Genomic DNA, 72,089 nt, shown 5'->3' on the forward strand with positions numbered 1-72,089 from the left:
TCTTACATGTCATAACATCTCCAACGCAACTTCCGATCCAAATGTAAACTTATTTTTGTCTCTCATTTTATAAATAGCTGATCACCGAATATAAAATGCTAATAAGATTTCATCTCATAATGCGCAGAAACATAAAACGATATTTAATATTCAGCGCGGGCCAATGACGTAACTTGTTATTGCCAAAAATAAGTTGAAGGCATGCGATAAAACCCCAATTTAGCACTTGTCATTTGTTTTCAATTAAATGACAATATGTTTCGTTTGAATCCAAAGTAAATTTATATTTTACCCTCTACAAATTTGAGTAGATAATTTTTGAAAAAAAAAATCATAGTAGGATGAAACCCATCGGAAACGATGGAAACATTAAGAAAAAAATAGTTAACGAGCGATCTGAGATCGTGAAAAGAATGGAAAAGGGCTTGATTGAATTTTTAAGCGTTAAAAACGGTGTATCTCGGTTTCCAGCAAAATTAAATGTCCTATCGAAAAAGATTATATGGCAATGCTGTAGGTAAAGAAAAGATCTATAGCTTTTGTATATAGACTTTTTTGACATAACCTCAAAATTTAAATGCAAAATACCAATAACCAAGTTTTTGGGTATTTTATTTTTATCTTGTGCAAACAGAATTTTTTTGTTGCAAATTTACATTTTTATTTCAAATATTTTTTTTCCCCTTAAATCAACCCAATATCGAAAAAACACTAATTTCAGATTTTAGAATTTGAGTAGGCTTTATGATTGCTGAAATCTCTTCCTTCTGATGGTATTACGAATATATACATTACTATGGTAAATTTGCAAAGATAATGCAAAAAAATGTCACACTAAACAGCTAAAAAAAGATTCAAAGCTGCTCCATCTTATTTTCTTCCAAGCAGCTTCTAAACCTGGAATTCGGAAAGATTTTTAAACTTGCCGCGTGTACACCAATTGGATAAGAACCGATTAAAACCCTACAGCTAGGGAAAGGGGCATTGCGGGAGCTCATTAGACCTCTTAAGAATCACCTCGGCTTTCAACTGTATGTAGAATAAATTTGCGAGCTTCTTATTTTAATCTTTATTGACAGTGCTCAGCCGCACAAAAGTCCGGGTCTATTCCGGCAACTTAGATATGACTGTCATGGCATCAAGTCAAAAGCTGAACATAGTTCAAGCTGAGCCGTATGAGATCGAAACTTCGAAATTGACATTAATTATTCTTTATAATAGACATAAACAGCCAAAAGCGTTATAATTTTCAAATATTTTAAATACCTTAGCGGTTATAATTGACTCAAAATCTCATTCGCAAAGTATTTTGCGTCTCCGGCTTTACTTTTAAAGGTGTGCAAACGCTGCTACGATCACCTAGATTCGTAAAAATTTACGCCAAGAATAAAGTTCAACCAGTTGCTGCACAACCGCGTCACCACCACCGCCTGGTAACGAAGGCGTCTGCTTGCTTTTACAACCGAATATTAGGCAAGAGATAAGTGCAAAATACAAGCGAAGGTTTGCAGCACATTCCAGACACACCTGTGCAGCATTTGGGGCACCATCGCCTTACCACGCCAAACAACCGTATGCGAATGGACCGCGCCACAAAGCGATGCGCCGCAGCACAAACCACGAGCGGGAGTTGAAGACCAAAAGTGTAGCGCAGAACTGGGGAACTGGGAAACCAAAGCGAATACTTTATTACTTCGCTTTCTGTCCAAGTGGTTGACTGGCTCACTGCCTCACTGGCTGACTTGCAGGTTGGCCTATTGTTGTTGGTGCCTCGCCAAGCCGTGCGGTCAGATAAAAATTTGATTTCTTTTCCCTGATTACTCACTCGAGTGCAGTTTTGTAAACTCTGAACTTCTGCGAGCGCAGTCATCATTTGCCATTGTTCGGCTCTTTGGGGGCAGTGGCAGACAAATTTAAAGCAATGAAGTATATATATACAATATACCTCAGTTTGTGGCGGGCACAGAAGCGTGTAGGAAACGTCAGTTGTTATTTATTAGCACTATAACAACATAATGATGCGCTAACATGATCATCGATCATGTTTTCCGCTGATCGCACCAGCACATCGAACAAATTATCATCATCAGCGTCACAGAAATCCTCATCATATGCACTCCTTTTATTGTTGCTGCTGTTGTTGTGGTTGTTTTTATATTGCCTGCAACTTTATGACAGGCCATTAAAAGTTAACACAGTTTACCAGCATTCAAACGCGATTTCGATTCGATTTCGTTGATGTGAATGCGGCATTTCCAATGTTGTCCGCTGGAAAATAATTGCAAATCCATACAGACATCCGTAGAGACGTCCACGCGTAAATATGTATGTGTGGTATGACTGTGTGCGAAACTTGCTGATTGGCCTTCATTATTACAAGCAGAGTATTTATGTATAACACATTACGTAAGTACTTGCATATGTAGTTATAATATAGGGCTGTCGATATACATGTATTATGAGTCTTAGCAGCTGTATCAAGGAGCACAGTTTTCCAAAACCGTTAAGATCCAATCTACATCAACTGGTGTACAAGAAGATCCTCGTTTAATGTTATATAATGTTTTTGGAGCCCATTACAGTAAACTGATTAGATCTTTCCATAGGTCTTTAGACATGAAAGGCTACATCCGATTAGAGATATTCACCCGATGGGTACATGAAATCTGTCTACCAACTTTAACGGTGGTTTCGTGATTTTTTTCACGATAGTAATGATATGCCAAGTCTTAAACCGAGGTTGTTGAAAAAAATGACTTATTGCCTCTCTTGTTAAGAATTAAAAACTGTTTACAAAACACAGAGTTTAACTCACCTTCAGCACTGCTTATAGGAAGCTTTGCCGATTTTGCTATGCGTTCCTAATGAGGAAATTATATTGCTATTATAAAAACAAATAGATTTTCTGAAGCAAAATCTAAATAATGGGCCTTCACGATGCGAGGAACTTGGAATAAAATATTTTTGGAACCTTCTAGTCTTTCTAGATTGACTATAACACATAACTATCATATGGCCCTTGAGAGACAAGTGATTTCAGTATGTAAGTAAGTAGGTAGGATGGAATCGGTTTACGGTATCTCCTGACTGCTGGCATATCTGCCAATAAGACAGTGACCAGTTGGCACTCCTACTAGAGTAGCCTCTCATTCGAGACTTAGCTATGTCTGTAACATGTTTGTCGATTAAATATCGAAAGGTAGCCAGAGGCATATACATTCACTCTTTATATATACAATATATCATTGCGTACCGGAACCCATTGCAAATATATCGTAAAAAGAAATTAAAATCAACTAAGAGATCAAGGCATTATATCACTATCTTTGGCAAAACCCTAAGAGACTTTAGTGATTTCTAAGCCACTTGGCTATCTGAATATATTATGTTACTATATTCATTTTCAGAAAAAGAGCGCTTTATTTAATTGCTGTGATCTCAGCAGTGGTCTGGTAGTCGTAAGGCGATCTTGGTATCCAATTTTGCTGAAAAAATTCCACTCCCCACTCGATTATCCAGTTTGGACCCGTATGCATAGATACTTATCCCTGTGTCTTTGTCCACCTAATTTCTATAGCTCTCTTCTCTCGCAGTGAAGACAATATTGGGGACCGAATTTAATTTTCATTGTAGAAGATTACGAAAACCCGTGGTATTGGGTAGAAACAGGAATTTGCCTTATTAAAGATGACTAATAGGGAGGATTGCTTCAGTCTAAGAGTTGACTTCACTGCCTGTTGCTTACAGAACAAATCTGTGGGCAGTAAATGTAAAGTAACGTTTAGTGCCTGACTATTGCATATACCAGTTGCTCTTTCTATGCCATTCGCCTTACCGCGTATTTCTTTTCTACTATTGGCCACCAGACCAATATACTGTGTGTCATAATTGTTAGAGGCGTTAATCCTCATTTGGGCCCATCATTCTTTTATAAGTATAAAGTGCTGTCGCTGCTTTATTTACCCTAACACCTAAGTTTGGTTTCCATTCAATATGTGCCTTCTCCAATAAATTTCGATTATTTTTTGTACTCTCGTAAAATGTTGCACAGAGTAAATTCAAATTGAAAACTTCCCAACAAAAAGGTCTCACGAGTATATTCGCACAATAATTTTCTTTCCAAATGTTGAGCGTTAACTATTAAAATTACAAGCGATTATAAACTCTTATGAACCACCCTTTACTTACCTGCATATTCATGTAGTTACTTGCGTAAAGAGCCATGGCAACAGTTCAAGCCCATTGGGTATCGATCGCCGCTTGAGGCTTCGCATTTTTCACATTTGACATACAATTAAACGCTTTTTTATAATCATTGGGTATCGTTTAACTCAACATTCTATTGGTGGTGTATAAAAATAAGTGCATTTTTGCATTTTTCAATTTATTTGAACACCGACGAATTGGTTTCTGATGACGCTACCAAAGGAAAAATATGTTTATATATAATTGCTTTGACTGAGAAGCTACTAAAAGACTATACCCATTTATACTGAAAGCACTTTTTAAATTATATTCAGTTATTAAAATATATATGTTGCATTGAAAACAAAAACAAGTAGATTTGGAAGAGGACCAATGTGTATTAGAAAAACTTCCCAATTCGTCGGTTAAAGTATGTAGTCAGTCTAAGTGTATTGTATATATTAACATTTTTTTATTAAAACAGACTTTAAAAATTTAAAATAATCAAAACAATGCCAAAAGAAAAAAACACGACATCACAAGAATTTTATCCACGTTTATGAGACCTTGCCATACTTGTCGTAGGGAAATGCTTCTACCTGATACTAGGCATTGGGCTTTTCTACGATTTATTTATGAGGTATCGATTGAAGTAGATTGCTTCTGTAGCTTTTCAACTTGGACAAGGACTTTCTATTCATCTGTTACTGCTTTAACGTGTTCCGGGATGGAAATCTTGTATCTTATAAAGAGACGGGATTTATAAAATATTTAAAGGAAAGGGAGAGATTTGAACTAATTTAATTAGTTTTTAGTTCCGAATTATGATACCTTATTGTTACTGATCGAAATTTACGATACAAAGTCAACAGATCTCGGTATATAATGTTTGGATTGTTAGTGAAAGCTATAGACGATTTTATTTAATTTTAGCTACCAAATGGCGATATGATAAGTGGAACATTTTTACGTACTTTGATTATTAAGTTACATATGGAATGAAATTTGTTGGGGAGTTGCATAGCTGCCAAAATCTTCATAAAATCATAACCGCAAAGTTTTATGCCTTTTATTAGTGCCATCTAATGTGGTATTTGTTATCTTTTGTAAATCACGAAGCGGAATGTATACGTTTTTGTGGATCGATTTGAGACATTTTTAAACTCTGCTTTCACTGCTCATAGGAATATAACTTAGCTCATGGGTTTACAATTATCCTACTTAAAGCAGGTCTGAACAATATTTTGGGGAATTGGACGTTTATATTATTACCCGATTTTCCCACAAGCGGTAGCGAATGCAAGTGCCATTCATAAAGCCCTGTATGTTGAGGCATGTGTATCTATATTAAGTAAGGAAAGTTATTAGAGAACCGCCACGACCAGTTATTTTTTTATTTTAAACCACTTTTGATCCGCTGCTCCGTTCTTCCGAAAGCATGTGGTCTCTAGCTGGATTTGTGATAGAAAATGGTATAATACGTACAGAACCGTTTTAGGCCAGCCGTCAGCAGTCAAATTCCGCTCATTTAAGTACCGATCTTCTCCGCGCCTATGTTTTTTAACGGGACTGGATCAAAATAAATATTGAGCTTAATGCGAATTAGCAATCTGAAATTTTGTATACGTCTTTTTCTCACCAAGAAACTGCTCATTTGTCGGTATCGCCGATATCGGAAAACTATAGCATATAGCTACCATACAAACTGATCCATCAAACTCAAGTCCTTATATGGAAAACTTTTTTATTTTGGAAGGTATCTTCATCAAATTTGACCCAGATTAGTATCCATGGCATTCCTACAGGCTCCGTAGCAATTGCTTAGAATTGTTTATAAATATCTTTTTATATCTTTCTATGCAAATAAAAATCCCTATAAAAAGTAATATCGGTGCAGCCGAAATTAAATTTTCTCTTGTTTCTATTTGACTTGACTTTTCTCGAAATTTAGCGCGCTCATGTACACTTATGTCACAAAAAAGTCATAACGTTAAATAATAAAATTGGACAGAATATTAATATCACATTTCATGACATAAAACATTTATGAACACATAATTTTCTATGGCATTAAACACATAGACACAGATAATTTTTAGTATTTATTAGACGGTACTACATCTCTATTAATCTTATACAAGGTATTTGGAAAGTTCACAGGGAAACTAATTTTTTATTTGTTAAGCTAAATGAATTATTGGCAATAAAAGTTACATAAAACCACAAATTACCAAAAAAGCTTTTGCAAAACCCCGCGCCATATCACAGCGAATACAATCGATAACGAGCTTAGCATTTTCCACTTAATTTTGCATTTGAAAAACATTTTTAAAATTAATAACTAAAAAGCGCTTATGTAAGACCGTTATAATGTGAATTATTAAATACTCGTAACTTAATAAATGCCAAAAAAAAGATAAAAAATAATAAAATATATGTATACATTTGTAATATTTGTAATAATGAAGTTTGGGCAGAAATCAGATTTGCGGTTAAAAAGTCCGCGCATGCGCACCGCTAACCAGCACAGTACACGTCAGCCGCGCACAAGCGCATCTCAGCTCATTCGAAATTATATCACAGAAAAATACTTGTAATAACTTGTAAGACGCTGCAATAAAACGATCGCATTGCCAATTCACATAAATTAGTTGTGTGTAGATCATGCGGCGATTGCTGCGCACCAAAAAGACGGCGCGCCAATCGTTGCCACTGCCACTGTCGCTGCCGCCGATGGTCTCGCCTTGCCATTTGCCGACGCCATCGGTGCCGCCAGCGCTGATAATGCTAATAAAGCGATTGCTGTAGGAACATGCGCGCTTGGCTGCTGGTGTTTTTGTTGCTCTTGCTGTTGTTGTTGTTGATTTTATTGTTGCTGCTGTAAAGTTGTGTGTGCTGTATATCACTTGTTCTTGCCACAGCTAATTTTGCATCGGAACTGCTTCATTCAGTAGTTCGCATCGCACATACACATACAAGTACATGCGCCAAACACTTGTGTTGTTGTTTTGTGTGTGAATGTGCGCTCATCTGCTTCACAGCGCATTCTGCATGTTCTCACACAAGCGCAGTGCACCTGAGAGGTGTGTTGTTTGCTATCACGTTTTATTTGTTGTTGTTGTTGCTTTTTCAATTCTGTTCTCCTTTTTTGTGTTTGATGGGCGCATGCGCAACGCCCATTTGCATTTTAATAATGAAATGTTGCGCATACGACACGCCGCACGAAAGCCATGCGTCGCTCGCCGGTGGATCGGTGGCAGCGCTGCGCTGCTTGCAGCTCTGCAGTTTGCTCTGGTGATGTGCTCTCGCTAGCAACAACAACAACAGCGCGGCTATTAACTGGTTGTTGCAGATTCTGTTACTGACTCACAGGTGCTATTGTTGTTGCGCTTCGCATCACCGTTGATGATGCGGATGCTCTTTCAGCTCTAGCTCTAGCTTTGCGATGCATTCTGCAACTCACTGTTGCTGTTGTTGCTAATGTCGACTTGCCGTTATTCTTCTCTCACCACCGCCGTTGTTATATTTATGCCTTGTTGTTGTTGCATTTGGCTTGACATAGTGCACAAATTGCATTGCGGCAAATGCAATTGTCGGCTGGCAAGCGGTGTCGCTCCGATCGCGCCACAAAAGTATAAAAGCATTTGATTTTATTTGGTTAGCCACAACAGTTTTTTGACGAGCCTTCAAGTGAAGACGATCTCAATTTTTAAGCGCGAGCAAGTGTCGTATACGGTTTAGCCAAGAAAAGCTGCTCGAGTTCTAGAAATCTAATAAAAACGCTCCTTGAAGTAATAAAGGTTCAGTAGCAAAGGAATAAATATTTGTGTGTGTTTGTGTGTGCGTGTGTCCACATCCTTGGAGATGTTTACATTTTGACTTTGTCAATGAAACGAGGATATTTTATGGATTCGTTATTATTGGGTTGAAAGAATAAGAAGAAAATATTATCAAAACTCTAACTAAATGTTGTGTATATAAATATTAGAAAATTTCGAAAAAAATTCAGAATTTTATTTTTGAAAGTGAAAGTTTGGTATTTACAAAATTCTAGAAGTAAATTAGAGGTGTTCTGAAGAAAAGACCACCCGAAATAGAAAAAATAACCTTTTCTCAAAATATATAAAAAATATTTCCTTCTCATGACCATCGAATAATGATTTAAATCGATATTTGTTTCATCAATACATAGATCTCTAATATAGATTACTATTTATAAATATATTTTATATATAATATATATTTGTTTTACAATGATTGTTTTATGTAACGTTTTAATGAATTTCTAATAAGAAAGTATTTTCATAAGGAGTTTCAACTGAAATACAAAATTCGTAACCAACAAAAAACCTCAAATTTAGTGCTTGACTAGTTCTTCGAAAGGATTTGCCCGCCAAAATACTTTATTTTTAACAACAATGATATTTGATTTATATCTGGCATTGCTAGTATATTATAAATCAAAATACATGTGTAAGAGAGTTCGTTAAATTTAAGTTAAATAACTTCTTAATGAGAATAAATTTGAAATTATGAAGTAAATTTCGCAATAAATAATACAAATTGGTTAGTGGGTGAAAAGGGTCTGCCTTACCTCAAGCAGCCGCTCTTACGTCATCACTGCTTATAACGAAAATTAGTTCCGGTTTTACATTTTTGCGGTTAGAATAGTGCAATATTCGTTTTTACCGACATTTCTATTGAAAAGATAATTTATTTCATTAAAATATTTGGAGCTGATGCATAGAAATCTATAAAAAAATAATAGAATATAATTTTCGAATATTTTGTTTAAAGCTTAGGTAAACAATTACAACATCCAAAAAAATTAATTAACAAAGCGGTTTGTGAAAAAATTATTAGTTCATTTGGAATTGCCACTAAGTTTGTTTTTGTTGAAAACCACATTTTTACTTCTTATAATTTTTTTAATTTGAATTGAACATTTTTTGTTTGCATTTTCTATATCAAAAAGGCTTCTAAGAAAATTTACTGGTTATTTGGAAGCGCCTTTGTAAGTTTTAGGACCCCGTTATGGAACAAACATTTCACTAACCGGAACTTACCGAAGACAAACTCTACTAAAATACACAACAAAACAAGTTTTATCATTATTTATGCGATGGGAATTCTAGGTTATTTGCAATCAAAGTATTTGCAATCGGAGTATTTACAAACAGAAATGAAGGTCAGCACAAAAATTTGGCACAGTTCTTCTTAATTGCGTTTAGTTCAACCATAAATTTGAAGTAATGAGTAATAGGTACACATTAGCCCTATTTAAAAACTTCAATACAGGGTAAAGGTATTCGAAAACATATTTATTTTATGTAAATAGAAGGTTTTGTAATTATTATAGTGACGAATATAAAACTAAAAACACCTTGTGCTTTATTAAAATAATATGCCTTTTCAAATGAAAATAATAAAAAAATATATTTTGTTCGAATTCAATACAAAATAATTTTATCTTGCCAATTTAGTGTTTAAATGCTAAGCTAAGTTTTTTATGAAAATGAAAAATACTACATAAATTAGTGTTGTTCCTTTGAGATAGTGAAGAATATATTACTAATCTTTTTGGCTCAATATTTTTTATTTTATTTCTTTAATATTCCTTCCTGATTCTTAACTCTTATATATTTAAATAACTTGCTCAAATACTTGGGAAAAAAATTTAAAAAAAAGTTAAAATTTATGTTTTGAATGTTTTCAGGAATTATCTAAATTAGCTAAATAAATATAATGGTAATTAATCTAAAAGGACAAAAAAATATGATTTGTGATATTTCTAAAATTATATCTGACTCAGAGTTTTTATTAAGCGTTTATAATTCGGCTAAACAATGGCACAAGCTTTATCACACAAATAAGTGCAAAAATACTGCGACAGCAAAATCAAGTTCGGTCCTTTCTTTCTAAACAAAGAAAGTCTTCCGTACACGGAACAAAAGGCTCTGCCATGATCGTTGCACATAGATTTAAAATTTTATATTTATAACAAATAATTAAACGCCTGTTATAAGAAAATAAATAATTGTATAACTCAAAAACCAATATCTTCAACTTCTGTAAAAACAATTTCTGCAATTTCATAGTTATATAACTGAAAATAGTTATACAATATAATAAATTATACTCCTCTGATGGTGAAGCGCGACAATCTTATATCCATCATGAGCTTTAAATTTATTTTCCACACCTTTAAATTGTAACTATAAGGGGCGAAAAATTAAAAAAAAATATATTACCTATAAATAATGTAATTTGACGCATTGAATAACTATGAAAATATGTAAATTAAATTAACAAAATTGCTGTTAAGAGCACGCTTCGGGCAATCAATATGCCAACACACGCCCACGGCCTAAGCACGTTGCCTGGCTCTGTGCTCCATTGCACCGTGTAAAGCAACAAAAACTGTATATATAGATAAAATTACACACACATACACATAATTTTACCTAGCCGAGGTTGTAGCGCAACAGAAAATTGACTCCACTTGCAATTTGCAAAGCATGAAACTCTGTGCGTAAATTCTCAAAAAATGCTAAAAAAAACGTTACCTAATTGTTATGCAGCTTATACAGTTAAGGTGCAAATTTCATAATTTGTAGTTTTTAATTTTGTTTTCCACATACCGGATTTGCAGATCATGAAGACATCATTCCTGTTGTTCGCTGCCACCGTTTTGGCCACACTCGCATTTATTGGCAGTGTTGATGCACAACGCGGTTTGCCGCTACCACAGGCGCGCGGTTACGAAGCTAACGCCGTCATTCTGAAGCAGGGCTTCGATCTGAATCCCGATGGCTCTTACACATACAAGTAAGTCGAAGATGTTGCTTAGAACACTCGTAAATGTTGAGTGTAACTCGAAACAAAAAGCAACGAACTATAAAAAGTAGTAAAAAAATATTTAATAACCGTTTGATCAACATAACGGTTACTTGCAATCGTTAATTTAAATTGTTTAACGACCACTTTGACAGGTTAATTGATCTCATTGGTGTAAGCGTCTAGCTTTGACTATATAAATAACTGTATATATAATAATTAATGGATTAATTAATTTATATATATTCATTTCTCTTCTTTCTCACACGCAGCTATGAGACAAGTAACGGCATACGCGCGGACGAGGCGGGCTACTTGAAGAATCCGGGTACACAAGTGGAAGCGCAGGTGAGTCATTGCTAGGGTGCTCAGTTTGCATTTGAATTTGCATAATTCGGCAATAAATTGGTTGCGCATGAGCAGTGCGCACATTATTTGGTCTTTAGCTCACTTTTAGGGGCAGAATACTAGTGTTTTGAGACGATTATGTATTAAAGATGCGTGTGTATGCTTTTAGGCATCAAGTAGCCAGAAAACTGATTTGCTTTTAAAAGACAAATAGTGCATTACCAAATATTTTATTTCTACAATTTTTCATTTAAGTTTCTTCAACATAAATTTCCCTCTACATAATAATTTGAACTACAAGCTTTCTCAACTGCTCTATTTCGATATTCACATTTAATAAATTATTTATCTGCTAAAATGTATTAAATTTCAATCTGGTGGCAGCCCACCTAATTTTTTTTTCAAATGTAAACTTTTTAAACCGCATATATATTTCTAATACTCTGTTTATCTTACCAATTTTGAACCCACCTCAAAAAAGAATTTTGGACTGTAAACTTTCTAAACCATTTTAACTAGGCTCATAATTATTTTACTTTAAAGTATAAAACAAAGTAACAGCCTACTCTTTTTTCCTTTCGTCGTCCAAGTATTACTCCAAAATTCGGTTTGACCTGCTGATTGTTAACGCGTTTCTGAAAGTTTTGTTTCCTGATACAAGAAGCTTCATTAGCACGATTGACTTGTTCTACTATAATACCTTCGGTCATTGAATTATTTTTAAATTTAGTTGGCAACTTCTGTACAAAAACTCGTATATTTACTTAGTATCTTATACATTTCATTGCAAATAATTATGTTCAATATTTTTCAAGATCTGTAATTTTCACTAACACTCCGTATTCTCTCTCTCTCTCTCTTTCTTTCTTTTTATTAGGTGATGCAAGGATCTTACTCATACACTGGTCCGGATGGCATCACCTACACAATCACTTACATCGCCGATGAGAATGGTTATCGCGCTGAGGGTGCACACATACCAACACCACCCCCACCACGCGCTGGTGGCAGGTTCTTCAAATAAATTCACACAGATTTTTGAATCAATCCCTAAATCAATAACATCATTACTTACATACATACGTACGAGTTCATACAAGTAAGACGTGATCAATGCTAATTAACGTGATATTTTGCAACAACCACAATGATACAACTCACAGCCTTAAAACACACTTAACTTAACTTAAAACCAGAAGCAACAACACATCGTACATGAATAACGAAGAACAAGAAAAAGGCGAAAAATCCTAGAAACAGCAAGAAACAAACGGCAAACTGTGGCAACGTCGAGCAGCCGAGCTTAGCTATAAACGAGGCTAATAATAAGCTTACACCTACATACAAGTATATACAACTAATATCGGGAACGAGGACATATAGGCCTATTATTGTTGTTGAGATCTATTAAGACGACCTCGTGTGCAGAACTTTTCATATGACCGCCCACACATTATCTTCTTACAAACATGCACACACGGATATATCTTTACTCATTTATTTTTTCACACTTTTTCTATATTTATCTAACAAGTTAACCGGTAGTTTATTGATAATTAATCTATAACATGGTTTGTGCTCTCTAATCCCTTCTTTAAACTTTTCTAACCTCACTTTTGTACTTTCACCTTATTTCTTGTGTCCACATTCCGTCCTTACGCGCGCTACCAACTACCAATGTAGCGGAATTCGTTGGCAACCTCCATATATTTTCCACTTAACCCTTGAGCGCCAACGCACGCTGTTCCATAATGAAAGTTAAAATACCTACTCATGTACCTTATCTCCAGAAACATACATACATACATAACGATTATATGTTTGGTAATTTAAATGCTATTTTATATATATTTTTTTGTTGTAGTATTTAAGCAATTTATGTATTTTGAATATTTACGAATATTTGCTAAAAACGTGAGTGATTACAACAAATTTTCGATTTCTTGTAAGTACAGCAATCAGGCAATAAATAAATTGCGTAAAAACTCAGTAACTTGGCTTTTTAATACATATAGACACATAGACACCATATATATAGACACTCACGCCTAACCAGGCAAATATAACACCGCAGCACCAGCTACTTTAAAACTACTTTCTCAGGGTTAAAGTTGAGGCGCGCCGCGAGAGATTGCGTGGTATTTGCGTGGGTGGACGTGGACTTGTTGCTTTACTTTTTGGGGCACTACTGGAGCGTGGTGTAATGCTGCGCATTGAAAAGCCAAGACTGCTCTTCGTGCTACTAACATTTGGCAGCGCGAGCGGTGAAGTAGTTTTCAATGGATGTGCGCGACGACGACGCATTAGCTCCTCATAGATCGGATCCTCTTCGAAGATCACCAACAAATGCAATTTACGCGAATAGTTATTCATAAAGTTCATCATCTTCGCTATTGTTTCGGTTTTGTAGTCGGTTTTTATTTTCGAGTTCATTTCTTGAAGGCGAAATAAACGTCCGCTACAGTGCGTGTGACTACCGACAATGCCGTCAACGAAGTTCAGTTTAGATGCGACTTTCATAACTAACGTGATGGTGCCGTCCGGTGCGAGCACATCTTCGGGTTGTATGATGTGTCGTATGCGCAGTCGCTGCAGCTCGTACTTCATCACGCGCAAATTGTGATTGATGTAAGCGGCAGCACGCTTCTCCGGCACAAATACCGCGGCGAGCGGATCAAGTGGTTTCTCCAGTGACTGCCCGAACTTGCGATAGGCGAATATGGTCGTGACCAGTACCGTGCCGAGTGCCATAATACCCATTAACGAATAGAGTATTTGCCAGAGTAAGACATTGGTGGCCGATTCGATGGAGTAGCGTGGCGCGCGTTCCACATAATCATTGACAATATCCAGGAAGAGCGCATGACAGTCGCTAACCGATAAACGATTCGGATGTATGCTGATTGGTATCTTTTGGTTGAGCAACGATGTCTGGCGATTGGGAAAAATAAAATTCTTTAGTGTCGTCCAGAAGGCAGGTCCACGTCTCTTCTGCAAAATCAATTCTGTACAGTGTTGGGTGGCCTGACGAAACCAGGTGACACATGTTGTACTCAGATCGAGGTCTGGGTGTAGAGCTCTGCAAAAGTGTTCCATAAATGAGACTGGCGTGAACTGCAACCGGACACATGTTGTGAAAAGGTGATAACGGTATAAATTAAATAGTTTGAGATTGAAGAGGTTGTGAGCTCGCTGTCTACTTACATTTTCTGTATGTGAATTTTTGTTTATTTCCCTATACATTGCCCATTTGACAAGTTGTTAAAAAAATATAATTCTATACCACTATGACATTTTCGATAGAATGCATAGACAGTTTACTGAACAGTTGCCACAAAAGTATACTTTCGAAAATTCCAACAAGTTTTTCGTAAATTATGTACCGTCGAATTACTTTCGGAGGAACTGAAAATATCAGATGCAGAAAAGAGATAAATAGTTTTCATAAACATATTTTCTGAACAGGGTAATAGTAAGTCTGCAACGAAATTTTTAATACCCAAAAGAAAATATCAGAGACCATATGAAGTATACCATTTATATGTATATGTAACTGTTCAGCATGATGAGCTCAGTCGATTCTTCTATGCCCGTTTGTACATACGTCCCTCTAGTTTTTAAGATAGGGATCTGAAATTTCGCACACTTCCTTTTCTCTTCAAGCAGTTGCTCATTTATGGGAACCACCAATATCGGGCCACTACAGCATATAGCTGACATTCAAACTGGCCAACTAAAAACAAGATTTTGATATGAAATAAAGTGTCTAGCAAAACGTTTTCCTTCGTATGCCAACCATTGACCGGTTACGTTTTCATATTTTATTGTGTTATAAGAAATCTACATGTGAATGGTATTATAGCTTCGGTGTAGCCGAAATTAAATTTTTTTCTTGTTTCTTCTGAACTGTGAAGCTTAGGGTTACGGGAAAATATAATATATTCCAAAGGCATTCTTTTTCTCTACTAAATTACTTAAATTTAAATGAAAACTGACCACTACATATGAAACACATAAAGTCAGAACCAATATCGCCAATTTTAGGTAGCAAAATCATCAAATTTTAATAAAATGTCTCTGCTGGTGTCGTCTTAAGTCAAATGGAAAAGAGTTACTTAAAGTCCATAGGAGGCATTGACCATGTGTGATCCTTGTCCATGTGAGTATCTGTCTCATAACCTAACCTTAGATAATCTATTGCTCACACGGACAGACAGATTACAAGGGATAAATTCCGAAATATATTCGTGAGGTAATTCTTAAAATTTTGCTAAGTTGAGATTGTAAAAATTACTTTATAGAAATTATGCAAAAATGTTTTTCATTCCTACAGCGTTCCAGATTTATCAGGCCTCTGAATAATACTTGTACACTCAATAAGCTTACAAACAAGTCTTAACTTATGGCGTTATTATAGTTCAAAATATGAAGAAAAGCTTTTTAGAATTCGCAATAGTCTAATATGGGCATGTGCTTCGTGCATATGAGAGGACATGAGACATGCTCAGTGTGTAAGTGTGCCGACGATAACCTGAGGTATAGTCAACCTTTGCTAAGAGCTTAATTTTTAAATCCAATTAGTAAGATAAGTTTTGAAGCCTTTAGGTGACAAATCTGGATAAGAAATGTCAAATTAAGATTTCCAAGGGAGTAAAAAAAAAAAGTGTTTGTTCATGTTGTGTTTGTAAACAAAATAAAATTCAGGCATAACCACTGATTGCTTTTTATTTAAAAAAGTTGAATTTATTTGCATACATTACTGTGCAATGAGTACGAAATATTAGCTAATATGAAACAGGTTTTCGTTTTTTGTTTTCGGCTTTTGAAATAAATTTTTTAAGAGAATCACATACAAAAAGAGAAAAATATATTTATTTATACTCTTGCAACATGTTGCTACAGAGCATAATAGTTTTGTTCATCTTACGGTTGTGCGTATCACCTAAATCTAATCGAGATAGATTTGGAGTTATAACTATAAATGATCAGGATGGCGAGACGAGTTGAATTCCGAGTGACTTTCTGCCTATCCGTCTGTACAAGCGATAACTTGAGTAAATATGGAGATACATTAATGAAACTTTGTACACGTTTTGCTTGGCAGAAAAGTGTTCGTAGATGGGGGAAATCGTACCACTACCACGCCCACAAAACTCTATTAATCGAAAATTTATAAATTGCCATAACTAAGCTGCAAATAAAATCTTGCGACAGACCTACAATGGGTTTTTTAAAAACTACTAAAACTGAGATAAATCAATAACGAACTGCGTCAGAGACATTAAATTTTACACCCGTTATGGCAAAAAAGGGCTTTATAGGAGCATATTTCAATATTGGACAATAGGCGTGGCACCGCCCACAATTAGGGGAATACACCCCGAACTTACTCCACCAATTTGATTTTTTCACTTTCCAGTATACCAATCAATAACTAATTAATATATCGGGATATACATTTTAATGAAAATTTCCTTTAAGTTATGCCATATCAGGTCTAAAATGATCGAAATTATAATTATTCAAGAGTCCAGATACCGGAAATGTGGACCCGAGAGCGCATGGCGGACTTTTTCTCGAAAATATCGGTCAATCTGTGAGATATTTAATTGAAAAATTCGGAAAAAAAAATTTTTGTGAATAATATATCTCAAAAATGGGTTGAATCGGATTGGGAAGTATTAATCCCCCCATATACCTAATAAAAATACTTTCGAACTTTTAGTTGACTTTATACCACAAATATCAGCCTGGTGCTGGTTATTTTAATGAAATTGAGAAAGAGTGTTGTTCTGATAACAGTATATCATTGTGCCTAAAATAGATAAAATCAGGCGAAAACTTGCCTTAGCCCCCATATAACCAATATTTACGATTTTGAAATGTACGGCTGACTTTACTCCACATATATGTTTATATTTATATATTTATAAAATTTCTTGAAAATATGTCAAAAATTAATGCAATCAGCACTTCCATTTTTAGGCCCCCAATTTTTTTAGCATAATTTTCGCCGACGGGAGTAAAATATAGTAATACATTAAGTGAGTCTATGATCTTCGCAATAACTTAATATGATACCAAATTTGATTGTAATCCATTCACCATTTCGTCGATGACAATAAAGTTAAGCCTTTTCGCTACATTTCTTATTATAAAGTTTTGCCAACACCTGAAGTAATTTCCCCGGCCCTGATCCTTGCAAGTTGCAGAGTAGAAAATATTCGGTTACACTCGAACTTAGCTTCCTTACTTATTGTATATGTTTTCTTTGCAAATAATTGTTTTTTTTTATCGGTATCGTGTTATTATAAATGGTTTATGCGTCGTAAATTTTAATGTACTCATTAAAAAGATCAATTAAACTCAAAAGGTGTAATAGTCTATTTATAAGTCTCATATTTTACTGCACTGCCATATATCAATCATAAAATAATAATTTCTTAATTCTGAATGCAAAAAATTGTTTTCTTACTTCATGGCCGTGAGAGAACCTGATTAATAAGAATTAGACACATTTAACTGTCAACAAATAGCCGAAAAAATGGAAAAACCCCAAAATATTAAATACTTTTTAAATTTATTACTCAATTACAGTTTAATAAATAGATTTGTAACCGTTTATATGGTGCGTTTATCTCAATGCGGAAAACAATAAAATAGTTTGGGACATTTCTGCCCAATATCACGGATTTTAGAAATCCTTTAGGATTAAACATAAATTATTCCACTTCCAGAGAGGAGTGGAATAAAAGGGAGTTGGTCAGGGACACAGGGATAAGTATCTGTACGGATGGGTCCAAATTAGATAATCGAGTAGGAGGTGGTATCAAGAAGTAGAAGAAGAAGAGACAAAAGAACACATCTAGCGAATGCAAGGCTTTGTCTAGGAAAATAATCGCAACTATTGGTCGAGGGTTTATTGTCGACGTCTGAGAAGTTGCACATATAAAACTTTTTGGATTGATCAACTTGATCAGAAGCACAGGTTGGTTGAGACGACATAATGGAGTAAGGAGATTATAGTCTCGGCGCGTCATCAGATATCCGCCCTACCTTAATATCTAAGAGCATTCGTGTGTGTGTTATCAGCCATTAGATTTTAAATATTTTCAATATGCATACATATTAAATGTCAACAATTTACTACCGGGAGACCCTTTATTATGTTTTTAAGTTATAATAATTTATTTATGTAAATAATTTTTTATTTTTTATTGGTTATAACGTCCATATTTATATTTCTTTGATCACGTTTTTGTTTATTATGTGCTTCTGCTGTCTTCTATCGCATTTATTTTTCGTATAAATGGGCAACTACTCTAATTGGCCTTACTAGTATTCAAAAGCCACTTGTAAAGTTCTGTTTGCTGCGCAAATTAATAACTCCTTCTTTGTACATATAAAAATGAAGTACTTTTCGTGTGTTTTATTAACGATTATGATTATGTCATTAATCCAGCAATTTGTTTGTTTGCCACTCGGTGACAGCGAGTACCTCGGCATCGGTATCGCAGATTTTAACGAGAACGTGGAGCATTCGAATGTCGGTCCTCGGGTGCGACGTCAGCATTATTCGCGTTCATATCCTGGTGGTTACATAGCTGGCGGCACATACATGATCCCTGGTGGTGTGGCGAGTTATGCGCATAGCGCACACAGAAGTCCGGTTCCGGCTTCATTGAATTTTGATTATGACCTGGACTATTAAGCGATAAGCGTATTTCTCTCTTCAAAAATCAGTATTCTTATATAACCTTAAATTATACATATATCTACACTTGGACTTAAATTTGTATACTAAATAGTGTATATGAAATTAAAAAATGAGCAAATTAAATCCGAATTTGTTTTAATTATGTGTCGGTATGAAAGTATTTTGATGAAAAATTACGTTTTAAGCCTTAAATAAATAATTTTTAAAATAAAATGAAACTCTATTTCGAAAAGAAGAATTTATAAAAAATATATAGTGGATAAGAAGCCTTTCGAAGTTAAACAAATATGTCATAATGGCATACTAAGTCTATCTAGCTTTTCCGTGACTCAATTACGGCTCTCTAAGCTTCTAAGTCAGAAGAATCTCTTGGTAATCCATGATCTATATATGTATATACCATTTAGCTGCGAGCAAAAGCAACTGACCGACCAAATATACTTGCATGTCCTTTAACGAAATCTTTTTTATTTGACAAAATATCATCACGAAATTGGGCATTAAGGGTATTATAGCTTCAGTGCAGCCGAAGCTGGCGATTTTTGTTTGTTTTTTGTATTGTTCCAAAAATATATTATTAATATAAGTAAGCGGCAGGATTCCCAGCGAAGGTAAGCTATATTTGTTTGTTTCAATTTAATTTCTACTAGTTGGCTTGCAGTATCTCTTGTATTTTCGGATACTCTAATTGGTATTTTCAAACGATTGTATAATATATTTTCTTAATTTAGTTTGAGTTATCGCAAGCGTACTGTATTTCTATGCAGCCAAAAATTAATATAATTGTTACATAATTTTAGGCGTATTTTATAAATTTTTAATGCATTCATACAGCTCCTAAAACTTTAATTGCCTGGTAGGTACTCGCAGAAGCAGATTGGATACCTTTGATGTCACTCTGCAAATTTTTTTTTATATACATTCTTAATAGTGTAAATACGATCTTGGCAGTGTATCTATAATGCCCTTATCCTAATAAGCAAGTGAGAAACGGCTAATTTCGGGTGCAATTCCAAAGCTGGTTTTCATAATAAAGCTTTGTTTAGCGATGGCGCACACTTTTGGTAGAAAAGAGAAAATTATCAGTCCAAAATTAAAGGCGGACATAATTTTACAGTCAATGGAGAACGCTATAGAACGATGATCAATGATTTTTTCGTGGATGCATTATCTCGCGTCGGGGACCTGTGGCTTGGCCTCTAAGATCGTGCGATTTAACCCAGCTAATTTTATGCGGTTATGTGAAGCCGAGACGATTAATGCCTTGAAAGAGAATATTCGGCGCGTTATTTCTGACATAAGGCCACAATTGCTGCAAAAAGTGGTCGAAATTCGCGACTCTTGGCTGGAGTTTATTCGACCCAGTCGGGATGGTTACTTGTCCGAAGTTATTTTTACAACAAAATGGCATACCGTTATTTTTATAATAAAGCTAAGGTCTTGGCCATAACATTAAACTATATGCGTTTTACATCGTTTTGAAAACCACATGTCTAAAAAAACACCCTTTTATTAGAGGTTTAAGGTTTAGAGTAAGGTCTATGCCGATTTCATTCATGTTTACCGCCAAACCTAATTTGTACAATAAACAAAACATGTCCACTTATTCCGATATATACGGTGTAAGACTAATCAAAAGTTTGAAATTCTTATATTGGTATACGGGGCGATGGATAGTATTAACCCAATTTTTTTCATTTATGGTATTATAATGTATTATTATTATTAAAAAAAATGGATTACGAGCTATTAAGAAACCTCACAGATTGACCGATATATACATAAAAAAGAAGTAGGCGTGATAATATTGGAATGTCAGGATAATGTGTTCCAACGAGTTTGATATTGGTCGAATACATCGACATTAAACCTATTAAAGTCGGGACGTCCCCCACTTCTTAAAAAATTTCCTTCTGCCAAATAACAAATTTGTATCTTAATTTTGAGCGTAGTTATTATTTTTTTTGTTTTATAAAGGCGGGAGGGTCTGTCTCAGCGATAAGGGTACAATGTGGGATCAATCTTCCCACTAATTTTTAATTTGGACTGTGCTAAATAAAAAAATGCAAGTATATAAAAACCCTTTTATTGGCTTTGACATAATATAGAATGAAAAGTCGGTAACGAGGTGAACATCCAGAGTTTGAAATAGATTCTGCGTTAAAATTATACACTTTAGTTTTTGCCACAACGAATTCGAAGATGCTACGTGGAGTTGTATGAATAAAGCAACAACCTCCTGGAACGCAAAATTTCAACTTTCATTGACTTCACTTGGTGTTTCGAAGATACCTTGACAGTTGTGACTTGAGCAAATTTTCTTCAATGAAATAAGGAGAATATCGGCTAAAAGAATGAACCTGCAATACTTTTACTGATGAGAATGTATAAATTCAATATTCTTATGAATACTTATCAAAAATGTAGCAGCGATGTTTTCTTATCGCCAGCTATTAACTAAATTTTGTGTAATCTATAATTCGTAAACCGAAAAATATTATATCATCCTATAGAGTTATCACTCACCTTAATATAATATCATTTAATCAATATAACCACGAAATTCCTTGGATCCATTTATAGCGGATAAAGATGGGAAAGAAATAATTGTAAGTACCTTAACTCGATCAACGAAAACAATATATTCTTCACCACATTAACAACATTTTTCATAAAATGTTAAATGGAGTAAACAGCACAGCTCTTATTTCATTTAGATAACAAAATAATTATAAAAAAACTTCATACACATTGCAAAGCGTATTTCCAACAACAATTTAACACAAATACATATATATATATAAACTTATGCACTACAACGTTTTACAAATTATAAACTATCTAACCTAAAAGCCCCAGTATACTAGCCAGACCGCCAGCTGCTCCTGCTCCGCCTGCGCCACTAGCACCCCCACCTGACAGTAATGGACGTAAACTGGAACCCAATGCCTGGCCCAACTGATTGGCTAGTTGTGCCTGTGAAGCCGATGAACCTCCACCAGTGCTGCCGCTTAGTAAGGATCCTAATCCACCTGCATTTGTGCTGGACGACGTGGATGCACTTGGGCTATTAACTATACTGCCACCATTAGAGGCATAGCTGGGACGTTGGTAGCCAGCGTAAGGATTGTAACCACCATATGTTGGATAATATGGACGTGGCCGATATAAATATGGACCATAACCCGAAAATAAACCCGGATAGCCTCCGTAGAAGGGGTAGCCGCCATAACCGCCATAACCACCGTAGCCGGGATAGCCGCCGCCGTAAATGGGATCCGACTGTAAGGCACCGCCACCCGCCGTGCCCAATCTAATCGGATCAAAGCCAATAGCGCTGGCAATTGGACGAATAGCCCCTAAACCACCGATTAATGGTCTGATTAGGCCTAAGGTTCGCCCTTGGACGACGTCACTTCTGACCGTGTTATGGCTTCCACTGCGGGAGCCACTTTGGCGCGTCAACTGGCACGAAGCAAATACGAAGAAGCAAGCCATTAGTAAGGCTTTGCAAAGTATGAACATTGTTTAGTTTTTTGTTTCGATTATTTTGAGAATAAGTTTAATAGAGTAATTTCAAAATATTTCACTTATTTTTTTTTTTCAACCGGCAATATGTTTCAACAATTCATGCGGTACTTAAATTATATATATGTTTATATTTATCTTGTTTACAATTTTCTATTTAGTACACATTTTTTATTGAAATTGTTTGGTGGCTCACGTCGTGCTGGTTTTGGCACTACTAACATTCAAAATGGTGCTGCACTAGTATTTTTAGTAAAAAATTTTCTGAACGACAACAGAATACCAAAGAATAATACAATATAAATGAAACTACAAATATTTAGTGTCAAAATTTACTTTGGTCGATCATATGCGAAATTTCCATAATTGCAAGTTGCAGGCCTTCACACAGTCTGAACATCGAGCGATGTTTTTGTTATTTTTCTTCAAAATAAGAATAAAATAGTAAAAGTTGCAGAACAAATAAAACCAAAAGCAAACTATAATATAAAGAGCCAACGCATAAGGGTAAATACAAGTATAGTACAAAAATAGGCAACCAAAACGACATTCAGCCACCTTTAGATGACCACTACAAAAGCAGTTAGACTTCAGCTACGTCATTAACTTGTTTCGTCACCGACAACAAGACGCTCAGTCGACTGAGCAACTTCCCGCGATATAATGTGCCAATATTTATACCCATAAACTAGCACAGTGTTGGTAAAAATAAAAATATACAACAAGTTTTGATATGAAAATTTGCTTGGGTTGGCTCGATGTGCAGTCGATGTGTGAGAGCTCGCACTGTCGTGGTGAATAGTGATCCGTCTTCGGCAGTTAGTTTTCCTGAATTCTTAAAAGACCACTGGCATACATAATTGTCTGGGATCCAACGTGAACAAATTTTTTTCGCAGTCAAATGTTCATGCAATATTGAATTATTTCTGGTTCTGCTAATGATCCCACTAGTACCAGTATGCGCACAGCATCAATAATTTCCGGAACAACAATTTAGTTTGGACAACCTTCACGAAATTCGTCTTGGAGTGATCTACGATCTCGATTGAATTCATCATACTATCAATAAACACTGATCCTTGATAGAGCTTCACCGCCAAAAATTCAATTGAGTTCATCGATGCACTGTTGCTGAGTTAACCCGCGTCGAAGGTTGTAAAAAAAAGTTGCGCGAAAATGTTAGCGATAAATTTTATTTTTTGCCTTGAGTATTTTATGTTACTGTTAACAACACAAATAGCGCTCGTATGTCAAAACGTTCTGAGCATGTATAACCTCAATCTCATCAGCTATTTCTTTTCTGGAATGCGCTTGTTTCCTGGAACCTAGAATATATGCAATGTTTTTCCGGCAGCCACCATTCCTACTCCCTCCATGCTTTTAACAATATTCTCAGAGGTAAAACGATATGAGCATATTGCCTTAACTACCTGCAATGTTCTCAGCAGCTTTACTAACCTCAAAGGCTTCCTCCTGGAATAACCTACAGTATTTCGGAAGCTTGAAGGGTCGCTTGAAGGGTCGCCTGAGATCCAGCTCCGCGCAGTCGATTCTGGCGCCTTCCCTATCAGTCAATTTTGATACGTCCGTGTAGATGTTGCAAGTTCTGCCGGCGGTATTGTAGAAAAGCCTAACGTCGCCATTCTTTCAGCTAATTTCGCTGTAGAGCTTTCCATTGCAATGTCGACGGTAGTAGGTTGAGTAACCTTTCTATTGCGCCTGTTGAAAGTAAGAATACTTAATCTGATTTGAAAAATTGTATTATACCATCTGTCATATAAGCCTGACGGAAAACTGTTATACACCATAGAAATATGTTCGTGTTTTAATCGGATGATGCTCATATTTTTTCTCTTTCCGAACTTTATACTGCTCAATAAGCTCAATTTCATAATTGGAAGACAAATATTTTGATTTTGGACGCTAACTTCGAAAAACTGAGACATTTTTTTATTACTTATACATATACGAGTAAGACGTATGACTCAATGTCACGAAAAAATTGTTTTCGTCCAATATCCAGTTATCTGTAGTTATCAACATAGTATAAATTAGCAGTGATAGCCTGTTATTATTTTCCCCAACACTGTAAATGGTTCATTTGTATACTCATACAATATCGTATGCTCGCACAGTTTCCACTGCACGCTTGTGTGCCCACACCCCAATGACGGCTCCAATAAAGCCAGCGCGTCTTCGCTGTTGCCAATGACATTGACATTGCTATACAAAATAAAACGGCATTTCATATGCTGTTAATTGTTGGACAAAAGTTTGGCATTCAACTTCCATTTCGGATTGCCTCAGTTCTGAATAATCAATATTTGTGATTTTTTATTTGGTGTTTTTCTGCTTACTTCCGCGGTATGCTAAATCCCTTTTATGAAATCTTTCGCGTGGTCGTAGACTTTATGAAACTATGATTAACTTTTTTTGCGACAGTCATAAGTTTTTGAAATAACAGATTCACATTTTGTAGTCACAGTTAATTTCCACTTCGTCGGTATACGTTAATTAACAATGCTTTATTTGTTTTTTTATGTTCTTGAGAAGGTGAGGTTATTAACCCCATCTAAGGCTGTCAAAAATGATTGCGGATCAGCTAGAATGCTTGAGCTAACATATTTTAATTTACAAACGTTCTAAAGTTTATGATTAATTTCATTATCTTAATTATATATGAATAATAATAATGACAAATATTTGACAAGTTTAGAAAAGGCGTTGCGTAGTTCAATCTCACATTCTATTGTATTTTTAAACGAAGTGTATTTGGAAGTTCCCACTTGTCATTAGATTAATCATCTCCATATGAGAATATTCAAGTAAAAAACAAATACATACATACATTGTTGAAAAATTAGCAAGTCTCAAAGTTGTGATAACCTTCATGAGATGTATATTAAATTAAGAGATCGGTTTTATATTCTTTAAGGTGATCAAAAATTAAATTAATGTGGTAAAAAGTGTTAAAGCCTATTTAATATCGCTAATATGCAGTAATACGAGTTCACTGTTTCACAACTTAACTTAACTTAACTTATCTTAAATTAACTTATCTTAACGTAACATAACTTAATTTAACTGTATTCAGATATTAACTGAGTATTAATCTTTGTAAGGCTTACAGTAGGATTTAAAAACCGGCTTCACTAATTTTATTCAGAAAATTCACTAACTGCTGAGGAATTTAAAAACGCTAGCGCCAGAAACCTTCACAATGAAAGTAAAGATGTAAATTACTCTGATATGCTCCTTACAACATCCTGAAATCACATGAATGATGTAAAAGACATCTGCTCTTGGCTAATTTTGTCTTTATTTTAGTTTAAAAAGAACCACCCTCTAACACGTAAATTTTAATCTATAATATTGAAATTGCATTTAAAATATAAAATATTTATTTTAAATGTATACTAATTAATGGTTTTTTATTGTAATTATGTATTTGATTATAGGATATCTTAAGTATTTAATCTTTTATTTCCTGCATTTTATTTGAAAATTTAAAACTAGTTGCGGTTACAAAGCGAATCGCGACCAAAGTAGTTTATTCGCCGCAAGTGGAAAGACCCACACAAAATGATCAAATATTTAACATTCATGCAAATAGCGATTATAGAAACAAACAATGCATGAGATTAACAAACATTAGACCTGGCCGAAAATTGTATACCATTTGGTCTAATTTAGCGTGGACTGGCAGAAATAATATTATTTCACGTATTTTAATACAAGTCTTTATTATAGCAGTCAAGATAGGTTCCTCAGCCAATACAAACATGCTTATCTAATTTTCCATACAATCCTCGAATGGAATGGCCTTCAGTGCCTTCAGCGAATTTTGATTATTTTGATTCCGACTCATTTTGGAGTTACATTTACTAGATAGATGACACGCATGAGGCAAGTTTCGTTGACTTCACTGCCTTCACTGAATACTTTGAGCCACGGGTCGGAAGCAAAATGCTCCCAAACACACACTAATTGACATGTGGAGACCAAACTTCACAAAAGCACAAAAATCATTGTACAAGTACTAATCGTGGAAAAAAATTTTCTTGATTCAGTTTCCACGCGCAGTTTGTATGTACCGGTCCGGTTTGATCAAATGGTAAGGCTTGGACTATCACCCCTTAGCCACTAGAAGGTGTTGCCTTAGGCCAAATTTCAATTAATATAGACTGCTATGAACCCCAAGAATCTATTTATTCTTGAAACTTATGTTTGAAACTATCGATAATTGTTAGTATCAATTTATCAGCATTTACGCAGGTACTAACCAAACATTTTAGCTTTTCAAATTGTTTATAATTTAAATTTAGTATTAAGTATATACAGACGAATAAAGATGATCGTGAGGACACAGCCTATCGATACAACGTATGATACTAACCAATATATTTTCGAGAAGAATTGCATTTAAGGTTTCATACTTACGACTACTTCTGACTTCGTTTTGTGATATATTTTGACGTATTTTATATTAATTATACCTTGATCACTCCGAAGAAAATGATCAGCATGATGAGATGGGTTGATTTAGCCATGTGCGTCTCTCTATTTATACGTAAACTAGTACCTCAGTTTTTAAGATATCGATCTGAAATTTTACACACGAAATTATCAGTTCTTGTTGGTTCATACGATAGAGAGATATTTAAAAAATATTCATGCCGAATTTCAAGGTAATTGACTAGGTGCTATAATCCTAAAACGGTACAACTTTAAAAATAATTTGAATATTGAAACAGTTAGATATTGTTGATTATCTAAACTATCATCCTTAAATGAAAAGGGTAAGTAATTTTTTTAGCTTGTGAAAGGTATATACCAAATGTTGACAAACCACTTTTATATTGCTAAAGGCACAAAAAGCATGAATTGCAAAGGAACGCACAAAAATATGCAATACAAAGATCAATAAATAGAATAATAAATAAAAATTTAAGCAAAGACTACCACAGGTTTGCATGATATCTCTACAAAAAATATACTAACAATATCGATATACCCACGTGCAGCTATATAGTATAAAACCAGAAAGAAACAGTTAAATGAAGTAATGAATAATAATTATAATTATCATTTGATAATTTATGGAATGTTTTTCATTTTTTTTTAATTTTTTTTTTTTTTTATTTTTTATTATAATATTTTATTTAAGATATGCATATATTTTGTAATACTTTCATGTGATAAATTATAAATGAGACTCGCCGAGCAATATGTCGTTGCAGTATTCACTAGGTCTTTTGATTACTCTCGATTCCAACATGTACACTTGTTTTCTATTATATGAAAAAAAGTAGTATTTTAAAACTACTTAGATGTACCGTTTTCTACTTTAAATACGTATTAATTATTTAGAAACTGGTTGTTTTAAAATTCAGGCAACACCTTGTTGAAAATATTTAGTTTACAGATTATGATGCCATCTTTTTGCCATTTAAGCCATATTAATACACAGTCAAGATGGACTAAATAAAAAATGATAGCGTGGAAACTTTTAGTTCTTCTGAAACCATCTCCTTATAATGCGGCATTCTAATTCTACCCTTACCCTAAATATACTGACCAAATTTCACAAATTGCCCGCCAATTTCTCGAAGCATCCGAAAATTTAAATTCAGTGGCTTCTAAATACAATTTAGTCATATGAAATCTAAACATGTATACATATATGAGATATATTATATATAAAAGTATATGTAATTTTATTAAATGAAAACCAGTCCGCGATACGAAATTAAATCCTGTTTTTATATGGCACTTTACATGAAGGCGCAGAGGAATCTTCATATTTGCTGACTTGATTGAGTGTCAATAAATCAATGACGCAGAAATCATTTCGCCTAATCTTTAATAAATTACTGTTAATGTTCAAAAGGTACAGAACAAATTATACAACTCGTGCTACTAGATAGACAATAAGACAAAAGCATATCCCACTTTTGGGCTGATTAACCCTGCTACGGGGAAATTAAGTGTTGTTACTGTGATTTACTTGTATTATTGAAGAAGGTTGAAAAGGTAAGCGCAGGAGTGCCAGATCGCACTTAGGCCATCATTAGGACTATTGTACTCGTGGATGAAAACCAAATTAAGCCTTTTCCAGCAACTCAGTAGATTTGGTAAAAAACGGATTTTTCCACTCCAACTGCGAAATGTCTCTTAAGTTGAAGCAGTGGGAGCCCTGAAACATATTACGTCTAATTCGGCTGAAGGATGTTGTTAATGTTTTAGCGTTTCATCATCCTCGAATCCACTTTTCCAATTTCTTGAATGTGTTAACTTAATGGTAGGTGCCCTGTGAACTTAAAAGCTTTATGACATATCCACCATCAACACTACCCCAAAGTATTTTGTGATTTGCCCTATGTTACTAGTGTTTCAAGACCTGAGGCGTTCCTCTAGGGTCCGTTGCTTTAATTACTTTGTTGGTCAATACTTAAATCTGTTATATATCAACATCAAGCCTGCATAGAAAATATCAACGGAAGTTGTAGTTTTTGTATCAAAATTTCCAATGATTTCTCTTCGAATATTTATTATAGCAAGAATCTGATACAAGAAGTACTACCAAGAAAAATGTTTGGATGTTCTAAGCTCGACTTATGAAGACCTTAATAAAAGTTGATTTTTTTTAACATCATTTTAAAAAACTGTCGTTCGCTGGCTGTATTGCCGAAAAATTGGTCTGATGATCAGATTATAGAATGGAGAATACAAAACCGGTCCTAGCCTCAGTTCTAAGGTATATTTCATGGAAGTTTCATTTTGAAAAAATGCCGACTATATTTGATAGAACAATTAACAGAATGAATAAAAGGAAATTGATATTATGAATGACTATCGTTCTAATATTTATGACGAAAACACTTTTTGGAACCAGATGCGTGGAAAACCTGAAGAAAATATGAAGATGAACTGTAATCATCGGTTTAGATTCTTAAAGCCTTCTGATCACATTTTCGATCTTAGTAAATGTGATGTAGTTCCTGTTTTAAAAGGAATGATTAGATAAGGTATTTTAGATATAGAAGGGTTAAATCATTACTGGAAGTTTCATGTCTGAGAAATGCTTACATGGACTTGTAACAACAAATTGTTTTGAGAGAAATTCTCATTCGAGAAACAGTTGACAATAACAGCTGACAAAGGTTAGGAACCTCAAGAAGGCCTCCAAAATAAAATCATCGACTAGTAATATCGACAAAACTTGATCTTTACATACGCACATAAGTGGCGATACAAAGTAACTAACTGCCACCGCAGAAGCTATCATCAACGTCTAAGGGTGGTCTCAAATATACGAAACTTGTGAAAAAATACATCTAAATGGTTTTTGGTTGTTTTTACTAATACGACTTTGTTGACGAATATGCATGGTATGAAAACAAGTTCAAAACATGCCGACAAAAACGCTTATCTCACACAACTTTATGTGTATCAGTCACTTAAGTGTACAAAAGTCTTTCTATATGTAAATATATCGATTTCTATTGTATAATAAACAGAAAAAAAGTCTTGCTTTATTTTTGGTATATTATCTTTTTGAATTCAAAGTGATTCCCCAAAACTTTAGTGTCGTTTACCAAAGGAATATACCAATAAGTAGATAATTGTTTACAAATCTCTAAATTAGCACATGGTCTTATAGTTAACGTATATGTTATATATACAAACACAAATTAGTATATCGTATATAATAGAATGCCGATACACTTTGATGAATTTTTGAGTCCACAAGCATCATCGTCGGGGAATTTACAGAATCGATTTTATAATTATTTTTAAATATACATAAGTGACTGATTTGACAGCTAATGGTAAGGTCAACTATATGAAGGTATTGATATCAGCACAGGGTTAATATACTATGATAAGTTTTAAATTTGTATTACAGGTATATGCTATAGTAGTCCAACTAGAACAATTTGCTTGAAGTTTATAGCGATATCTTGGGTAATACTTTCTGCCATAAAGATATCTCGACAATTAAAAATATTTTTCATACAAGGACTTGAGTTTTATCGCATGGTTTATATGGCAGCTATGTGCTATAGTTGTCCGATATTGGCGGTTCCGACAACTGAGCAGCTTCTTGGTGAGAAAAAACCTGTGCGAAATTTCAGTTCGATATCTCAATAACTGAGGGACTAGTTCGGGTATATAAAGACGAATATGGCCAAATCGACTTAGCACATCACGTTGATTTTTTATATATCTGGCTAGCAAGTCTTTGCACATTATTAAAGAAGCACATATACAACCATATGTATTGGAAATGTATTCAACACAGTCAATTATTATTTGTTGTTTTCATTTCTAATCCATCAAAACAAATAGATGCAATTTAAGACATATGGTTACCTCCCTATACATACATCATCCACTCCATACGTCGAACCAACTAATCTGCTGAGATGATTAATGGGTTTCCTATAGGATCATATACATTAAACGCTTGCAGGGAAAGAGTATAAATGCTGGGGCACTCGGCTTACTGAGATCACAAGAATTTTGGGATTACAGTCGTTAACTACAACATAATTTTGTTGCAAAATGAAATTATTCCTGGCAGTATTGTTGACTTTGTACGCGATCGCATACGCTTATCCCCGTCCAGGCGAAGAGGATGCACGGCAAGAGACATTGGAAACGGTAAATGCGCCACTCGCAGTGGATGTGGATGTTGCAGGTAGACGTGAAGCACGCCACGGTCATCGTGGTGGATTTGGTGGTGGTGGCTTCGGCGGTGGTGGCCTTGGTGGTTACGGTGGTCACGGCGGTTATGGCGGTGGTTCTCCGTTCGGTGGTGGCGGCTATGGCGGTGGTTCTCCGTACGGCGGTGGCGGTTATGGCGGTGGTTCCCCGTACGGTGGTGGCGGCTACGGCGGTGGTGGTTCTTACAGCCAAGCTTCCGCAAGTGCTAAGGCTTCTTCGGGTTCATATGGACGTTAAATATAACAGTGTAATGTGATAACGTGTGAAAACTTTTTTTTGTTTATATTTTAATAAAGCAAATAGTCAAACAGAACTGTAGGTCTTTATGGTGAAATGTGTCATATGTCTTCGGCGTTTCTATGAAAGGAGTCACTAAAATGGAATGCTTAAATAGTTTAAAAAATCTAATTAGGAATCGTGTATTCAGGATACACTAATTGTCGATGAAAAATATGCTGCCGATTACAAAAAGTGATTGGGCGAATGTTAACCGGGGCTTGCGCCAGAGGAAGCAACCATTCAAAGATAAATTTCCAAAACCTATATCAGGAAGGGGACTTCCAAACAAAGCTCTTACATACGAAAATATAAAACACTACTAAATAATTATTGATGATCATAAAACTTAGGGTGATCGAAATTGTTGACACTCTAAAATTGCAAAGGAGCATATTGGATGCATTGTTCAACAAAATATCGGCATACAAAGTGAATGCCACGCGTTCTTTCAATCGATAGATGCGCTTTGTCAACAATCAAGATAAGCTATGAAAAAAAATCATGAACCGAACTTTCTGAACATTTTTGAAGTTAGGATAGGTTAGATTATACTGACCGGATGTTACGCCATACAAAGAACTACTTCCTTAGAAAAGCCAGATTGATGTTCAGTTTAATTTCACCAAAAATAAAATTTCGGCTTTTACACATGATCTTGGCGACTCTGTATGTCCTTAAGGCATTCCATCTCGCCCTTATCCGTCTATCATTCCTTTCAGAAATTTCAGTATGTAACATTTTCAACGACTTAAAAGTTTCCTGTACTGGTTCGGTTGACAGACGGATGGTACTTTTTGCTTCATTAGCTGTTTCGTTACTCGGAATTCATATGTGGGCTGGAACCCTGTATACACAGTATGCTCCCTCCCTGATTGTAAGAGCATTCTGATGTGATTGTGAGATTACTGCCTTAATTGCCGCCTGGCCATCGACCCATATATTGATCGCAAAGACTTCCGCCTGGAAAATACTACAATATTCCGGAAGCTTGAAGGGACGCCTGAAATCCAGCCTGCGTAAAGCTGTTGTGACTCAGCGCATAAAACAGAAACACATATGTACATCTTGGGGGAAAATATATTAATAACGTGCTATCTGAAAATTGTATTCGATAAATATTTTGGAGTTTAGTGTGGAGTGAACTTCGTTGTTTCTTAGTATTCCAAGATTCGTAAAAGAGGTAGGTGACGATCCCCTCAGTCGACGGTGTAAGTAAATTACTTGTAGAATTTGATACCCGCATTTAATAAAAATTTGTTTAAATAAAAGCCCAATCAATTTTAGTCATATATGGTATTTTAACATACATACTTCTATGTTAACAAATATTATGTGAATTCCTATTTTTGAAAGCAGCTTATTTATTGAACAACTTGATTTAATTCTTAACACCCAAATAATTATGTGTCTACGAACTCCATAACCAGAATATTCCAACAATAAAATCATGGGGGAAAAAACCACCGAAAACAAAGCCGCGCTTGAGTCAGTCAGCGGCAACCGCTTCGAGCACACACACTCACACGCTCACTTACCCGAGTATCACGTATCAGTAAGTATAACGCTGTAGAAATCTTTATCACATTCTCAACTATAAAACAATCGCAATTCGGCAGAGATTAAGCAGAAATCGAATAACGTTCTGTTGGAATACACACCGCATCAATTTAGTAAAATATATATTTTAAGAATGAAATTTCTTGCCGCGTTGTGTTTGGCGCTTTGCCCTTTCGTTGTTGCGTGTCATAGCGTGCCGGTGGAGAGGGAAACACTGCTGAGTATTGAAAAGGCGCAGCCAGTGGCTGTAGTGGTCGCGGAAGGTCAGCCTCAAGAGCTGCGACGTGTCGCACGGGGTTTCGGCGGTGGCTTCGGTGGCGGTTATCCTGGCTTTGGTGGACTTGGCGGTTATGGCGGTTACCCAGGCTATGGTGGCTATGGCGGTTTTCCGGCCTATGGTGGTTACGGCGGTGGTTACCCTATTGGTGGCTTCGGTGGAGGTTCGAGCAGTGCCGTTGCAAGCGCTAGTTCGGGTAGTGGTTACCAATTCTATGGTTAAGCCATTGCCACTGGTGTGTCAATATTTTAAGTGTTAATTAAGCGAATGTATTTTAATTAAAATTAGAGAAACATATTATATTAAATTTGTAATAGTATGTGAAGAAGTACTAAGTAAATCTATGGAAGAAAATCGTATGTAATTCTGATTATTTATATTATTTCTGGTTCACGAATTTTGGTTTTTAAATCATTAAGTAGAATAGCACTCTTTGTTATAAATTATTTACTGATTCACCCTCTAGAGAGTATAACGGAACACCAATTAAACACTACTTGTAATAAGCATGTATGATTGGAGATTCTCAATCAGTCAGTTACAAGTCTACCATTAGTCACTTCGTAGCATGTTCTCGACCAAAAGTTGCATGCTCTATTGTAATTTAACCAGGACTCGTCGTATTTTTGAAGCTTTCCTACAGTCCTACCTATATAGATATAAAAACAAGAAAGAACGCTAAGTTCGGTTGCACGGTAGCTACCCTTCACAAATACAAAATATTCCATACACGAACTTGATTTTCATATTTCAGTTTAGACAAGTATGGCAGCTATATTATATAGTGGTCCGACCTGAACTTTTTTTTTCAACAATTGTAGCCTCCATCGACTTAGACCATAATTCTTGCCATATTTTATGAAGATATATTGTCATATAAAGAAGCTTTTCATACAAACATTTAATTTTGATATTTTAGTGTGTATGGCAGCTATATATTATATTATATAATAGTAGTCCAATCTGAAGAATTTGTTCCAAGATACCTCGACAAATAAAGAAGCTTTTCATACAAAAATTTAATTTTGATATTTCAGTTTGTATGGCAGCTATATGCTATAGTGGTCCGACAAAAGCGATGCTGACAAACTAACAGCTTCTTGAGAAGGGAATTAGGTGTATAAAATTTCAGACCAATATTCCCAAAAATGGGGGCTAGTTCGCGTATATACAGACAGACGACGTTTCTTCTGAGTGCTGTAAACTTCGTGGCAAACTTAATATACCCAGTTCAAGGTATAATGATCATGATGAAGAGTAGAATTGAAAAACGCAAAATTCTGTTACTAAGCAATTAAGCCACACTTATCAAATTCGATATAAAATTGGTGTGCCCTCAAATCGCCAAAACCCTCAAATTTAACACTGGAAATGACACCGGAGATGCTTATATGGAAAAAAAATAAACGCAAGCGACCAATATATTCCCTGATCAAAAAATAAACGCAAGCGACCAATATATTCCCTAGCCCACATAAATCGATTATAATGACAAATATTGCAAAATGTTTGGGTGGTGTGAAACCGTAATTATTTCTGATAAAATATAGTGTGTTTAACAAATTTGCTTTTTCTTTATTCTGGATTTTGGGTCTGAAATAAACCTTCCTCGAGTCGTATAAAAATCAGTGATTTACTTACGTACCATACGTAGCAAGATGATGATGATGACTTTGGTAAAATATCTAATGGATCGATGTATAGTTCACTCTGATTAGCTGAAACTAACTTTAACATCAGAACTCATTTGTAGAATAAGTTGGGTATCACGAAAATTCCATTTCACACGTCAAGCGGAGAGCGACCTCCATATAGCGCATATGAGAATTTCCATTACTGTCGTACATTGCTTCTAAGGTTTGTTTGGTTTTCAAGAGGAATTTATCCACTAAAGTGAGAAACGCAATACAATTACAAATGCGTCAGAGAACAGATTAGCGAAAGGTTGCAATGTAAGCGGTGAATCGATTCTGCAGTTAAATATGGCAGATACCCCTTTTATACAGATTTTGCGCACAGCCTTTACTTTATTTCAAATTTACGAGTAAATTAATTTCATATTTCGTAGAAATAAGTTACTGCTATTCCTAATTGCATTCATCCCAAGTTCGTTTAGCTGTTATAGGAACTTGCTAAACAAGATGCGAGCTATGCATTTTAAGTTCATTACCATCGTTTATAAATTTTCGAACACCGCATCAGATTTAATAAAAGATAGGTTGTATTTGAAACAAAATGCATTGAATTTTTTGACTTTCTTTTACTAATAACACATGTTTAAGCTTTGAATAGCCGGTCTTGTCTTCAACTTTCTTCCACTTTTTATACGCCTTTTACTGTACTATACTCAGCACGAGTAAAATTTATTAAAATTTTTTAATATCAATTGCAGTCGTAATTGGTAAAACGTGAAACAAATATTTAGATATGTCTAAAGGAAAGGCGTAATTCTAGTTCTAGTTCTAAACAATTGATTAAACTCACATTTGTATTGATATAATTATTGATACAACTTGGCAAAATCTTTTTTATGACGTTAATTTTTATTGCAGCGACAAGTATAAAATGGGGTGTCGCCGTAATTACTCCAGTATACTTTCATTGCAAGTAAGTCCCGTCGCATCCGATATAATGCAATTCCTGACATTCGCATTCATCCTGGCATTCATTGCTACGGTGCAGAGCTATCCCAGCTATACAGCATATGATGATTATGTGGAGGTACCGGTAAATCCGTTAAGTGGACTTCGAGATACCGAAGAAGCTTCTGCCAGATTTAAGCGTGAACCCCATAGACATCAGGGCGGATTAGGCGGATATGGGGGATTCCAGAATTACGGAGGTAATCCATATCAACAAGGTTTTAATCAATATCCGCAATATGCTCCAATCGGACAAGCAAGTAATGCCATATCCAGTGCTACTGCAAATGCGGGTACTGTGAATGGCCCAGGTGGTGGCGGCATTAACAGTGCCAGTGCCTCTGCAAATGCAGCAAGCTCAACTGGTACATTTTCGGGGTATCCAGGATATAATGTGTACGGCTAAATTTTAAAATGTAAACAATAATGGCATAATGTCCGTAATAATAAATATAATGTGAACATTTAATTTGTAGCAATTAATTTTTAGGCAATGGCAATGTGCTGACCGCAAACTAACGGTTTCCGTTCAACCTGTTCTCTTTTTACGTTTTATTTTTACTAAAGAGAAATTGTGCGTAAACAGCAATCGCGTTGAAGGTTGAGTATGCCTGGGGTATTTACAGTTTTAAACAACGAGCAACGATCAGGACTGTCATTGGAAACAATTTCCGTTGCAAGAAATCATTGGCTTAAGTTAGGTTAAAAGGCTGATCCACCACGTCAAGTGCAACGAAATTAACCACTAGGACCGATGTCAGCTATATGCGATCCGCTACTATTTCGTGTATATACAGACAGACGGACATAGCTAAATCAACTTATCTCGTGACGCTGATCATTTTCTTCGACGTTTCCTTCTGGGTGTTTCAAACTTCGCGGCAAACTAAATATACCCTGTTCTGGGTATAAATATAGTATTTTATAGATAGCGCTTAGATGTATTCAAAAGCTATTGGAATAATTTCGTATGCTATATACCAAAAATTCGATGAACGGGAACGAAAATATAAGATATGAGCTTCGACTTTTGCTTTTTACTTATAATGATGAAATTTATACAGGAACTCGTCATTTGAATTCGATTGAAATCAATATAGTGTTTCCAAAATATTAATTCTGGTCACTCTGTTTCGCTAAAAACTGCACGATTCGCCGTATTAATGAAGTTCGTTCAGGCTATAGACATCAGATTAATATTGATATGTCACCAGGGTTAAGAAATCACACTGACAGTGATATTGCGGACTTGCTATGGACAATGTTTTATACTCGTATGAAGAAAACGTCCGCAACTTACATATATGTCAGTTTAAATAACAAGTATCAGATATTCAACTTCATAGAAATTGACGTTATAAATTCATATCGGAATCTTACCTTAACCAGCGAAAGTTTAGAGGTCCATTTTGCAACTGAAGATAATTAAGTATTAAGCATATAAATATAAAATTAGTATGCTGACTAACTAACTAACTTTACCGATTAGTCCCGATCATTATAATTAAGCCACTCGATAAGCACATGCTACTTTTTGACGCATTTTGCATACTCTGGCAACATGTTGTAACAGAGTACAATAGTTTTGTTCAACTAACCATTCTTTGTAATACCTAAAACTCAATTTAAGCATGGAGTTATGTGTATTATAATGATAATGGTGACGAGACGAGCTCCAGATGTCTGTCTACAAAAGTTTGTTGTAGCTTGAATAGGTAGTTACAGGCTGCACGTTACCTGGTATATAAATTGAACAATAGGCGTACCTTCTACGTGTGGTTCATCTAAAAATGCTCCAAATCGGACTAAACTTTGCAAGCTCATGACAAAATATTAGAAGCTCTACACCAATGGCTGATTTGGTATCGAACAATTAGTAAATTTTTGAGATATCTTAATGGGCTTAGAATGATATCTTCTCCTTAGAATAATGCGGTCTGGTTCCGCTACCTGCCATGTATATTTTATTCTCCAACGTAAGTGAAATCGGTCAATGAACTACCCTAGCCTCAACGTACCTAACTGTTTCCACACCTTTGCTTCTGACAAATTGCAAAAAGTCTCTAACATTCGGCTGTACGAGAACTAAGCGCTTCCTTAGTGGTTTATCTATTCTTCCAACTCTAACAACAGAGTGTTGGTGAATACATCTTGCATGATTTATACCAAATTAATTTCTTATTTTCTATTTATTTGCTAACATGTGCCTACTATGTCACACAACAAAAGTGACACACATTTTTTTATACAATACATATTTAATTTTTAAGACAACATTAATATTCAATATATTAGAGCTTTAAAAACCATCACAAATAAAATCCCCTTTTTGCATAAGCCACTTGAGTTGGCATCTTCACACGCGATTAATTGCACGGCAGATTTGCCGTTACCACCTCTTGAGAAAAGAGCTTTGCAAAATTCACCAAAATATTCGTAGCGAAGGAAAGTAAACGAAAACCAGTAAGGAAGCGCTAATTTCGAGTGTCACCGAACATGCGAGAGTGTATAATTTTTAACGATCAAAATTGGGGGCATATTTTTAGGTATAAGCAGAACTTTATTTTAAACAATAAGTAACGTTAACTTCGGTTGCGAAGCTATACTTGTAATACCCTGCCCAAGTACAAAAGATTTCTTAGAAGAACCTGATTCTGATCGGTTAGTTTGTATGGTGGTGGTCCGATGTCAACGGTTCCCACCAATGAGTAGCTTCTTGAGGAGAAAAGAAAGTGTGCAATATTTCAGATGGATATCTAAAATGTGGGACTAGATCGCGTATTTAGTGTATACACACAGGCGGACAGACATACGTAACGACGGACATGGTAAAATCGCTCGTTATACTGATCCGCCACTCATTTCGAAATTAATTTTAGTTTCATTGCGTATGGTAACTCTACCTGCTAGTTTAATATTTTGTTTTGTACGTTTGTCTAAAATCAATCAATACATCAAGTATTTTAACAATCAACAAAAAGTTTGTGGACATAACTCGTCAACCTCCTATAGAAGTATCAACTAAATCTACATTCGTCCACCGCATCGTTACATCCGAACAACTCGTATGTAGCAGACCAAAAAGATTATCCCCTGAAAAGCTTGCTACGGCACGTGCTGAATTCGAAGTTTTAATGAAACATATGTCGAGTTTCATTAAGACTGTCTGATAACAACTCTGTAACTGTATGTTACGCAAGGCAGATGTTTCTAGGAGACCTTGAATGCAGTCACAGTACCGGACAGGTACCCTCTTCCGTTCCTGCACGACTTTACGTATTATTCAGTCAAAGCAACTTTTTTTCAAAAATCAACTTGCAGAAAGCTTTTTACCAAATCTGTATACATAGATTTTATCGCTTAAATCACCACAGACATCCGTCAAGTATCTGGTCCACAAAAGTTTGTTGCGGGTATAATATATGGCATCGAAGCAATAACCTCGGAACCAACTCTTCAAGCAATCGACGATGATGACGTAGCCCCTGACCAAGCGACATCAAAGACGATGAGCGAACGTTTCACGTCGATCACGACAGTCGAAGTTTTGCAAAACAGTGCCTTCAATGTCAACGTAACAAAGTCAACAGACACAATGTCACTCCTCTGCCCATTTTTGCCCATTTACACATTGACATTGTGGGACCATTCCGATGACCGAGGGACATCGCAACTGTCCGTTTTACCAGATGGCCGGATGCTTTCCCAATTCCAGACAGCATCGCTCCAACAGTAACTAAGGCGTAAATTAGCGGCTGGATATTGTGTTTAGGAATCTCCACCGATATAACTTCTGACCTAGGGCACCAATTTGAATGTACCCTTTTGCAACATTTCTTCCACTGTACTGGCGTCAAACACCTACGAACAGCACCTTACAAACTTAGTAGCAAATACGCTGTGCGGGGTATACAATTTTGCGAAAGATTGCCTTATTGTTGTTCGACGATTTTATGAATGTATCACAATCATATTTGGTATCTAACTTAAGCTATAGGTTATACCTATAATCACTTAGTCCAATATATTTATATTAAAATCAATCCAACTAACACAAGTCTTCATGTTTATCATATTAGTGCTGGGGAAAAGTACATATCGACATTAATATAATGTACTTTTATATTATATAATATTATTCCACATATTCGGTATTTGAAAATTTATTGTGGAGAGATGGCATACCTTAATCACACCAAAGAATCATATGGAGTTCAAAACTGTTATGTTTGGGATGTAGGCGTGGTTGTGGTCCAATTTGTCACATTTTCACTACGTAACTTAAGAAGAATAGGGTAGGTGTTATACACCAAATTATTTAGGTGATTCAAACAACCTTTAGGTGAACAAAACTATTATACTCTGTAGCAACATGTTGCGTGATTATAAAAGTCACCAAAAAATTTAAATAAATAATAAAACAACACACATTTACTCTGTAACTAATATCACGGACGACCACTGACATCGCGTGGAGCACTTTTACCAAGACTCAGCTATAAAATGCACTGTCGGCCGCACTGAATGAGCAGAAGTCAAATAAGCATCGATCAGCAAACAACAATTTGCTTTTAGTATAATAGGAATAGTACAAAGAAGTATTTCGAGAATGAAATTTATTGCCGCGTTGTGTGTGGCGCTAATCCTACTCGTGGTGTTGTGTCATGCTGCGCCCGTGGAGCGTGAAACACTCTTGAGTATTGAAGACTCCCAGCCTGTGGTTATTGCTTTTGAGGAGCAACCGCAACCACTGACACGTGTAGCACGTGGTTTTGGGGGTTATGGCGGTTATCCCGGATATGGTGGCTTTGGTGGAGGTCCAGGATATGGTGGCTTTGGTGGACGTCCAGGATATGGTGGCTTTGGCGGAGGTCCAGGATATGGAGGTTTTGGCAGAGGTCCAGGTTTTGGTGGCTATGGCGGTTTTCCAGGTTATGGCGGAGGTTATAGCAGTTCTAGTGCTACTGCCAATGCAAACTCCGGTAGCTATTTTGGATAAGAAATTTCCTTGATAAGGGACATTAATTATAGTATTTATTATTTCGCAAATTGAATTGATCTAATAAATGGTAAATTTAATACAAATTATGATCTCTTGAAAAGCTTAATTAACCACTCATTCGGAGGAGTGGTGTGTATATACGAGGTGTACCGGTACGAAACGATTTTTTGTGTGAAAATGAAATACTAATTTTGAATGGGAAAGTAAAAAAAAAATATTCAAAGTATTGACTATTGCTTTTTACACATTTTGACCACCTTTCTGGCAGTTTGTGGATACCATGCCAATAAAAATGTTCGCCTTTTGAAGCAAACCAATCAGACACCCAATTTTCAACTTCTGAGTAGGAATCGAAGTGCTGGTTAGCCAATGCGTGTCCCATCGATAAAAACAAATGGTAATCGGAACTGGCCAAGTCTGGTGAATACGGCGGGTGAGGCAGTAACTCTCATCCAAGTACTTGTATTTTATTCTGAACCGATTTTTCTTTGTCTGCAGATGCATTGTCGTGTAAAAAAATTACTTTGTCGTGTCTTCTGGCCCATTCTGATCGTTTTATCGATCAATGCATCATTCAAATTGATCATTTGTTGTCTTTAGCGATTAGTGTTGACAGTTTCACCAAGTTATAGAAGTTCATGATATACCACACCTTTCTGATGCCACAAAACACACAATATTGCCTTCTTTTGCATATTAATTCTGATAGAGCATGATCACCATCGACAAGCATTCAATGCGACTCTTCAAATGGAAACAAAAAATTAATGCTTTCCACAAATCATCACTTTTCGGTACAAAATTTGACATTTTCAACACAATAAAAAAACATGATGTTGTTTATTCTGTAAAGTTATTAAATATGTTTGACAGATGTCATGTCAACCAAACAAACAAAACTTTAAGGCTCGTTTAAAACAAATGTTCTCCACCACTTTCATATTTCATATAACAACTAAAATGATTAGCACTGTGAAAGCCACCTTAGTGTTGTGAATCATATCTTTATAGAATAGGTGCTCTCCGCATTATATGGGGAAACGGTTTTGAAACCTTAAGGAATATATGCGTTCGGTGAAAAGTAGATAATTACAATAATTGGAAAATAAATAACTATTTTAATAACTTTGTGTGTTTTTTGGAGTGAAACTTCTAATGTTAGTTCGGAAAAGGTTGCGTTAAACTTTTAACGCGTAGTAGGGGTTGTATATCGCATTTACTAGTGAGCAAAGAGAAACAAAGAGAGAGAGAACTACACAGTGAGATATAATACATACATACATATCTACCAGAAAAATTATCAAGTGTATTCGTTTAACCGCGTTTAGCACAACACAGCAAGAAATTCCGAATCCCCACTAAATGACCGTTGCGCTATTCTATTAATATTTTGTTACTGTGTAATTTTCAGCTACTTTAAACGACTGCTTGTATGCTGAACGAAGCATACTTACCTGGCGTATGGTCATGAAGGCGGTATTATTTAACAAACACAATATTCATAGTCATACACTCCTAATGGGAACATATGGCAATGACATAAATTAAAATTAGTATTAAGTGGGATATCCTTTTTTTTAAATGGACAATTGTACCAGATCCAAAGGCATGCACTATGCACTGTGATTAAAATTTGTTCTTAAAATATCAATGCATTTCTTAGCATTCATAATTCCGGTGATAAAGACAAGCTGCAACAAAACATCCCCAGAACATGACGCAACCTCCACCGTATTTAAATGTGGGCAAAAGGTTTTCCTGTGATGAAGACGTTTATTTTTCTAGCGCCATATTTTTACCTTTCCATCACTGTGAAACTTTTAATGGGAGTTCGGGAAAGGTTGCGTTAAACGTATAACGCCCCTAGTTATGGAAAGAGAAAGAGAGAGAGAGAGAGAAGCTACGCAGCAAGTGTTGATAACTTAGTGAGTAAACCATCACATGGTTTTAAACGCGAGTGTTTTAATTTTGTTGATTTTTTTAAGAAATTCAGTTTTAGAATCAGTTTGTTAATTTTAAATCTTAACTTGACATTTCATAATTCGGAGCGTAAAAATATTATTTGGTGAGTTCGCGATTTGAATATTGTTTAATTTTTATCTAGATTATTGGGGAACACCACTGAGATATTAAGACCTTTAAGAACTTCTCTTCGAATCGCATGAAATCTTGAATAAAAATGCAATTCCTTCCGTGGTTGAATAAGAGAAAATTGATCGCGGTTTCGATCTAATGAAGATGCACGCAGGAGTCATCGCTCCGATGCTGTTTTCACCAGAAAATTAACTAAATAGAAATTAAATATTTCATATCTTATTTTAGCTATTACAATCCTCTTGTAAATATTATTAATATGAATACAACGCCTGGGGATTAAATCGAAAAAATTTGTTTATCGGAAAAAATAAAAGTTTTTGTTTGCCAAAAATATTGTGTTACAATAACATTGATTTCAATCCTTTCATGTTTCCAATTTGCCATCATAAAGCTTCCCTTCTTCCGCGCAGAGAGACTCCACGCATCTTGCTTTTTGTTCAGGGATTCACGCTTTGGAAAAAAAGGGCCAGACAGTAGACTAATCGAATGATATCGATTGCTTTAAGCGAAGAAACGGAGTGAAAAGTTATATACTTTTAGCAAGAAAGTTACAAACGACTTTGGCAAAGCATCGAAAATGCGCCAACCAGTCCCTCAGTTTTTGAGATACCAACCTGAAACTTTACACACGTCCTTTTCTCTTTAACAAGCTGCTCATTTGTCGGTACTGCCGATATCGGATCATTAAAGCATATAGGTGACATACACACTGAACGAAATTTGACTGGGATTATTTTCTTAAGCATTGGTGCAATTTACAAAAAAAATATCCGATTTTTCTATGCAATATTTTGCCTGAAAGAACACAATAAAACTTGTTTTGTACGAAAAAAATGTTTGCTTAATTTATCTAAAAATCCAAAACTCTGGAATGAGAAATTCCGATATAATTTTGAAATGCTTATAAGATTTTATACAGCCCATACATAAAATCACTATGTTTACTAAGAGGTTGCCCTCAATGCATTTTTAAACTGCCAATCTTCTGACATAAAATCAAGTGTATTACGTATTTGTATATATTTATATATAATATTACATAAATATTTTTCTATTTATACGTAAGTTCATATATTTTGCCATTAAAATTCCTTAAAATGATAATTCCTAAAATAATTTGATTGGATCTGACATAATATTCTGCTATTTTACTGCTTGTGATATATCGGCTTAAAAATTCTCGAATTGTATTTAAAGTTCTATTATTATATAATAATTATATATGTATATCAAATTAAATTTCCTTAAACTTGCAAACAAAAATGATGATTGGATATGGCCTTTTTCGACGAAGAATGTGATTAATCTATATGTATTTGGATTAAAATTTCTGAATTCTTATCAATTAAGATTCTGGGAAAAATTGTTAAGTTATACCGCAAATGTTTTAGAAAATCGCTTTGCGACAGATATTGTATTTCAAATTATTTTCGCGAATTTTAAGTTTAAATCACTCGCAAAGCTTTAAGCTTTAAATGCCCTTATCTGCCTGACTCTTTAGAATAATAGTTTGAACTAAAAATAAAAATTTCGCGACTGAACTTTATAAAGTAGCTAAAGACTATGAAAAAAGTCATGTGACAGACACAGACACAGTACACGTGACAGAAGTACTTCTTTACCAATTCATTGAGAGTGAGTAAGAGTGAGGGAAAGAGAAATAAAGAGAGAGAGAGAGAATGAGTTGTATTGACATATTAGAGGGATAATCGAAATAATATCATGTGTGCATACAAATTTAATTTTTAATTTATTTCTTCAATTTGTACATTATCTTCAATCGGAGCAGATATAAATATAGCGTATATAACGGATTTATGGTAACTAAAGTATGAAACATATGTTTGTGATTCTAAATAGTGTATCTTTCTGAAGAATTCTGAATTCTGAAAAAATCGAATTTTTCACGAAGAAAGTGAAGTCGGGTATGAGAGCAGCACCACCATAAGTGTACAAGTACATAACCAACGTACTCTGCACCCTGTATGACAAACAATGAAACCTTCAATTTGATCTTTTTTTGGGAGATATGTTGATCGCTGCGTTGACAATTTCTTTTGCATTTTTACATTTACTCAAGCTGATATCGCCAATTTCAGTCAAACTCACTGTATGTGCAGTGGAGTTTATTGGACTCGTATGAAAATGTGGAGTGTCTTTTGAAGGCGACAGCGACATATCAAACAGCTGATGTACACAATTTCGTTGTTGCCGTACTAAAACCTTTCACTTCATTGAAATTTAAATACTTTGTTAAAAGTGAAATTTTTTATGCAAAAAATAAGTAAATAGGTCGATTTATTTGTTTTAAATTATCAATTTTTATTACAAATGATATATCAGAGCTATTTTATGCTTCTGTTGGTAAGATAACGTTAGACTTGTTAGGTCTTTGAATAATTCTACATTTCACATATTAATGGCAACACTACAGCTGCCACTTGCCGTTCGCTAAATTAAAATTGGTTTTAATTTAGCAACAGCGACACCTTCAAGTCTGCTGCTGCTGTGAAAGCATTCTGTTGTCGAAATAACTGATAACCATAATAACGTGTGCATGTTAATATTTGGCAGATGCTGCATGCCGCTTGTCGTCGGCTATGTGTTCAGTATGTATGCGCCAATGTGCAGTGTGTTATCTCTGGTGCAACTAACATAGAAGCCTGCGAAATGAATCGACCAAGCATACGTATCAAAATATATGTATATCGGAGAGTGCGCGAAAAACAAAAACAAATGCATTGTTGCAATCTATATGGCTACGCACACACACGTAGCTGTTCAAAGCAAAACAAAATCGAAACGGAAATTTGAAAAAGTGTCGTGACGCGACCTTGAAAAATCACTCTGATGCCTCCAAAGAAGTATTCACTTCAAAAACTAGTATTTATAAAAAGAATACTAATATTCGCAATAAAAGAGACTAGCACATTGTCTATAATTGTATTGTATTTTTATCCATTCGTTCTTGGCAAAGTGTGCAGTTCGTCCCTTTGTTCGCTTCAAAGAAGCTAATCACCAGAAAAATATCACAATATCAGCAATTTCAAAAGAAGTTGCCTCAATGTTGTAAATAGAATTCCAAAACAAAAATCTTTTATTTGCATGAAAATGTGTTCAGAATTAAAAGTAAAACTTGGCTAAAATAACAAAGTTCACTTTTCCGTACGATTAGTATAAAACAGAGCATCGGCTTTGATGTTTCATTAGAATTATTTCGACAGTCTAGTGATTCTTCAGTTTGATAAACTTAAAACACACCTTTATTTTGAGTTTAAAATGAAATTGTTTGTATATGTGTTATTTACCGTCCTTTTGGCGTCGGTATACTGCTATCCGGCCAGAAGTGAGGACATCAGCGCAGCACCGTCGGAGCAAGATTCTGCCCTAGTAACGGATTCACATGTGCGTCAGAAGCGTGGCTATTATCCTGTTGTCAGTTACGCTGTCAGTTATCCGGTGTATAGATCTGTGTACCCTGTATACAACGCCGTTGCTCCTGTACCTGTTGCTTCGTATTCAGTTTATCAACACGCCTATCCTGCTACTATTTACGGTTAAGCGGACAAATAGAAAGGATTAATGACTTTCTAAATATAAAACGATATTTTTAAATATGACACCTGGCACAGAAACTTGATATAATAAACGATATATATATGGTATATAAGGTACTTCGTACTTTTTTATTTCCATACAGTAAGTTCTTGGGGCTTCTGGTATATTTATAGACTCTAAGCAGGGTATATTAAGTTTGCCACGAAGTTTACAACATTCAGAGGGATGTTGGATACCCTATAAAATATATGTATGTATGTATAAATGATCAGCAGGACGAGCTGAGTTGGTTTAGCCATGTCCGTGTCTGTCTGTCTATCCGTCTGTTTGTCTGTATATACGCGAACTAGTTCCACAGTTTTTGATATATCGACCTAAAATTTTGCACACGCTTTTTTTTCCCAAGAAACTGGTAATTTGTTGGAACCGCCACTATCGGACTACTATACCATATAGCTTCCAGTTATTTGACGAGATATCTCACGAAATTCCGCACGAATTATTGTACAAAAGTACCATTTTGTGAAGAAATTGCTCAAATCGGACTACTGTAGCGTATAGCTGCCATACAAACTGAACGATTGGAATCAAATTCTTACATGGAAAACTTATATTCTCGAAATACGGCTCTCTAGACCATATTGCTTCCATACAAACTGAATTATCAAAATCAAGTTCTTGTATGGAAAATTGTTTATTTGTGAAAGGTACTATTGCTTCGGTGCAGCCGAATATATAGGTATATCTGAGATTATTTTATTTTTTATTAACGATCAACGATAAATTAGAGATTTTACCAACAACCAGAAGTACAATTGTCTAAAACAGAAAATCCTTGCGACCCAGAATACTTATTTATGTGCTAAAGTTGCTAAATATGGAAATGAGAAATCACACAACGACATGAAGCTGCATAAATAAAAATACAGCTTAAAGATTAAGAAGGTTAATCAAAAACCAAAAACTTTGAAAAAGAAAATTAAGAAAAGGAGAGGAGAAAGATAAAAATAATATAAAAGCTAATTATAGCTGCTTTTACAACATTTAACGCAATACGAAATTTTGCGCATTTCGCTTTCCTTTTCTATATTATAGTCATGAATTTAAAAGCACCTGATTCCATTTTATGGTGTTACTGAAAACTAGTTAAATAATTACTTAAATTTTGACGAGATAAAAATATGTTAACTTTCCCCAGGAAACTGATAATTGATTTAGACAAAAAAATTGTAGACGTTTTATGGTCTTATTTGCAATATTTACTATAAAAATCAGGTAAGTTTGAAGTTAAAAATCAATGTGAATATAGTAATTATTTTGTATCAACTTTCGGTATAAGTATGGAAAATATTTGTTTATTACTACATATGGTTATCGTTTATGCTTCCTAAGGGTTTGTGTCTGAAGTCTTTTGTTCAGTCTATTAAAATAGGTCGATATTATTTCGGATTTGTTTATGAATGAATTACAAAACGAAAGTTGCATCGAATACGTAATAGAGACTTCTTTTTATTGCTTATATAAGTTCCGAACTTTTTTATAATACTAAAAATAAACAAAGAAACCAATTTTCAGTGAAAATAGGCACAAAAGGATTGATCTCCTATTGTTATAGCTTTAATATAAATAACAGTGAATTATAGTTTATAAGCAAAGAGTCTCAATCAGAAAACAAACAAATTTTAAAACACACTCTTAAAAATATTTATTTTATATGGTTTGCTAGCCTAAAGTTAAACTTTTTGTTAGAGTACTATAAAAATAGTAATCGGAGCCCTTTTGTAATTTGCGGATAATAGGGTATACTTTTTTTAAATTTTGAGCTACCACATTAAATGCTTATTTTTAATTTAATATTGTAATAGTGTTGCCATTCTATGCTGGGTAAGTGAGACTCGAAACGAAAGGCTCAACATCTAAAAAAAGAGTACCAAGTTTATGGAGTTTGAGTATCTGAGGAATCGTCCTTAATACGAATACTGTGTGAAAATGATTATTATAAAACTCATTGTTGAAGTTTTAAATTAGTAATAGTCAATATAAAATAAATTTAAGTACAATTAAGAGATGATTAAAATCGAGTCAACCCAAACATTATATAATATAATGCAAAGGTATAAGTAATTCACTTTATATCCAACATACCGATATTAAATTCAACCGAATTTAGGACTTTACATAATCGTTACACACCGGGTTAGGAGAGTAAATCCGTCCATATTGGATATCGGGTCAGTCAGTCTTTGAGGGTACTTTTCTGAATGATTCAAATTATATTCAATTAGTCCGAAATTCGCAATATTAAAAAGAAAATGGAGCTTGCGATTTATTTTATTAAGTCATCTATATTTTTCAGTCAAAGGCTCTGATGCTTTACCATCTCGAAATGAGCAGCTCCTTGTTGAAAAGAGGACATTTGCCAAATTTCAGATTCATATCTCAAAAACTGAGGGACTTGTTCGCATATATACAGACGGATACACAGGCAGACAGATTTAGCTCGTCGCACTAATCATTTATATTCATACATATATACTTTACATGGTCTCCGGCGTTTTATTTTGAGTGTTACAAACATCGTGGCAAACTAAATGTACCCTGTACAGGTTATAATGAAGCATTGTTGGTCAGATTTTTCCCAAATTCAATTTTTCTGTGAGCGACATGATGATTTGAGACACTGTCCCTGAGACTTACCTTAGTCTCGAATACATTTTGAATATTTTATGGTATTTTTTCATTGGTCGTTAATTAGATACGAAGTTGTAAATCTACCTATATATCATAGAAAACCTTGTACAAAACTCATCAGAACTTGATTTAATATTTTATATATACTTTGAATAAGTTTGTTATTTACCAACGATGGGTTATGGTAGTAAAGTTCATGAGTTAATTATTTAGAAATATATTTGAAATTTTTTGGCTTCACACTTTTGGCTTTATTTTAACCATTTAATAACATTTCAAAATTATAGATGTTTTCTCTGACACACAACACTCAGTTATACTTGTATTAATACAGTTATGATTTTTTCAAATGAAATCTTTGGTCTTCTTAAAGATATATGAACTTTAATTTAATATAGGATAAGCTAAGTTGAAGTTTAATAAAACTTTATTTTTAACAGAAAACACAACAAATTATGGCAATATTGTGTTTGTTTTTATTTTTTTAGCTTAGTAAATCACATTTTTAATTTCACAATTCAAATTAAAGATATATATTCGTTATTCGTATCGTCATTTTAACCATAATAACGACCCCGATGACCGCCATATCCACCGTATCCACCATATCCACCACGGTATCCACCATATCCACCACCATATCCACCACGATATCCACCATAACCGCCACGATAACCACCACGATAGCCCCGCGCCAAGCGATCGCCTTCGTTCTCATGTCCTTGCTGCGCGTCGACATCGAATAAATTTAACGGTTGATCGGCTGCCTCAAAAGTGAGTACACCGTCATCGCCAATGGGATTACCGTTGGCGCTGACCAGCATTGCCACGAACAGCACCAATACTAAGCAAACGCTAAAGGCACGCATTTTCACTGAATGATTTTATTTTAAGAAAGGTCCTGAGTATTTGTTAAGAAAGTTCCTCTAGAAGAGTTGCAAACGTTTTGATTATAATCTGAATATCGCTTTGCTTTTATATACTAAAATTATAGTTGATTTTTGTCAACATTGTATAGTAGCTGTGCATGTACGATTACAAATCATTTTACTAAACTAAATGATATAAATAATCAGCGAAATGTTGTACATTACTTGGAATGAAATCGCGAACGTGATTGCTGTTCTATAAAAATAGAGAAAATATACAAGTCTAGAAATTGAAATTGAACAAGCAAAAGTAATCAGATGCGCCTAGCAATTTACAGACTGTCATGTCATGCAACAACAATAACTCAAACGACGAAAACAACTACTTGATTTGGGGGCGGCTGTTGTTTACTGCAAACACCCCTGCTAAGCGGGTGTCATCTTCTCATTTGCGACGACTCGGATTTGCACGCTCTCATTTTGTGATGCATCTCCGCTATCACCTGACCAAGTCAACAACACAACTCATGCGTTTTCTGCATTGCATTGAATTGACGTCTGTTAATGAATGAAATCGATCAGTATATTACTTAATAATTCTCTATGTAATACAAATGACATGTGGCACACTTGAACGCCTCAGTGATTTCTGAGAATTGGTCAATGCGAACACGACAGCATATTTGTGGGGTTTTCCTTTAAGTTGCGCTCAGGGTGACACATTATAATGAATTAACTCACTCACTTGTTGTTGTACTACTAGTTTTAGTAGTAATTGTTAATAATGATTACTAGCAAATTATTCGATATATAATATATGCGCAAAAAATTTAATTGTTTTCGAAGTGCATACAGGCTGCAGCCACTTTTATGACACTATTTGTATATTGACTAAATTTGGGTTGGTTGCAGATATTTTGAAAATCTCAACTGGGTATTAACCATGGATCAAATAAAAAAAAAATTGTCAAAATAGGCATGTTTGGGAAACATAATATTCATTCGAATACTCCCAACTTTTAAACTATAGTTTGATTTAACTTAAAAGATAGGATAGTCAATTATAATAAAAGTAAATTAAAAACAATAAAAAAGATTTTTTCTAAACAAAACACATGTTAAAAACTAAAAAAGATCTAGTAAAGAAGTGAAGCTCGGATGTAACCGAACATTTCATACTCTTGCAAATTGCAAGGACCGAAGAAGGGTAAATTCCTTCAGATGTTTGCAAAACTTTATATTAAACTATGGAAAATATTTCCCTGAGAATACACTGGTTTAAAAAAGTTACTCTTTCTTTAATACTTTTGAATTCATTAAGAATGACCGATAGATGTGGTATAAAGTTAACCGGAAGTTCGAACATTTTTATGTATTATAAAAGGGGGATGAGGGAAGTATCGACTTTATTTTAAACATTCTAGATTGACCGATATGTTCGGTAAAAAAAACAGCCAGTCAACAGTCCTTGAAAAGTTATATTCCGATTTCAACAATTCGGCGTATCTGTGAAAAACCTTGAGGGCACTATTTGTGCAAAAATATTATTCTGATAACTTCATTGCTGTTTGATTTAACATTACATTTTACACACCGAAATTGGTTCAAATCGATCAAATAGCTCCTTAGCTGTAAGATTTCTCCTAAATGTGGGCGGAGCCAAGCCCATTGTTCAGTTTTATAGCAGCTCATATAATCCCTACAATCTTGGTTGTAAAATTGAATGCTTGTGGCGCGTTTCTTCAGTGAGTTATTACACTTTTAGTAGTTCAATTAATATAGGGTGTGGGCGTGGTTATTATCTGATTTTACTCATTTTCACAGCGTATAAAGGAATGCTAAAAATATTCCTTCTCAGCAAATTTAATTTAATTTAATTGATTTAACTTCAGGGTTTGGCAGATATATGTCTACATTAAACCAATTACGCTTCAAACTTTTCTAAACCACAAATGTCCCTGCCTAGTGCAATACGTTGTACTACTTGTATCTTAGTGTGGAGCTTAATTATACAAGGTTACAGGTTTTCGATTAATAGCGTAACAGCGCTCCAATTACATCTGCAACACCAACCTTTTCATTATGTCCAAAAATATGTGTAAGAAGTTTCATCAAGATATCTCAGTTTTTACTTTACAGACAGTCACATTGGTTTCAACTCATCTTTTTATAGTGTTCAGTTATATATACAAAACCCTATAGCTACCTTCATTCGTTTTAGGTAATACAAACAACCGTTAGGTAAACAAAACTATTATACTTGCTGTAGCAACATGTTGCAAGAGTATAAAAATAATAATAATTATGGTTTTGAGTAAAATGACAAATGAAAAATTCATTATTTTTTCTATTGATAAACATTTGTACCAAATTTTTTCAAAATTAAACCTCAAGTACAATCGTGTTCACTTCTTTTCAAGTTATATTTTCACTGTATTGGATAGTTGACTATAATAGTATTTAATGTATACCATATATTAGTCACAGCAATGCGCGGTTGGTTCTACTAGTAAGACTATTTTGAATGATTAAAAAGTGACTTGCGCTAACCAACCGAAATAGGCGATGGAAATCATTACTCACTTCAATAAGATGACGCATCACGTGACATTGAGATTCAAACTATTCCGCTTCTTCAACAAAAATTCGCAGTATGTCTGATATCACAAAGAGATGACATTGATCGGCTAACGAGGTCTACAGATTTGGCTACTCGTGACTTCCTTTTGTAGGTTTTTAAAAAGCAACGTTTATGCCAGGAATTCTCGGAACATTCCAGAGGTCGAAGAGTTATGAAAAATATGTAGATAACTAGTTCATTTTTTTCATTGTATTCAGTAATGTTTATAATTTCATTATGTTCAATTTTCTATTTTATTATAAAAATTATCTTTCTCCAAATTCAACTTTTCGTGTGCTTTTACCATTTTATGGTCATCCGTTTTATAATCGTCTACCTGTGCTCGCTATTCGTCGAATTATTGAAAATTTCGAGCGTAGATTTTCCTTTCGAAGCAACGAAAATATGGCTGCAGTTCAGGCAAGTGTTGCTGAAAATCGCAATTAGTCGATTCCAAGACGTTCGCAAGAATTGGAACTTTCTCAAACCACATCCTGGAGGATTTTGAGAAAGGATTTGAACGTCGTGAATTTGCTGATTTTGCCTTGGACCAACTTGAAAATGATGACGATTTTTTTCAGAAAATCATCTTCTTCGATAAGGCTTAGTTTCATCTTAGTGGTGCGGTAAATAAAAAAAACGATCGATTCTGGTGCGAAGAAAATCAACAAATTATTCATGAACAACCATTATATTCACCTGAATCGGTCTGTAATTCTTTATTATTATTGCGAGAAAAGTTTGAGATTCGATAGTTTCAAGAAATTGTGTCATTGAATGGCCTCCATGAAATTGTGATTTAACACTATTAAGCTACTTCTTGTTAGGTTATTTGAAGTCATTAGTCTTTAGCAAAAATTCAGACCTTAAGCTTTAGAAATCAATATTGATTTAGTGGAAAAAGTATTCGAATATTGGGTTCATCGAATTCGTTCCTGCGAAGGAACGTCTAAATGCTGATGGCCGAAGGCCGTTTAAATGCTGTTATATTCAGAACTTAATTGTATTGATTGTACTTCATATTAAAAAAAAAGACATGTGAATTTCCTTAACAATTAGTGTGCTTTTTTTGAAAGCAAATCATATCACTTTTATTGGAAAACACCTTAATTTTAATGCAATATAAATACCTCAATAATTTCATACCAACATAATAAATGGCGTACCCTGTACACGTATAATTTTGAAAAGTCGTTTAAATACGGATTAAGTACGCTCAGCAGATAAAAAGTTATCTCTAATTTATTTCTATTTTATTTTTAAGTCTAATAATATTTTTCTTACAATTAAACTCATAAAAAAATGTTTGCAATTTTAATAACATGATTCTCCTTATAAGTAGACAGCAATAGCGCATGTTTTGTGACTAATGAAATCTAAATAAAAAATTCAGCATGTAAAACGATTAGCAAATTTCTGCTTCGCAGTTAAATGCTTAGATGCTTTCATATGCCGACTGAATTAACAATTAATTTTGAGGTGCATAGAAATTGAAATTTAATTAAGCAGAGCCAATAACAATAAAAAATTATGGGATAACAATTAAATACAAATGTTTTTACTTAAGCCTTTTACTGGGATGATTTACTGTTCGTAAAACTATATAATAAAATAAATAATAAAAATCTAGATAACGAGGTATTGAACAATGCAATCATAAATCATTAATACGACTGGAGGGTCCTTGACCGCTAGTAGCCACGTGTGCATTCCTCTTACATGGGTCCGGCTGCTAGATGACTGTAACATTTCTAAAATTTCGAATATAAATTTATACCTTGCTTAGTTGTACACATATGTTTTATAACATTTTTATACTCTCGCAACATGCTGCTATGGAGTATAATAGTTTTGTTCACATAACGGTTGTTTGTATCACCTAAAACTAATCAAGTTAGATATATGGTTATATATATACAAATGATCAGGATGAAGAGACGAGTGGAAATCCGGGTGACTGTCTGTCCATCCGTCCGTCTGTCCGTCCGTCCGTGCAAGCTTGAGTAAAAATTGAGATATCTTCATGAAACTTGGTACACGTGTTTCTTGGTATAGTAAAACGGTTGGTATTGCAGATGGGCGTTATTGGACCACTGCCACGCCCACAAAACGCCATTAATCAAAAGCAAATACATTGCCATGACTAAGACCCTCAATAAGACACAAAACTGTTATTTGGTATACAGAATCACATTAGAGAGGGGCATCCGAAGTTTAGAAATTTTTAAAAATTTGGCGTGGCCCCGCCTCCTAATAGTTTTAATGTACGTACGTATCTCCGAAACCACTCACACTATAATAACAAAATTCACTGAGAACAAATGTTTTTAGCACCTCTATCGACAGTGTGAAAATCGGGTCAAAACCCTGCCCACTCCCCATATAACGGTTCTGTTAAAAACTACTGAAAGCGCAATAAATCAAGCACTAAACACGGCAGGGACATTAAATTGTATCTCTAAAATTGTATGAGATGAAATTAGTTAGCAGGCGTGGCCACGCCCACTTTTAGGTGAAAACCCATATCTTGGGATTTGCTTAACCGATTTCAACCAAATTCGCACATAATATTATTTTCATATTTCTATGTTATAGTGCGAAAATGGACGTAAAGCTTTGCGTGAATAATGCGTTTAAGGTATGCCACCGTGTGATCAAAAATTGTCTAATCCAAACCAAAACTGTTCAAGCTCCTAGATACTGAATATGTGGACCCCAGTGCCTATAGTTGACTTTTTACCGAAAATATCGGTCGATATGTAAAATATATGTGTAATTGAAATTCATATAATAAAACTCTCAATAATAGTATTTTTTTGTGTCAAAAATGGGTTGAATGGGATCAATGCTTCCTATAGCCCTCATATACCAAACATAAAGATTTTTGAACTTCCGGGTGATTTTATACTGCATACATAGGCCAATATGTGAGTTATCTCAATGAAACTGAGAGAGTATGTTTTTCTCAATCATGATCAAATTGTTTTTCTCAATCATGATCAAATCAGGTGGAAATTTTACCTAGCCCTAAGCCATGTTAGTAGTATGTGGTATTGGCGAAAATTAATAAAATCGAGTTAATACTACCCCCAACTTTCATATACTACTTATAATGCTTTTCGTTATTCTAACCAGTTTTATGCCGAATATTTGAGTCAGTGAGTATTAATTTTTTTTTTCTCAAACGAGTATACCATTTGACTTTGCGACAGTATAAAATGTTCGGTTACATCCGAACATAGCCCTTCCTTACTTGTTTTATTTAAGTTAATTTTCTAATAGACGAGTAAGTCGGTCGTCCTTCACATGCAAACAGTTTTGATAGCACTCGGAAATTTCAAATACAAAGGGTTTGGCGAAAATTCTATTCATGTGATATTTTGATATTAATTAACTAATTTTTAAAGTGCAACTTTTATTAAACCTACATACACATATACGTACACATGTAGATATTATAACCCGCAAAATTTACAAACATTGTTCTACAAAAACCACAATACAAAGACATACATATTTACGATGGTTTATTGGCAAAGCTGTTAGAGCGACAATGGAAGCGCTGACAATCGGCCATCGTTCGTTTGTTTTTTTCGACACAGCCCGAAAACACAATGTTGTGATGCTTTGTCGTCGGATCAGTCCTTCGACACACTGGCTCTTTGATATGAAAGCAAAGAGCGTGAGCTTCGGCAATTGGTTGTCCGTGTCAATGGAGACTTCTCATCAAGCAATTAGTGTACATATGTTGCATGTAGACAGATATACAAACATTATGCGTTTTTTCATATTTTTTTACATGCACACAATATTATATACATATATATGTTATCAAAACTTTTAATGAAAATAATATTTCAAAAGAAATTTGAACATAGATATGTACTATATACTTATGTCCTGTGATACCAAATATTTACAGATTATCTATTAATTATATGCAGAGTTGTTTGCGCATTGTAAATAAACTGGAATTAGCATTAGTTTTCTCATTTAACAGTGAAAATGCTCAATTCTGCTATTTTTTTGTTTAGTTACCACAAAATATTGGCTACATTTATTAACTGTGAAACTCATGATGAAGATGACATTGATAATAGAATGATTGAAAATAAGTGAAAAACGGGTCAAAATTATTTAACGGTTAAAAAATATTAAAAAATATATCAGTTTTTAAAGTGAAACTTTTTATTAAGTGTATATCATCTAAATAATTGTTAAGTACTTTTATCATTTCCCATTATCATTCCCATTTTCCAAGTATAAAATTAAGATTGAAGAAGCGATTTTTAGCTAAATGTCTATAATGTGAAAAAAGTATCACTCTTTCTGTGGTTTCATAAAACCACACAATCCTTTCTTCTTTTATATCATGTTTTGCGACCAGATGCTCAAACAAAACTGTGCTCTATAGCACTTTTTAAATTTGTTGGTTTAGGAGTTACTATGAACCCTAAGCTAAATTTTAGTCTTTATATTGATGCCATGGTTAGGAAAGCAAAATGTGTACATAATTTTGTTAAACGCTGGGTAAAAAAATTTAGAGATCCGTATGTTGTGCTCTTTTTACAACTTTAATTAACCCTTTCTAGTATGGAACCCTAGGAAATAAAAAGGTAGATATTCCGGCTCGTTTTTGGAGCCAGGTTGGACTGTTACAACTTGTAGACCAAATTTCAAACTTAACAAACCTTTCCGCCGCATATGTCACGACTTTAATTATGATTCCTGCACATTTGATTTATCTGAAATACTTTTAAACATTTGAAAGGCTATATTGCTTTCTCTTAATAAATAAAACCGTAACAATTTATTACAACGTGATTTTAAATTTTAGCTCTTTCTAAAAACTCTATTGCCTGTCATGACTCTGCCAATTCCACACACACGCGAATTGCGCCCTCGCGTCGGTTGGGAGTGAAGAGATTAATCGTTGGGTAATTATTATAGCCATTAATCAGCCAGTGACTTAGTTAAGAAATAGGAAGAACTGACGTAGGAAGATAACAAGGATAAGTATGTTGACTAATAAAATATTTTTTTCTGCAATGCAGATTTTTATTATATATCCTTTAAAAAACTCAATAATAAATATTTCACACCAAAAGTGTTAAAAAAAATACTATTTAATATTTAAAATACCACGAAATTTTATTTGGGAACATATTAAATTAAATTATTTTATTTAGGATTGTATTGATTTTGTGCTTTGTGCCAAATCTCATGTAAAAATCGTCCGCTAGTTCCTCTTATCACAAACAATATTGTGCGCACGCATTTATTTCCACTCGGTGAACTCATAATATTAATTCGACTAAAACTGGAAATAAATTAGTAATTAGAATTTAATAAATAAATTATTATTGCAAACATAGCTGAGAAAAAATTGCATGCCACATGCATATTTAAAATTAAATAATAAGACATGTACTAAAGACTTAAGACACAAACTTGCCATTACTTCAGAAATTCTCATGAGATGAGTATTGATGACGAGGAAAGATTCTAGCAAATTTATTATATATTATTTAATTTGTTTGTAGATTATAAGAAAAAAAGCTAATTCAGAATTGTATTTTTGTATGAGTGGTTTACATAAGTATGTACTATATGTCTACCTAAATGAATGAATTAATTTCAAATTACGGTTTTTTTATCATTTTCTTAAAAGATTGGTCGATTATTACTTACAGCTGAAGTTTATTTCAGTAATTTCCTATGAAGCAATTTTCTACTTAAAAATCAGCAGTAGCATTTAAAATAAATTCAACTAATTAATGAAGCGAACAGTGCATGCACGGACAATGAGCGGAAGTACAAAAGACACGTTTTCTACTGTAGCATACTTTTAGGCTGCCTACAAAACCGATATGATAATAACCACATTAAGCTTGTACAGTTTTAGGAGCGTTTTTTTAAACAAATTTTACTAGCATATATATTACATATGCATGGAAGAATATGAACGTTTTCAAAATCATTTTTTATATATTGTACATATGTATATAGAAACATTAACATGGCACATAATAAATTTTTCATTCAAAATTTATATATAATATATAGGTTTGTGCTGTAAACAATGGTAATATCAGTAAACTTCAAATGAACGTTTCCTAGTCAATTGTCATTGCAAATGAATGAAATCGGACTATGAACATGTCCACAAAACCGAAGAAATGACATGCATCGTTTCTACTTTTTGCAAACTATTACAAAACTAATGGGACTTAAATGCCTAATATAACTTGACTCGGAATACTGAACCATATTTTTTATTTATCATAATTACGACGAAGATATCAAATTTTTGGTTATTTGGATAAGCAATATACAGTGTCATGTCATACCGTGAAACACGGAAAACGAGCGCTCACATTTATATTGTTCAACTCTTTTAGGGCTCTTTGATTAAGAAAAGGATAGATGCTTCTCTGCTTATGGGGGATATGGGGTTTTATGGTGCTTCACAGAAAACCTGTACACCGTTAGATTTAAAATTGTATAAAAAGGATTTACTGAAGTCAGCTGCAATGTCTAACGACAAAAATAACCATTGTTGGATACTGCAAGAAGAAAATGATCCGAAACATAGGAGCAGACTCTACTTTAGATTGGCCATCACAGTCACCAGACGCCAATCCAATAGTAAATGTTGGCGATTTATTGAAAGCCAAAATATCAAGAAAGCATTTAATGTAATTATAACATTTCATTCGGCTACTCCAACATACCTGGAGATCGCTTCTTGTAGATTACACGGAAAGTTTAACTGCAAGTTGCCATCAAAGATGTCAGGCTACAATAGATGGGAGATTGGAGCAAGTGTCGAATAACCGTTAGCTGTAACAAAACCATTGTTTTCTATAATTACAATATTTTTCCCAATATCGTAGTATAGATATAGGTAGGTAGCACTTTGGAAAACTAAACCGTTATTTTTTGAACACACTGTATATTGCACTATTTCATGTGGAAACTTAAGATTTTAATGCCCTTTATTGACCTCAATCCGCGTTAGTAAAGCAGGCTGGCAATCTGATAACCATATTAATTTAAGCAATACACATGAGCAACTAATTTTCAACTCCTCCTGAGCTGCAAAAACCAAAACTCGCTAACAAACACAACCAAAAATTCGTACGTGGTTTATGATTACTCATACTCAAACTTTTCCTTATCCTTTGTTGCATATCATGGAATAAGGTATTGGCTTAAGAATAAAATAATAACTGACCTACGATATTGTGGTAGTTGAGACTGATTTTGGGTAAACTTAAACGCTGAGGTCTTCTTTAATTAAAATTTATTTTCAATTCAAGTTATAGATAGGGAAATTACTTATATTATATGTTAAATAATTGTTTTTAAACAAATTAAGCTATACTATATATAGAGCATTTATAAGGCTATTATATAAATTCAATATTTATTATAAAAATAAAGTTAAATTATTATCTTAGTTGAGTGATATGTTGCTACTCGCTTAAAAAACGAATAGGCGTATTAAATATCAAAAATATCTGAAATCTGAAGCTACGTTAACACAATAGAGACAGCGCAATAGAGATTGCTATGCACCTGATAACAAAGATGAAGAAAGAACAATACGATTCGGAAGCCTAGTATGATTGTATACCTTCTTATTTTTTATAGTCTCAGTTGCAATTGAAATAAGGTATGCAAATCAGATACTATACTATATATTATAGCTTTAAATGCAGTTTTTTCAACATCTTTCAAACGAAAGCCATAAAATGCAGTGTCAGAAAATTAGATTAATTCAACTTGCGTCTATGCTTAGTTTTCATATAATAAAATGTATTTGTACCTCAAATTTAGAGTGAATTTTTTTTTTTTTGTTTTTTTTTTGTAAAGAACCCTCACACGTCAGAGTTCTGCTTAATAGTAGCCCAAGTACTTAAAAAAAGCACTAAGATTACCATTACGCAGTTAAACATTTTTATTGACTACTTAAAAATGTATTTATTACCACTCTATTCGGCAATGGAGGAAATAAAATTTGGTTTCCAAAAGAGATGCCCCACAAAATGAGGGCCAAATCAATTGGCACCTTGTTGCCGCAGCCATTAGACGTGAGGTGTGAATTGTTTATAAAACGATTACAAAACTTTTCGTTTTCAAGCGTTGAGTAAGCAAGTAAGCCACACTTCGTAAGCAGCTAATTAAGTAAGGTTGGAAGAAAGAAGTGCACGATGAATACACAGAAGAAAGGAAGAAAACATTTTACTTTTATAACAGCTTAGTTTCACTCTATAAAATGGGATTAGCAGTAGCTGATGCAAAGAGTGGGCTCGAAGAAAGTTTTACAAGCGAAAATTCGAAAGAAATGTAAGCCCAGAGATCTTTCAGCACAATAAATAGCCAAAACGACGCCTGAGCTAAGCACAGTGAACGTTACGCAGCCTTGAAGAAAGCAACATGCAGCACAACCAGAAAATTGCAGTCATTCTCCTTTGCATCGGTGTTTTCACACTAAGCCACGGCGTTGAGGCCAAACCAGCCGACGTGCGTACGACGCGTCAAACGAAAGTACCCAATAGCGGTGGTGCAACACAAGCGGAGGTGAAATCTTTAAGTGAACAGTTACTGAATGAAGGAGCATCGGTCTTGACTCAGCCACAAGGATTGGCTGGTTTCGGTGGAGTTGTCGGCGCCATGCCATACGCACGTTATGGCGGACTCGCTTATGGCGGCAGCGGTTATTCCGGCGCACCAGGTGTTGGTCTTATAGGCCTGCCATTTGGTGGTAGTGCGCCCAGCGCAGCCGCTGGTCCTAATGGTGTCATGCCTGGTGTGAACACATTACAACTAGGAAATCTCGCTGGTTTAAGCTATCCAGTCACAGGCAACTATGTGGGTAACAATTTGCCACCTTACCAATTCAATGGACCTGATATGTTCGGTAACTATATGTTCGGTGGTTTACCTCAATTGCAAAACAATTTCGGACCAATGGTAGCCGGCGCTAATAGTTTGGATAATCTCGTGAATATAGCCAATCTGCAAGGTGTTAACGGCAACGTCAATCAGGTGCCATCACCAACACAATTGCAGCTACAAGGCCAAGCTTCGCAGCCGCTGCCACAGTTAGGTGCAGCATATCCAATCCCGTCGCCAGTTTTCGGACAAATGGGTGGATATGGACAGGGTTTCCAAGGCTTTCAACTGTTGTAGACGAATCGAAGTGCGACGTAGAAAATTAACATTTACTTATATATAATATTTAATTTATTTATGAAGCCTTAGTTTTATTTTCAAACCTTTTATACGCAAAATAATTTATATATAATCAAATATAATATATTTTTTACAAAACAACTCTTTTTCCTATTTACCACACATCAAAACCATATTAGCCACTTTGGTAGCTACCACCACCGCCTACTGGTCTGCCAGCGCTCGCCAACGCGCCGCCTGGTCCGACGCGATAAAGCGTATTCGCTTGCGGACGTCCAGCGCTGCCGGCCACATTTTTGTATACTGCCTGCGGATGATTGGCTGAGTATGCGCCGCTGGGTCCAGCACCAGCAGTGCCTAACGCATTCACCATGAAATCACTGCCCGACGATGGACGTCCGCCATACTTGAAGCCACCAATGCCGCTGTATGGCCTCGTGGCCATGGCGCTACCGGCGGGTGCATAGGCCAGACGCACATTTCCATTGCCGTTGCCACTCACTTTCACATTACCGCTGCCATAGCCATTTCCGCTAGTGCTAAAGCCACCGCCATTAGCGCTGACGCCGCCCTGATTGCTGTTGCTGTAGGCGAGATTAGGTCGATAACCACCTGAGGTGCCATAGCGTCCTGTTTGGCGTATGTAACGTCGATGGAAGACAGCTGAACGCGCTTCTAAAACAAGCAGCAACAGAAATACCAAATAAATAAACTTCATTTTATAGCCGAGAATGTGGTAACAACAAAAAAATATGTTGCAAGTGATTCGAATGTGGACGCAGCGCGTACTGTTGGCCTTGTGGCATGTTGCAAGCGCTTTTATACTCTGCCAAATTCTTCTGCAGCCTAACAGGATTTACCACCGGCGCATCAGTTGACCTACATATGTACTCATAGATACACCAACAACATGTTGCAAGCATGATATTTGCCTGTGGCTTTCTGCACTTCTTGTCTTTCTAGTTTTAGCCAATTTTTTCTCTTTCTTACATAATTCAAAGCCCACATCAAAGCGAATGTCAATGGCAATGCTGAATTTGCTTAACAACAACTGCGACACAATGTTGCGTGTGTTGATTGCATATATTAATGCTTATTGCATGATCTGACGCCTGCTATATACACCCCGCCGAGTTCAGCTCTTATTATTTGCATCTAGCAAAGCAACCAGTTTAAAATTTCACTGTTATTTAACAATTCATTCCATCTTAAACGGGAAAATTCTAACGTTCAGAGCGGAAAACTAGTTTTTAATTTTTTTAATCCAGTGCTTGTTTTTAGAAATGGGTAGCTTAACGTTATTCGCAAAACAAATAATTTTTATGAGCTCTTATTAGCATAACGGCATCAAATCTTTTGATTCTACTACTTCTTTTGGCTTTAGAACTCATGTGTTATACGGTTTTTCATGGAAGCTTGTGAGCGTGAGAAAACACAAATATTTTTCCGTTATATCTGCCACATACTCTGTCCCATCTGATGTCTATTCAAGGTGTCGCCAGAAATGTCATCATTCCTCGAACTATTTAACCTCTTATCATTGGTTCCAACCTGTTTTGTCCTGACGGTTCTACGATTTTAATAAAGCACTTTATGCAGAAAAAAAACAACTCCGAAATCCGTGCTATGGACATCCTCATCTTTTGCACTTTCTGACCTGAAATAAACACAGTAGTATTGTAAGATCCGATATTGCCTTTGTGAACAATTATTGTCACTTACTGATTTTCATACCCTGAACACGGTATATTAAGTTTGTCACGAAGTTTGTAACAATCAGAAATAAACTTGGGTGATCCTATAAAATGTATGCATACGTACCATATATAATTCATTAGCGGTACGCGCTGAGTCGATTTAGCCATGAACGCCTGTTTGTCCGTCCGTCTCTATATACGCGAGTTAGTCCCTCAGTTTTGGAGATATGGATCTGGAATTATTTTACAATGGAGCTTCTTTTCTCACAAAGGAACTGTTCATTTGTCGGAAGCGCGGACATCGGATAACTGTAGCATTAAGCTGTCATATAAACTGGACGATCAAAATCATGTTTTTGTATGAAAAACTTTTTCAATTGACAAGGTATCTTTCAGAAGTCATAAATTATTACTTGAGGCATCTCCCCGATCTCTGAACATATTGATCAGATCGGATCCCCATAGCATATAGCTGCAGCATCAATATAAAGATCTTTTTATATTCTTTGATGCTATAAAAAGTACACCTGTGAAGGCTATTGTAGCTATGTTGAGCTGAAGTTAAAGTTTTTTCTTTTTTTTTATTTATAAATTTGAAAAAACACTTGTCACGAAAAGTTGTGCCGATTAGCATTGGCAAAATAGTTTTCCGGCACTGACTGATATGTAAAGACTTTCACAAAACCCGAAATTAGTGTCTTCGTAGTATATACTTGTATGAACCACTTCACTTATATTCCGTTTTAGTTCATTCGATTCCCTGCCCCTGCCTGAGGTTTCAAATTTGTGGGTGTAAAATTATTGTTAATATCCAAATAATTTTTTGCTAACGTATTCTTCTTAAAATTTAAGTAATTTTGCAGCTTATAATCATTCTATAGTTACTACGTATGTTACTGCTTCTCAAACTCATGCAGAATTTTTTACACAAGTTCTGGTACATCTTATTTCTGTCCTTGACTATATTTTCGATATCATGAGGGAAGGTTTCATCGCTCATTTTGATCGCTCTATTTAGTTTTGTCAGTACCATTGACATGTTTTATATTGTAGGATTATTAGAGATGCAATTTAGTAACCATCCGACACTGATTAGTTTATTAAACGAGTTAGTCCTCAAACTACCATTCGACATCCTTATCACAAATTATGCCAAGATGCCTTGTCACAGTGGATAAGCACATTGTTTTGCTCGCCAAATGTGTTTTTTTCTGCAATTCGGCATTAAATAAGCACAATATTTAAGTCGTAGAAGAACTCTATAACCGTTTCGCCGTACTCCAAGTAGTCAATAAATTCTACACCTTATAAATATCAGAAAACGGTCCTATGCGTTGTTAAGAAAGAAAGTAGACCATATAGAATTCAGGCGGTGCTTTCTAAAGTCGCAAAGTATGTTAATAAGTCACTTAAGGATATATGAAACAAGTGTGTTGCTAATGCAAATTTACAAACTTATATTTTTCATTTCAAAAATATTCGAGCAAACAGATCAAAGCTATAATTTCCTCTACTTTAACCAATGCATAAAATCAGTTGTCTTCAATTTTGTGTTTAATTTTACGTTAAGAGGAAAAGCTCGGTTTGTAGACTATAAAAGACAATATTCTAAAAAAATATGAGAAGCTCTTTCCGTCGGTCGTAAAAGTTATTCCCTGGAACCGATAAATATTAAATCTAAGCGTCAAATCTAAATTTCTAAATTTAAAATCAAACTCATATTTATTTAGAGTTTTTAAATTTTTGTGAGTAAATGTTAAGTTTCAGTGTATGGTTTTTTTCAATGTGTGTCGCCCCTTATTGGCACTAATTTGTTATAAGCAGAATGAGATTATAATTTTTTATATGGTATTTGCCATATATTTTGAAAACGTTTGAATTTTCTTCATTTGCATAAATTTGGACTGCGCCGATTTCACTATGAATGTAACTTAGTTAATAATAATTAATTCGCTCTCTTATTCCCATATACTAATTTCTTAAAAAAATGGTTAATGTTTTTAATTTGATTTGCATATTTTCAATTGCAGATTTTTTAATTCCTTTCTCTACTAAATACTTTTATTAATCCTCCAATTAAATTAGCTCCATGGATACGCTCTGTAATCATTTCTCATGGTATAGAAACAACACGAATAAATAACATCACTATTTTCCTTAAAAACAACCGATTTTTGAGTTTATAAATACTCCTATACCATATATTTTTTTCTCCTATCTTGTATAAGCTGTACCTAAATATTTATTGTTACAGTAAAATTAAATAAAATTTCATTATTGAAATTAATACTGATAACCAAAGGTGTCAAATGAGCTAAAATGCAACTGCGCGGATAGTTTACTTTATGATAAAAGTAACTTTAACAAATCCTCGTTCAATACCAGAACCATTTTTCTCCCGTCAATTTTCAATATAAAGACAATATCTGTGTTGTCGAACGTCGTTTAAAGTCGAGAAATAGAATTATAATCGATTTTCTGATATATTCTTCAAGATATAGCACATGTCTAATGTCTGGCCAACGGATTTTGTTCTGGAGAAACTATTGCCATTATTTGAACGTATAGTTTCTCAGTACGCTCTTTTGAGCAAAGTTACTCTGGCAATTGCAACTTCAAACAGAGAGTTATCATACAGGCATTACGATAAAAATTAGCTTATTGACTGTTCTTAGATATCTAGAACTGATAATTGATTCTGCTTGCCACTAGTCACGTGTTTTAGTTTTACTATTGCAAGATCTTATAATGAAATAATGACATACCTATTTATATATATAGACCGAAAGTGCATCAACTCGCCCAAGAACTGCCAGAATTTCGAAATAATTGGACGATCTTCAGATATAATATTTCTATAACCTGTTTTACTTAACATATATAAATGGTAAATTGTTTGATAATGTAAATATATGTATACACAATGAAAAAGAAAACAAAATTATTATTTTAACTTCCCTTCACTAATAAACTTCCTGAACTAATAAAAGTTACCCTAACAAAACAACGCCCGGTGTGTTTTACGTGAGTACCTGCCGGCGGCGGCCTTACCTCACGGTGCTCCAAAGCACATCGTATCAAAACAATGCGTTGATCAGCGCCCCAAATAATACGAGCTATTTGCAAGTATTTATTTGGTTACCAGTGGCCAGTGTGTAGGGGCACACTGACCATCTTGGTAGGAATGGGTACGGAACCCATTTGCTTGTGCAACTTCTTTTTTTGAACTCAAAATTCATTTCTTCCAGCATTTAGGTTTAAACCACAGCCACCACGCTACTCCCCAAGGGGCCGAACCCAATGAGCAGATTGAACCGAAGTCCAAGGGCATTCTGCTCCCCGTGGTACCAGAGTTGAGTCTCCGCTAAGACTGTGTAGCCGAAGCTACTGCCAGTTGAGCTACCCATTACTGAATGACTGGTGACATTTGTCGCTTGAACTTCAAATGTCTTTTTATTTGCTTTTTCATTTAAAGTGTTTCTAATATCAGTTCAAGCTGAGTATTATAGCACTATTTCTGACATCATTACTATGCTGACATTTCTAGGCAAAATAAAATAACAGTCTTAGTGATTTTGGCTTTTAGTCGCCTCTTACGACATGCATGCCTTACCGCGGGTAAATTCTAACCCCTACCCGCAATTGGGACCCTAACAAAACAATAGCTTTTCGTTAAAATATTCTTTCCCCTTAAGGTACCAACAATTTGTTTCAGTGTAGTTATCACATTCTACGGAACTAACATCGCCACAGAGCGTGCTATAATTCATTAAAGACGTCATATTTCGAACTAACTTGTCTGCCATTTGACACTCATGAGTCTGCTGGCTGGTGACACCGGTTTGCTGAGTTACTAATTGCAGCTAACCGAAACCACTTCAACTGTTTCAGCAACAACCGCTGGTCAGCGAAGCTCATGGAGAACAGTTGGTGATAAAAACGCAATGTAAAGAATTTTCTTTTCTCAGATATGTTAGAAAACAAAAACTACACCTGGTAGCAGTAGATTTATGTAGATTTTGACTCGAGATTTTGACTCGAGTGTTATGGTTGAGCGATGAAACGAATGAATTCGACTACTTATTCTCCTAGGGTATTCATATAAAGTCATAAATATTTTGCTTTACTATAAAATATTATCACAGTTACATGATCTCTTCAACGTACGTCTGCGGCAGGATAAGGATTAGATTGCCGCACTGCTTAAATAACTTAATCCGAATAGGAAAAGTCATAAATCTCCAAACACAACACTGTGTCGCACACAGATGTCGCTCATCGGGTATATTTACGACTATTTGATTATCGAAATGTTCTAACGACGCAATAACTGCGCGCCACGCTCGGGTATAGGCACTTACCTGCCTTAAGGTGCAATAAAATAAGTGTAAGAAAAGAACAGCGCATGCGCACGCGCAGGTAGTTTGAACATGATGAAAGCAAACAGCGCTGTAAAGTAAATATAACAGCAGGGTTTTGGAGAAATCCATAAACATTTATAATCTATTTTCAATACATTTGTAGCCAGTAAGACTGGAATTTTCATTAACTCTCTTGGTACACAGTACATACATACATACAGACCCATTCGTATGTTATCTGTTGTATGAGAATATGTATAAGAATACTGGCCGGCAGTTGGAAATGTAATAGTTTCCTACAAAACCGCAAGGTAAGCGCACGGTTTCTTCAAAACACAGGTTATTCCAAATAGCACAAGATTCAAATTTTTCAAGCAAAAATCAAAAATAAATTAAAAATCGTAAACAATTTGACGTGTGTTCTCGCAAAACTTCTAACGAAATTCGCTGCCAATCGTTTTGCATTAATTAGCGATGTCATATGAATTAAAGTGCACGCTTATGACATTTATTGTTGTGTTTTATTTCAATTACATCACTTCGGCTGAGGCATATCCCTGGCAAGCCGATCATGAACGTTATGACGCCAGCTTGGATCCGGTCATTTGGTCACGCGCCTTCGTCAAAGATAATATACGTCGCCCCCGACAGTTTGCCACATTTCCCGCTGCGGCCGGTGGAAATAATGAAATCCAATTGAATAATCGCTTTTACGAATTCCAACAACACTTCATCGACTCGAATCGCGCAGCAAGCGGTATATTGCGTGATGAAAAGCATCATGCAGAAAGTTCGGGTAATTTTGGCGAACGTCGCAGTGGCGCGTTGGCAGCCGAAAACGATTGGAATGCAATCGCTCATGCGGAGTACAGGTCGAGAAATAACCGCAAGTCGAGTTTAAATCGCTCAAAAATGCAATTCAGAAGAAAACGTAATCACATACGCTAAATAATTAACCTAATAGATAGTGTTTCTGTATGAGTTGTGTTGTAGTGATAATTAAATTTTTGTGTTAATTAAGTGGTAGTTAGTTTGTTATAAGAATAATTCTAATATCGAAAATTATAATTATTTATTGTTGAAACTTAATTATAAAATTTAAACTTAACTTAAGTATATTTTTTTGATAAATTGATTAGAAAATATATACCAATTTTGTTAATTTAAACAATTTTAGTCAATTAAATTACGACTTTACTTCATAAAATGTATATACTTATTACATTTTGACTCTTACTGTTTATTTTTATAATTTATTTAGGAGGTTATTTTATGAAGCATTTTTTCGCACATGTAGGTAGAGCATTAGGTTATAAATTACTTGAATTGTAGCTTTTAATATTTAATTCTATATATGTCCAGAAGCTAATAGGTGTACATACATTGATTCTAATGGCAATGCAAGTTTTTGGACTGACATTACAACATGACATTCCACTCATATCCAATATTTATTTCATCATTGAATATAGTAAGCCTCGAAATAACGGAAAACCAATAAAAAAACGTTAACTTCGGATGCACCAATATTGTAATATCCAGGTGTAACATGTACATTTTTTATAGCATAAAAGGATTAGAAAATTCCTTTATTTTGATTTTGATCGTTCAGTTTGTACGGCAGCTATATGCTATGTTATAGTCATCCGATCTGAGTAGTTTCATCGAATATTACACCATACTTAGACAACCCTGTCAAATTATTAGGGGAAAAGGACCTGTACAATATCTCAGATCGATATCTCTAAAACGAGGGACTACTTCGTGTATATACAGAGAGGCGCACAGAAGGTCAAATTGACTCAGCTCGTCATCATTGGCCATTTAAATATATTTTTTTATAGATACACCGACGAAGGTTTTTCTTCGTGTTATAAATATCGAGACAAATATAATCTACCTTTTTCATGGTATAAAAATTAATGATATAGTTAGTTAAAATTCACGTTAAAATAAAGTTATTGCATATCATATTCTACCTCAGAAATTCATTTATTTGTGAGTAATACCGTTAAGGTTCTGTCCAATTTTTTATACACACATCGTCACCGTTTACATAAACGCTGAATAATTTTGGTTTAAATATTTGGAGATAATTCAGATATCACTTTGTTCACTGCTTTCATTGAAAAACATGTACAAAATCTTTTTCGAGCGCACTACATTCACACATACGTATGTAACGGGTGATCCAAGTAGAGGTACTTTTTAAATAGCCTTTTCTGTGTTTCGCGCGCTTCGCTCAACTTATGGACAACATACACCCTCTACTGAGCGCACTATTCGCAACACCGTCATCCATCTTGAGACCCAGCTTTCATTATTGAATAATATTCGACCGATTTGATCACGTCCAGCACGTATTGAAGAAAATATTGCGGCCGTTGCTGAGGGTCTACTCGAAGACCGTGGAGAGTCAATTCGGCGCCGTTCGCAGCAATTCGGACTGACGTATGGAACAACTTGATGCATTTTACGTCGATATCTTAATTTGAAGGCGTATAAAATACAGCTGTGCAAGAACTAAAGCCGATCAATCTTCCCACGCGACATAGCTTCGCTCTCTGGGCTCTTAAAAAGTTACAAAATGGTTCACAGGTTACAACCCTAGTTTCTATTATGTAGTTCCATTATGTTTCACCCTGCGCTATAGTTCCGTTCTCTAATATAATTAAAGTACATATCTTATAAACAAAATACCCCAGACTTTTAACAATTATCAATAAAGTAAGTCTGCCTAACGGATAATGTTAGTAACAATGTTTTTACAGTAAGCTTCCATGTTGATCCATTCAACAATTGAGCAACTTAATTTGATTTGCAAGATTCAAATAACCTTCTTATGAACTTCCGTACTTCCTTCTTTTTTGTGTTTTTTTTTTTAATCCTATTAGCTCATTTTTGTTTACAATGTATGACCCAGACTTCAATAAAGATATCGAGATAGAACCCAGCACAAATATTTTTAAAGGAGGGTGACAGCGTTTACTTGCATTTCACCTTATCTTCGGTTGACTTTATGCCCTTGTTTTATTTTGATATGATGTGATGTACGACCAAATATGCATAAAACCGATCAAAATATTATTCTAGATTCCACATGCTGAATGAAATAGAAATAAACTTAACACCATAGATAGATCGGCAAGATATACCTATTTCTAGAAACGATTTATGACAATGTTTTTTTTTACCTTTCACTGGTCCTTATATACAATACACAATATATTGGCTTCGAACAGTCCATTTGATTTCAATGGTAATAAGTGAGATATTTCAATGGAACTAATTAGTCAAGGTAGTAATAACGATTATTAATTTCAAATGCAATATTTTTCTAAGAAATTTGCAGACAGATGAAAATATTACAAACATTTTGCGACAAATTCATACATATTGCGACAAATGTTGCTGCGTGTTTTTGCAGATCTGTGTATAAAAATAAAATATTTGAAACGCAATTATTGCGTTGCGAATTCCGCAAATAAGTAAACTTCATCAATAAAACATATTCGAGCAAGGTCACGTGTACTTCATCAACCAATAACTATTTAAAAGTTCTGTGTGCACATGTGCCCATTCAAACGAAAAATCTCAGGGAGCGGTAATTTATTACAAAGAGAAATAATGTTATTGAATATGCGTGGCTAGCAAAGTAAATAAGTTGCCACTAAATAAAATGAACTTCACCTGAAAATCACAATAAAACGCTGAATAACAGTTTGATAATCGCGTTAACCATCGAGAAACTCGCCATAAATATAGCAACAATAAATACGCTAGCACGATTGTGAAATGAGCAGTAAATAAATGATATCGAAACACACTCAAAAACTAAGCGCCATTTGCACTCAATTCGATCAGCAACTCAAACGCTGAGCCGATTGAGCAAT

General features: G+C 34.8%; 9 protein-coding genes across 10 annotated transcripts; 5 read left to right on the plus strand and 4 right to left on the minus strand.

The window, feature by feature from the left end:
- The first annotated feature begins 7,831 nt into the window (after nt 1-7,831).
- On the plus strand, nt 7,832-13,359 carry Cpr47Ea (Cuticular protein 47Ea). 2 transcript variants are annotated; one of them, XM_014243958.3, is made up of 4 exons: nt 7,832-7,976; nt 10,838-11,013; nt 11,295-11,370; nt 12,248-13,359. In XM_014243958.3, exons 2-4 carry the CDS (start codon nt 10,841-10,843, stop codon nt 12,392-12,394), a joined length of 396 nt encoding a protein of 131 aa, XP_014099433.1. In that variant the 5' UTR covers nt 7,832-7,976; nt 10,838-10,840; the 3' UTR covers nt 12,395-13,359. The 2 variants fall into 2 exon arrangements, with proteins under 2 accessions (XP_014099433.1, XP_036218561.1); XM_036362668.2 differs by having other exon boundaries at nt 7,835-7,985.
- On the minus strand, nt 12,796-14,686 carry LOC106624267 (uncharacterized). Its single transcript, XM_014243964.3, has 2 exons — nt 14,575-14,686; nt 12,796-14,484 (listed from the first exon to the last, which is right to left on the minus strand). Exons 1-2 carry the CDS (start codon nt 14,611-14,613, stop codon nt 13,462-13,464), a joined length of 1,062 nt encoding a protein of 353 aa, XP_014099439.2. The 5' UTR covers nt 14,614-14,686; the 3' UTR covers nt 12,796-13,461.
- Nucleotides 14,687-21,928: 7,242 nt separating this feature from the next.
- On the minus strand, nt 21,929-22,612 carry LOC106623950 (shematrin-like protein 2). The gene has a single exon (XM_014243592.2). The coding sequence runs from the start codon at nt 22,610-22,612 to the stop codon at nt 21,929-21,931; it is 684 nt and encodes a 227-aa protein (XP_014099067.2).
- An 8,507-nt stretch (nt 22,613-31,119) lies between these two features.
- Nucleotides 31,120-41,188, plus strand: LOC106624575 (glycine, alanine and asparagine-rich protein). The gene is made up of 3 exons (XM_014244322.3): nt 31,120-31,581; nt 36,011-36,465; nt 40,645-41,188. Exons 1-3 carry the CDS (start codon nt 31,184-31,186, stop codon nt 41,097-41,099), a joined length of 1,308 nt encoding a protein of 435 aa, XP_014099797.2. The 5' UTR covers nt 31,120-31,183; the 3' UTR covers nt 41,100-41,188.
- Nucleotides 33,237-33,817, plus strand: LOC106624512 (claw keratin). Its single transcript, XM_014244256.3, has one exon. The coding sequence runs from the start codon at nt 33,315-33,317 to the stop codon at nt 33,678-33,680; it is 366 nt and encodes a 121-aa protein (XP_014099731.2). The 5' UTR covers nt 33,237-33,314; the 3' UTR covers nt 33,681-33,817.
- An 8,713-nt stretch (nt 41,189-49,901) lies between the features above and the next one.
- LOC106624552 (cold-inducible RNA-binding protein) lies at nt 49,902-50,435 on the minus strand. The gene has a single exon (XM_014244296.3). The coding sequence runs from the start codon at nt 50,315-50,317 to the stop codon at nt 50,006-50,008; it is 312 nt and encodes a 103-aa protein (XP_014099771.2). The 5' UTR covers nt 50,318-50,435; the 3' UTR covers nt 49,902-50,005.
- Nucleotides 50,436-61,379: 10,944 nt separating this feature from the next.
- On the plus strand, nt 61,380-62,135 carry LOC106623963 (uncharacterized). Its single transcript, XM_014243617.2, has one exon. The coding sequence runs from the start codon at nt 61,380-61,382 to the stop codon at nt 62,133-62,135; it is 756 nt and encodes a 251-aa protein (XP_014099092.2).
- A 178-nt stretch (nt 62,136-62,313) lies between these two features.
- LOC138857059 (uncharacterized) lies at nt 62,314-62,856 on the minus strand. Its single transcript, XM_070108472.1, has one exon. The coding sequence runs from the start codon at nt 62,854-62,856 to the stop codon at nt 62,314-62,316; it is 543 nt and encodes a 180-aa protein (XP_069964573.1).
- Nucleotides 62,857-68,499: 5,643 nt separating this feature from the next.
- Nucleotides 68,500-70,096, plus strand: LOC106624523 (uncharacterized). Its single transcript, XM_014244264.3, has one exon. The coding sequence runs from the start codon at nt 68,671-68,673 to the stop codon at nt 69,142-69,144; it is 474 nt and encodes a 157-aa protein (XP_014099739.2). The 5' UTR covers nt 68,500-68,670; the 3' UTR covers nt 69,145-70,096.
- The last annotated feature ends 1,993 nt before the right edge of the window (nt 70,097-72,089 follow it).

This window comes from Bactrocera oleae, chromosome 4 (genome assembly GCF_042242935.1).
Source record: "Bactrocera oleae isolate idBacOlea1 chromosome 4, idBacOlea1, whole genome shotgun sequence".
Lineage (NCBI taxonomy): Eukaryota > Metazoa > Arthropoda > Insecta > Diptera > Tephritidae > Bactrocera > Bactrocera oleae.

Excerpts from the sequence above, each read along its gene's own strand:
- Cpr47Ea (XM_014243958.3), top strand. The coding sequence starts at position 10,841 with ATGAAGACATCATTCCTGTTGTTCGCTGCCACCGTTTTGGCCACACTC. Across the intron at positions 11,014-11,294 it reads GATGGCTCTTACACATACAA|CTATGAGACAAGTAACGGCA; the intron begins GTAAGTCGAAGA and ends TCTCACACGCAG. Across the intron at positions 11,371-12,247 it reads GTACACAAGTGGAAGCGCAG|GTGATGCAAGGATCTTACTC; the intron begins GTGAGTCATTGC and ends TCTTTTTATTAG.
- LOC106624267 (XM_014243964.3), bottom strand. The coding sequence starts at position 14,613 with ATGTATAGGGAAATAAACAAAAATTCACATACAGAAAAT. Across the intron at positions 14,485-14,574 it reads AAAATTCACATACAGAAAAT|TTCACGCCAGTCTCATTTAT; the intron begins GTAAGTAGACAG and ends GTCCGGTTGCAG.
- LOC106623950 (XM_014243592.2), bottom strand. The coding sequence starts at position 22,612 with ATGTTCATACTTTGCAAAGCCTTACTAATGGCTTGCTTCTTCGTATTT.
- LOC106624575 (XM_014244322.3), top strand. The coding sequence starts at position 31,184 with ATGAAATTATTCCTGGCAGTATTGTTGACTTTGTACGCGATCGCATAC. Across the intron at positions 31,582-36,010 it reads TCGGGTTCATATGGACGTTA|CGACAAGTATAAAATGGGGT; the intron begins AATATAACAGTG and ends TTTTTATTGCAG. Across the intron at positions 36,466-40,644 it reads AAATGCAGCAAGCTCAACTG|CATCGATCAGCAAACAACAA; the intron begins GTACATTTTCGG and ends AAGTCAAATAAG.
- LOC106624512 (XM_014244256.3), top strand. The coding sequence starts at position 33,315 with ATGAAATTTCTTGCCGCGTTGTGTTTGGCGCTTTGCCCTTTCGTTGTT.
- LOC106624552 (XM_014244296.3), bottom strand. The coding sequence starts at position 50,317 with ATGCGTGCCTTTAGCGTTTGCTTAGTATTGGTGCTGTTCGTGGCAATG.
- LOC106623963 (XM_014243617.2), top strand. The coding sequence starts at position 61,380 with ATGCAGCACAACCAGAAAATTGCAGTCATTCTCCTTTGCATCGGTGTT.
- LOC138857059 (XM_070108472.1), bottom strand. The coding sequence starts at position 62,856 with ATGAAGTTTATTTATTTGGTATTTCTGTTGCTGCTTGTTTTAGAAGCG.
- LOC106624523 (XM_014244264.3), top strand. The coding sequence starts at position 68,671 with ATGTCATATGAATTAAAGTGCACGCTTATGACATTTATTGTTGTGTTT.